The sequence below is a fragment of the Pristiophorus japonicus genome (genome assembly GCF_044704955.1).
Source record: "Pristiophorus japonicus isolate sPriJap1 chromosome 24 unlocalized genomic scaffold, sPriJap1.hap1 SUPER_24_unloc_1, whole genome shotgun sequence".
NCBI lineage: Eukaryota > Metazoa > Chordata > Chondrichthyes > Pristiophoridae > Pristiophorus > Pristiophorus japonicus.
In genome coordinates, this window is record NW_027250648.1 from 1544650 (window position 1) to 1616738 (window position 72089).

Genomic DNA, 72089 nt, shown 5'->3' on the forward strand with positions numbered 1-72089 from the left:
CCCTTTGTTTAAGCATAGTACGCTCGTTTCTGACACAACTTCCTCATCCTCAATCTGTATTACAATAATATGGTGGAATTCTGCATTAGGATGGAGAATGAAACAGTTAATTCAGAGACCATGATCCAGAACTTAAAGAAGGGTAACTTTGAAGGTATGAGGCGTGAATTGGCTAGGATAGATTGGCGAATTATACTTAAGGGGTTGACTGGGGATGGGCAATGGCAGACATTTAGAGACCGCATGGATGAACTACAACAATTGTGCATTCCTGTCTGGCGTAAAAATAAAAAAGGGAAGGTGGCTCAACCGTGGCTATCAAGGGAAATCATGGATAGTATTAAAGCCAAGGAAGTGGCATACAAATTGGCCAGAAATAGCAGCGAACCCAGGGACTGGGAGAAATTTAGAACTCAGCAGAGGAGGACAAAGGGTTTGATTAGGGCAGGGAAAATGGAGTACGAGAAGAAGCTTCCAGGGAACATTAAGACAGATTGCAAAAGTTTCTATAGATATGTAAAGAGAAAAAGGTTAGTAAAGACAAACGTAGGTCCCCTGCAGTCAGAATGAGGGGAAGTCATAACGGGGAACAAAGAAATGGCGGACCAATTGAACAAGTACTTTGGTTCGGTATTCACTGAGGAGGACACTAACAACCTTCCGGATATAAAAGGGGTCAGAGGGTCTAGTAAGGAGGAGGAACTGAGGGAAATCCTTATTAGTCTGGAAATTGTGTTGGGGAAATTGATGGGATTGAAGGCCGATAAATCCCCAGGGCCTGATGGACTGCATCCCAGAGTACTTAAGGAGGTGGCCTTGGAAATAGCGGATGCATTGACAGTCATTTTCCAACATTCCATTGACTCTGGATCAGTTCCTATCGAGTGGAGGGTAGCCAATGTAACCCCACTTTTTAAAAAAGGAGGGAGGGAGAAAACAGGGAATTATAGACCGGTCAGCCTGACATCGGTAGTGGGTAAAATGATGGAATCAATTATTAAGGATGTCATAGCAGCGCATTTGGAAAGAGGTGACATGATAGGTCCAAGTCAGCATGGATTTGTGAAAGGGAAATCATGCTTGACAAATCTTCTGGAATTTTTTGAGGATGTTTCCAGTAGAGTGGACAAGGGAGAACCAGTTGATGTGGTATATTTGGACTTTCAGAAGGCTTTCGACAAGGTTCCACACAAGAGATTAATGTGCAAAGTTAAAGCACATGGGATTGGGGGTAGTGTGCTGACATGGATTGAGAACTGGTTGTCAGACAGGAAGCAAAGAGTAGGAGTAAATGGGGACTTTTCAGAATGGCAGGCAGTGACCAGTGGGGTACTGCAAGGTTCTGTGCTGGGGCCCCAGCTGTTTACATTGTACATTAATGATTTGGACGAGGGGATTAAATGTAGTATCTCCAAATTTGCGGATGACACTAAGTTGGGTGGCAGTGTGAGCTGTGAGGAGGATGCTATGAGGCTGCAGAGCGACTTGGATAGGTTAGGTGAGTGGGCAAATGCATGGCAGATGAAGTATAATGTGGATAAATGTGAGGTTATCCACTTTGGTGGTAAAAACAGAGAGGCAGACTATTATCTGAATGGTGACAGATTAGGAAAAGGGGAGGTGCAACGAGACCTGGGTGTCATGGTACATCAGTCATTGAAGGTTGGCATGCAGGTACAGCAGGCGGTTAAGAAAGCAAATGGAATGTTGGCCTTCATAGCGAGGGGATTTGAGTACAGAGGCAGGGAGGTGTTGCTACAGTTGTACAGGGCCTTGGTGAGGCCACACCTTGAGTTTAGTGTACAGTTTTGGTCTCCTAACCTGAGGAAGGACATTCTTGCTATTGAGGGAGTGCAGCGAAGGTTCACCAGACTGATTCCCGGGATGGCCGGACTGACCTATCAAGAAAGACTGGACCAACTGTGCTTGTATTCACTGGAGTTCAGAAGAATGAGAGGGGACCTCATAGAAACGTTTAAAATTCTGACGGGTTTAGACAGGTTAGATGCAGGAAGAATGTTCCCAATGTTGGGGAAGTCCAGAACCAGGGGTCACAGTCTAAGGATAAGGGGTAAGCCATTTAGGACCAAGATGAGGAGAAACTTCTTCACCCAGAGAGTGGTGAACCTGTGGAATTCTCTACCACAGAAAGTTGTTGAGGCCAATTCACTAAATATATTCAAAAAGGAGTTAGATGTAGGCCTTACTACTCGGGGGATCAAGGGTTATGGCGAGAAAGCAGGAATGGGGTACTGAAGTTGCATGTTCAGCCATGAACTCATTGAATGGCGGTACAGGCTAGAAGGGCCGAATGGCCTACTCCTGCACCTATTTTCTATGTCTATGTTTCTATGTTTCATTCGCCACAGACCAGGCACAGAGAACTGCGCTGATGCTCTCAGTCAGCTACCATTGCCCACCACCAGGGTGGAAATGGCACAGCCTGCAGACTTGCTCTTGGTTGATGGATGCATTTGAAAATGAAAAGTCACCCATTACGGCCCATCAGATCAGGACCTGGACCAGCCAGGATCCTTTACTGTCCCTTGTAAAAAATTATGTCCTCCATGGGAGCTGGTCCAGCATCCCAGCAGAGATGCATGAAGAGATCAAGCCATTCCAGCGGCGTAAAGATGAAATGTCCATACAGGTGGACTGTCTTTTGTGGGGTAATCGTGTGGTTTTGCCCAAGAAAGACAGGAAAACGTTCATACGCGACCTACACAGTACCCACCCAGGCATAGTAATGATGAAAGCTATAGCCAGATCCCATGTGTGACAGCCCGGCATCGACTCAGATTTGGAGTCTTGCGTGCACCAATGCAACACTTGCTCTCAACTGAGCAATGCACCCAGGGAGGCACCGCTAAGTTTGTGGTCATGGCCCTCCAAACCGTGGTCTAGGATCCATGTTGCCTTCGCTGGTTGTTGTGGATGCTTATTCAAAATGGGTTGAGTGTGTAATAATGTCTGTAAGCACGTCCACTGGCACCATCGAAAACCTACGAGCCATGTTTGCCACGTACGGCCTGCTTGATGTCCTTGTCAGCGACAACGGGGCATGCTTCACCAGCGCTGAATTCAAGGAATTCATGACCCGCAATGGGATCAAGCACGTCACATCTGCCCCGTTCAAGCCTGCATCTAATGGCCAGGCAGAACAGGCAGTCCAAACCATCCAGCAAAGCTTGAAACGTGTGTCGGAAGGCTCCCTGCAGACCCGCCTGTCCCTAGTCCTGCTCAGCTACTGCACAAGACCCCACTCGCTCACCGGGGTTTCCCCAGCCGAGCTGCTCATGAAAAGGGTGCTCAAAACAAGGCTCTCTCTCGTCCACCCTGATCTCCATGATCACATCGAGGGCAGGCGGCATCAACAAAGCATGTAGCATGATCGCGCAAATTTGTCACGCGATATTGATGTCAATAACCCTGTATTTGGACATGGTCCCAAATGGCTTGCTGGCACTGTCATAGCCAAAGAAGGGAGTAGGGTGTTTCAGGTCAAACACGCAAATGGACTAACTTGCAGAAAGCATTTGGACCAAATCACAGACAGCCACGAGCAACCTGAAGAGGACACCACCAATTTCTACCCTCCGACACATACACAAGTGGCAACCGACATCACGGTTGACCACGAAGCTGAACTCATCATCCCCAGCAGTCCAGCAAGGCCAGCTGCGCAGCAGCCCAGCGAAGGCCCAACCAACTCACCTGCACCAGCATTTATACCGAGACGATCGACTAGGGAACTAAAAGCCCCAGATCGTCTCACCCTGTAAATAAGTGTACTATTGACTTTGGGAGGGAGTGATGTTATGTATGCAACCCTATGTAACCAGTATTATACCGCTACCAGTGGGGGTGGTTATCTGTTGGAGTCGCAAGGGATCCCAGCATCCCTTGGGAGCACTGTATATAAGCAGGCCTCCTATGCTGTACCAGCACTCTGGAGTTAGAATAAAGAGACTAAGGTCACACTTATAACAGTACTCAGTTACATTGCTTTATTCAAGATAGAACAGTTATGACCTGTATAAAACACTGGTTCAGCCTCAACTGGACTTGTGTCCAATTCTGGGCACTGCACTTTAGGAAGGATGTGAAGGCCTTGGAGAGTGTGCAGAAAAGATTTACAAGAATAAGAACATAAGAAATAGGAGCAGGAATAGGCCATACAGCCCCTCGAGCCTGCTCCGCCATTCAATAAGATCATGGCTGATCTGATCATGGACTTAGCTCCACTTCCTTGCCTGCTCCCCATAACCCCTTATCGTTTAAGAAACTGTCTATTTCTATCTTAAATTTATTCAATGTCCCGGCTTCCACAGCTCTCTGAGGCAGTGAATTCCACAAATTTACAACCCTCTGAGAGAAGAAATTTCTCCTCGTCTCAGTTTTAAATGGGTGGCTCCTTATTCTAAGATCATGCCCCCTAGTTCTAGTCTGCCCCATCAGGGGAAACATCCTCTCTGCATCCACCTTGTCAAGCCCCCTCATAATCTTATACATTTCTATAAGTTCCCTTCTCATTCTTCTGAATTCCAATGAGTAGAGGCTCAACCTACTCAACCTCTTCTCATAAGTCAACCCCCTCATCTACGGAATCAAACCTAGTGAACCTTCTCTGAACTGCCTCCAAAGCAAGTCTGTTCTTTTGTAAATATGGAAACCCTGTATAGCTGCAGCAAAACTTCCCTGCTTTTATACTCCATCCCCGTTGCAATAAAGGCCATGATTCCATTGGCCTTCCTGATCACTTGCAGTACCTGCATACTATCCTTTTGTGTTTCATGCACAAGTACCCCCAGGTCCGCTGTACTGCAGCACTTTGCAGTCTTTCTCCATTTAAATAATAACTTGCTCTTTGATTTTTTTCTGTCAAACTTTCCAACATTATACTCCATCTGCCAAATTTTTGCCCATTCACTTAACTTGTCTATGTCCTTTTGCAGATTTTTTGTGTCCTCCTCACACATTGCTTTTCCTCCCATCTTTGTATCGTCAGCAAACTTGGCTACATTACACTCAGTCCCTTCTTCCAGTTGTTAATATAGCTTGTAAATAGTTGGGTCCAGGGATAAGGGACTTCAGATATGTGGATAGAGTGGAGAAGCTGGGGTTGTTCTCCTTGGAGCAGAGAAGGTTGAGAGGAGGTTTGATAGAGGTGTTCAAAATCATGAGGGGTCTGGACAGAGTTGATAGAGAGAAACTGTTCCCATTGACGGAAGGGTCAAGAAATTGGCAGAAGAACCAAAGGCGACACGAGTAAAGACATTTTTTATGCAGTGAGTGGTTAGGATCTGGAATGCACTGCCTGGGAGGGTGGTGGAGGCAGAATCAGTTGTGGCTTTCAAAATGAAGCGTGCAAAATTCACGGGAACCCCCCAGTGTTTGGGCTCATTCGAAAGGAAATTTAATTTGGGACTATCGCCTGGAAAGTTTGAAATACTAAAGTGCTTATAGAAGAAACTACGAACTTTAATCGAATTTTGGACTTTTACAAGACAAATTTAAGTCTGTAGGCGGGCCTAAGGAACTAAAGAAGCCCACTCGATTATTGGAACTGTCTGGGTATTGGGACTAAGTTAAATTGTCTGGAGTTATTACATGGGGGCCTTTAAACTACGCCCATCAGTGACTTTTTCCCCTTACTATCTCTAATCTCTACCCACAATGATTCAACATTTTGTTCATTGGAGCCAATATTGTCTCTCTCAACTGCCCTGATATCATCCTTTATTAACAGCGTTTTTTAAAAAAAAATGTTTTATTCGTTGTCAATCTTTCCAATTCTTTGTCAGATCAACTTGTCAGATCATAAACGCCAAAGGTCACCTTGCACCCATCAAAGATCACTCTGCGCCAATGATTTTGCTCTTAGCCAAAAGGCCTAGAGCCAAGGCTGTACCGTTCCTGGAAGTACTGCAAACCAGGTTCGTACCATGGAGGTGGACGGGGGGCAGGCCCCCCACACACCTCCTATTTCCAAAAAGCATAGGAGAACCACTTTCTGGTCATGGTTACTCCCCTGTAAGGTCAGTTACGCATTATCTTAGCCAAAGAGTTACCCCACCTCCTTTCCCTTCTTGTCTATCCTTCCGAATTATCAGATACCCCTGTATGTTTAATTCCCAGTCTTGGCCCCCCTGCAACCACATTTCTGTAATGGCCACCAAATCATACCCATTTGTAATAATTTGTGCCGTCAACTCATTTACTTTATTTCGAATGCTGCGTGCATTTAGGTAGAGTGTTTTAATTCTAGTTTTTAAACCATGATTTTTAGTTTTGACCCCTCCTGCAGCCCCTTTATATTCATACATATTGTCCCTTCCTATCACCTTGTGGTTTACCCTTACCCCAGTGCTACTCTGCTCTGTTGCCTCCTGCCTTTTGCATTCTTTCATGGGGTCCTGTTCATCTGTGCTCTCACCCACTCTAACTAGCTTAGAGCCCTCTCCTGGGTTCCGAATACTCCTCGCATTGAGGCACCGAGCTTTCAGGCTACTTTGAACCTTTAGAATTTTGCTGTACAGTGGCCCTTTTTGTTTTTTGCCTTGGGTTTCTCTGCCCTCCACTTTTACTCATCTCCTTTCTGTCTTTTGCTTCTGTCTCCATTTTGTTTTCCTCTGTCTCCCTGCATTGGTTCCCATCCCCCTGTCATATTAGTTCAACTCCTCCCCAACAGCACTAGCAAACACTCCCCCTAGGACATTGGTTCCAGTCCTGTCCAGGTGCAGACCGTCCGGTTTGTACTGGTCCCACCTCCCCCAGAACCGGTTCCAATGCCCTAGGAATTTGAATCCCTCCCTGCTGCACCACTGCTCAAGCCACGTATTCATCTGCGTTATCCTGTGATTCCTACTCTGATTCCATGCTTTGTAGTCTCTTGGGATTTCTACTCATAGCTTTGAACGCTGGACTCATAGTTTTGAAACCTGGTTTACCCTTCAGTCGGCATGCCTTCGCAAGATGCCCAGTCTTCCTGCAGGAGAAACACTCTGCCTTCACGTATGGACAACTTTGAGCAATGTCCCAGGCACCTATAGCACGATTTCGACGCTCTGTTAGAATTTCCAGTTTCTGAGACTTTGGGCCCCCACCATCTTTTAATTTGAGCAGGTGATTTACCTCGGTTGACTGACGACCGTAATTATTATTTAATTCTCGGGAATATTATTTGGCCATGCCCATCGACCTCGCTGTCTGACAAGCAATCTCAAAAGTTAAGTCATCCGTTGTCAATAACTTCCTCTGATCGCATCATTTTTCACACCACAAACAAAACGATTCCATAATGCGCGGTATTGAAAGTTTCCAAAATTACAATGTATCGATAGCCTTTTTAATGCTACAATGTAATCACTGATACTTCCATCAGCCTTTTGATTCCGAATCACGAAACGATAGCTTTCAGCAATTTCTAATGGTTTGGGGTTATAGTGCTGCTCCAGCTTCGTTAAAATCTCTAAGTGTTGTGTCCTTTGGCTCGTCAGTCACAAGCAGATTTACAAGGGTTTCGTACAATGCAGGACCTGCCACCGATAAGAAAATAGCTTTCTTATGTTCCAACACAGCCCGGTTCTGGACTGCATTGTCTGGAACTTCGATTATGTTATTTGCAGTGAAATACATTTCTAGCCGATCCACATAGGCTTTAAAACGTTCCCGGTCGTGTCTATATTCCCCCAAATGTACGATTACACCTGCCATTTTAATCTCTAGCTGTTCACTGTGTGCTGTATTTTACCTCAGATTTTTGTAGCTTTTTCCAAAGACAGAAACTTCCAAAGTTTCTCTGTCGGCTGGCTGAATCCTTCCCCAAAAAAATTTAAGCTTTAAATCATCCGAAAAATCCCATCTCGCCGCCAAATGTAATATATTGACAGAGCACAGCACACAGAGCTGCCTAACATGGCAGGCAGCTCTCTCGGAAGCCTCCGGAAATTTGCCTGGTTCTGTTTAATGATTAACTCTGCAATTGCAGTACACAATATGTCCACATCCACAACGTGGAGTTACAAACATTACAAGCTTACAGACATTACAGGCCTGTACGGCATCGCAGCAATTGCCATTAAAGAAGGCATGCTGTTCAGGGGGGAGCAATGGGTAGTGCCGCAACAACACCGGAGAGAATCCCTCCAGCTGGCCCACGAGGGTCCTGGAGCAGGACACCTCGGACCTGAGACCATTTGGCAACGAGTGGAACAGGCAGGGTGGTGGCCGGGACTCAGGGAAGACGTCCACGAGTTCTGTGGTAGCTGTCTGGTGTGCGCGGCCAACAACCCTGACCCCCATAAAAGAAAGGTGTCTATGGGACATATCAGGAGGGTCGAGGGACCCTGGCAGTTGATCCAGGTCGATTACATCGGGCCCCTACCCACTGCCCAGGGAGGCTACAAGTCCTGTCTAGTATTGATGGATGTATTCAGCAAATGGGTGGAAGCCTTCCCATGCCGAACAGCCACTGCCCTGGGAACAGCTAGGATCCTGGTCAGAGAACTGTTCTCCCGATGGGGACTACCATAATATGTGGGAGCCACTTCACTGGGCAGGTGATGCAGGAGACCCTTAAGGTGCTCGGCATCAAAGGAAAATGGCATGTCGCCCACAACCTGCAGACATAGAAACATAGAAACATAGAAAATAGGTGCAGGCGTAGGCCATTCGGCCCTTCGAGCCTGCACCGCCATTCAATGAGTTCATGGCTGAACATGCAACTTCAGTACCCCATTCCTGCTTTCTCGCCATACCCCTTGATCTCCCTAGTAGTAAGGACTACATCTAACTCCTTTTTGAATATATTTAGTGAATTGGCCTCAACAACTTTCTGTGGTAGAGTCCGGGCCTGTGGAGCGTTTAAACCGCACTATAAAAGAAAGGCTGCATAAGGAGACAGTGGACTCACCCAAAGGGTGGGTAGAGGTCCTACCACTGGTCCTCATGGGGATCCGGGCCAGCCAGTCAAAGAGCACGGGGTACTCCCCGTACGAGCTCTTGACCGGCAGAGCCATGCGAACCCCCACCCATGTATTAGCCCCGGTACTCACGGAAGGTCAGCTTAGGGAAGCGAGCCGGGACAGCTTTGTCAGGAATCTGTTTGAACATCTTAAACAGATTCACTGGCAGGCTGCTAACAACATGGGAAAACTGCATTGGAGCAACCAACTGCTGCTAGAACCCGTAAACACCATGAGTGGGAGGTAAGGGACCAGGTCATGGTAAGGAACTACGCTAGAGTAGGGGTCTTTGAGGCACTGTACATGGGACCGTACCACATTGTCGACAAGGCAAGCCCCATGGTCTATGCCATAAAATTGCCCCACCGAACAAAGTGGTTCCACATAAATCAGTGCAAACTGTTCAACCCAGGGGCAGCAGCTAAACGCAAGGGACAGCCAAAAACTAAACCGCACTAAGGACAGGGACCCCCAGCCAACGGCTCCCGACTGTGGAAATCCCACAGGGGACATGTCAGACCCACAGACTGCACCTAGAGGGGCGGTGGACTGTGTTACTGGAGGAGCTGTCCCCCCAATCATTTGGGACTCGATCGCACCCCCAGCAGCCGGAGCCTTAAAGAAGGACTCCCCGCACACCACGACCAAAGACACCGTGGTCACCAGTGCCCCAATTTAAATGGTTCAGCCCCGGGAGAGGGACCAGCTGCAAAAGGGCACCTAATGTCAGAGACCCCCAGCCGGTAGCCTCGGGAAACAAGGGACCCCCAGAAGAGATAGCAGTGGACCAGCCACCAAGTGAGAGTCCCCGGCCCGTAGCCCTCGACCAGGCAGAGCCCCCAGGGGAAGAAACGAACCAGGCAGCCACCCCCAAAGGAGCGGTGTGCTGCAGCACCGGAGGGGACGTTCCCCCGATAGTGTGGGACTCGAACCCACGTCCGGTCAGGACACTCCGGATCCGGCGGTGCAGACCGGCCATTACCGACCTCGCTGGAAACACAGAGGCAAAAGAAGAAAGAAAGGCAGGAATTAACCTGGCCACCTGGAGACGGGTGGCAGATGTATATATATAGCGATGTGAATTTAAGGATGTTTAGTGAGTAATTTATAGTTGTGTAAGATTATATGTAATGATAGTGATATATGTATTAGTTACCGGGGTTAGGAAAAGAATTTACCTTTGCAGCTATTAAAAGAGGCACATGCCGGGTAATACCCGGGAGTAAGAAGAATCTACCGGTATAACTGTTAAGGGAAGCACCGGTGAGATAACAAGCAAAACGGCTGTGAGATAAAAGTTAAAAGCAGACATCAGTCCACAAGGAACTGAATAAAACTCGGGCTTGGCCTTTTGGCTATGATCAAGTGTAGTATCTGTTCTTATCAGTTTAATATCCCCTATGGGGACATGATATTGAATTGATTTTTGGACAGGGAGCTGGATCAGGGGCATGCCCCGTCCACTCGATGCACCGACCTGGTATTGCAATATTTCCAGGAACGGTGCAACTTCGCCTCTCGGCCTTTTGGCCTAAGATCAAACACATTGGCGCAAAGTGATCTTTGGCGTTAGAGTTGATCTGGAAAGAAATTGGACATTTAAAAAAAAACTCGGCCTTTTGGCTAAGATCAAGTGTAGTATCTGTTCTTATCTGCCACGGTAAACCCAGGGGCAGGAATCTGTACAAACCCCCCTCGGGCTGTGTTTGTAATTTACTTTTTGTGTACATGGAGCACCAAATCTGTAAACACCAATGTCGTGCCATGTACAATGCAAGGTGTGTTACGAAATGCATGTTTGAAAAGAAAAATGTAAATGTACCGTCACCCATTCCGGGCACTGGATTGTAACACATGAAACGTAATTTGTGTGAATGTACCACAATGTATCCCGTTTATTGGACCGAATCGCACTTGAACTGAAAAACAAGAAATGTAACGAACGGAACTGCCGTCAGCACCCAGATGTATTGTATGGGATTGCTGACCGCAGCGAAATGTACTGAAATGCCATTGAATGTACTGTACAGATTTTTTTAATGAATAAAGTATATTTTGAAATTAAAAAAAACTCTGTTCTTATCAGTTTAATATCTGATACGTCCCCTATCTGGGGACCAAATATTAAATTAATTTTTGGAACAGGGAGATGGACCAGGGTCTTGCCCGGTCCACTCCATGCACCGACCTGGTATTGCAGTGTATCCAGGAACGGTACAGCTTCCCCTCTCGGCCTTTTGGCTAAGATCAAGTGTAAATTGCGCAAAGTGATCTTTGGCGCTAGAGTTGATCTGACAAGAATTGGCAAAAAAAAACCAGCCAGTCAATTAAAGACTACGAGCCCAAATTGGAACTGGGTCACCTTTGTCAAGCCAGAGAGCTTTCTCAGGGCCAGACAATCTGTTTTATGTGCTCCTACAGGAAAGAGAGCAGCATGAGAAGGATCCTGTTCCCGCTCGCCCTGATAAGGATGAGCAGCAGCGACCGAGGAGACGTGGAAGAATCCCTCATTTACGGGTGTTCAGGAGGGAGAGCACCGATCGTAACCGCCGGGGGTGGCCCCCGAGACGTGGAAGAACTCGCCGTTTACGCCCACGAGGGAAGGTGGCCAGGGTGGCTGGGATCTAATTCTACCCACTACTCCAGCCAGGAAGGGTTTACCTACGGGGAGGCCTCAGTTCCATGCCCCCGGATACGGATCATCGCTCCCGAGTCAGTGTTAAAGAGGGAAAGGGTGTGTGTTTGACTTGCAAAGGGAACAGTCCCCTGGGAAGATGGTGTTGGCTCAGAAAACTCAGCAAGGATGCATGGGACCAGGAATCGGACTGGGAAAGACTCGGTAATGATATGTACCGCACCATCACGGGGACACGGGGAGGAGTAAAAGTGTGTTGGGACAAATGGTGGGAATCCGAACAAGGAATTTATGTTTGCATGTGGGGATCAGAGAGTATTTGTCCCGCAGGCATATCGATCGCCTTCGCCAGGCAATGGCAAGTTGAAGGAAGGAATGGGGTGGGATTCTAGCCTACATGGGTGCTCGGTCCCACACTCCCCACTCCCAATTAACGCCACCGAACTAAGAGCACACATTAAGAAACCCCTGCCCACAACCCCGCCAATACGCACAGTAATAGAAAGGTGTCCTACCACCACCAAGGGACCTGGGAACGGATTAGTATTGGGACTGACCGAAAAGGTGTTATATCAGGGGGTACATTATGCAGTAGCTTCAGTAATATTAAACCTTACCGAGGTACACTTACCTGCATGGTGTCTGAAGGAAACAGAGCTGCTATACCAGGCCCTACTTAGAGACATGTTCAAGAAATTTTACGAGTTAGACTTTGGAAATGTAGATAAAGCAGACCTATACACCCTAAACGCTAGGGACACCATGGGCTCGGGGAGACCTAGAAGAGGAATCATAAACAACGTTTTCACTGCCTACAATACAGGATCCTCTGTAATAAATAGCTTCGATAACATAGCATTGCAAACACAGATAAACGGTTTAAAGATTAAAGAACCAAGTGAGAAAAATCCTGAAACAGGAGAACACCGTAGTCGGCTCAGAGCTACACGAGGACCAGGCTATGACTGTCCATTTAAAAGAAATAGTGGCTGAGCTGGAAAAACATGCACAGACAGTGAATGCACTCATACGGGAGGATAGAAACGCTTCGGACCAGGCTGCACAGAACGAGGTGTGCGTACTATATGGGGCACGGTTGTTGGGCGAGGGCCGCAACAACCTGGAGGATTTAAAACAAGGTGTAGTCCCCTCTTGGATCAGGAACAAGCACCTTGCAGCCCTCCATCCGTACAGCAAGTCACGAAGCCCCTGCCAGCTCCGCCTAGCCTCTGAAGCCTACCCTGTCCCAGTAGACTGTGGGAAATCTAACCACACCATCATGGGGATAGTACTAAGGATGCCGGTCATGGGTGGGACAGCCCGACCCGCACTGGTATACAGGGTGGAAAACATTGGAGTTATTCAGGGAGGTGCACACATTCGATTCGCAGTGGTCCCACCCTATGTCATAAAGTGGGAGCACGCTGTAACGGGTACTGACCTCTCCGGGTGCTGGGGCCGGGATGCACACGTAATACTGTGTCCCCAGTACTTGAGTGCCCATTCAAAGTCACAGTGTGGGTTTAAAGCTGCTGGCGCACAGCCTATTAACTGCACCGTGGATGTAATGACACAAGACCTTGTCCCTCCACAGGTAGCATACATAGGGGGTGGGACATATTGTGTCACCACCAGTCGCCCCACTACCAGCATGGACACTTCTGGTGTCCGCTCAGTGACAGCAGTTTTTGCTTCAAACTTGAGGCATCAGTTCAAGTGGCCCAGGAACGGATTGTCCCCATTCCTGAACCCTCCACTGTCTACCTCACTGTGAGAGAAAACATTACAAACCTGCAGGATTATGTTGTACATTTTGGCTATGTAATTCCCCCTCTACCCAAACATCTTACCGCTCTGCTAAAAGCTGTAATTATCTCACAAAAACACTTCTATACTCTAGAACAGAAAACCGAACAGAGAACAGATAGGGAAAAAGATTCTTGAGATCACCATTCCGCCTTTTCAGAAATACAGAGGTCCCAGTCTGGATCCGAATCACTTCCCACACTTTAGTTATTTGTCAACTCGCGATTATTCTTTACTTATGGTGTCTCACTTGCCGAGTGAAACGCAGAGGCCGTCAGGTCAGGCACCAAAGGGTGCTGTACGCTCCTTGGCCAAACTTGGGAATCACGCAGGGAGGGGTGACACCATACTACCATGTTTAATTTGTGTTTAATTTTACCTGCTGTAAACCGTAAAATATCGAGTGTTGTAAGGGTGTTACTTAAAATGTGTTTGACTATGTACCTTTAATTTTACTGAACTTAAGGTTGTCGTTGACTGTATACCGTTATTTTACTGTGAAAACCGAGTAATAGAGGGGCATCGTACCCCCTCTATGCTGTAACCGAATTGTAATGATTGTATTCGCCTGTAAATTGCATTGCATTTCAACAGGGGATGCACGTTAATGTTTAGCTAGTATAAATGCAGGGAAGGTTGACTCTCAGGAACAGGAATTTTGCTTACCTTGATTGACACTCAGGAGAGTGGAGTGTCAACAGGGGGGACTGCAGAGAGCAAAATTCACAAGAAACCCCCGCTGTGTTTAGGCTCATTCGAAAGGAAATTTAATTTGGGACTATCTACCGGAAAGTTTGAAATCCTAAAATGCTTATGGAAGAAACTACGAACTTTAATCGAATTTTGGACTTTTACAAGACAAATTTAAGCCTGTGGGCAGGCCTAAGGAACTGTGAGGTTGGTTTACATCGAACAGCAACTTCAGGAGAGGAGATGAGAAAGTCCATGTGCAGAGTGAGAATAAAATCATTGAGGCAATGATTTTCGCTCCGGGTCACTGGGACCATGAGGCCCACCCGCCCTCTGTTGCTGTACAAAGATGGCCACCCATTACCTCTGCTCATCTACTAAAGAGGCAGCTTGAGTAACCTGGGCCAGTCACTGGGAATAAGGTCCTGCTGCTGTTGTAATGCTGGACATACACTGACTCCATGGCCGTTTATGTGGGATGAAAACTCACAACACTGCATTCTGGAGGCATCTAATGACACTGACATCACCACTAATGGTTTCTAAACCTTGTACCAACCCATAACCCTCATGTCAACGACTAACCCTAACATTATAACCTAACTCCAGTTCCTAACCCTAACTCCAACCCTTAACCCCCAATAACCCCCAATGAACTAGCCCCAACTGTCTACCTTTACTCCAGCTCCTAGCCCCAGCCCTAACTCCAACCCATTGCAGGGTTAGGAGGGGAAAAAAAACCTAAGGTGTGGGGTGAAATTGGAGAGCTCTTTTAAAGAGCCAGCAGAGGCAAAATGGGCTGAATGGCCTCCTTCTGTGCTGTAAAATTTTATGATTCTAACTCCAAACATTAACCCCTAACCCCAACGACAAGCCCATTACCCAACCATAAAGCACGAGGTGTCAACAACACGACGCAGTATCGAGTCATTGTGACATCAGCATCGCTACAGGCCAAGTGCGCCTCAATATTCATTGTGATGTCAGCGCTGGGAGGTCAGCGAGAATGTGTGTGGGGCAGTCAAAGTTTCTGCTCGCAAGGAAGCAGCATCAAGAGCCGCAATGGGTCCTTCAGAAAATGCTGAGAGGCACAGAGGGAAGCTGTGGCCATATCCGGGGGACTTGAGGCTAGGACAGAGGCAGGAGATTTGGTAGGTTGTCGAGTAGCCATGGTTTGATGTCCGGTATCGGGCGAGGGGAGAAATGAAAGAAGGTATGGCTGGGTGACAGCTAGGAGAAGAAACAGGGGAGAAGGACAGAGGGGTAATAGGAAGAGAAAGAAAAAGGGAGATTGAAGTCATGGACATAGGTTGGATCAGCAGCCAAAATGCACCTGTGAATAGAGACAGGAAATTCAGGTTACAGAGGCATGGCAGAGTTTAGAAGGGACATTAGAAATAAAGAAAGTGTGACTTTATACAGGGCCTTTGTTGAGCCCAGGACATCCCAACGCCAATGTAGTGGTTTTGAAGTGCAGTTACTGTTGGAATGGTGCATTTAAGCACATAAGAAATAAGAGCCCCTCGAGCCTGCTCCGCCGTTCAATAAGATCATGGCTGATCTGAATTTGGCCTCAACTCCACTTTCCTGCCTGTTCCCCATAACTCTTGACTCCCCTATAGTTCAAGAATCTGTCGATCTCAGCCTTGAATATATTCAATGACCCAGCCGCCACAGCTCTCTGGAGTCGAGAATTCCACAGATTTATGACCCTCTGAGAAAAAAAATATCTTCTCATCTTCGTCTTAAATGGGCGACCTCTTATTCTGAAACTATGACCCCTAGTTCTAGATTCCCCCACGAGGGGAAACATCCTCTCTGCATCTACCCTGTTCAGCCCCCTCAGAATCTTATACGTTTCAATAAGATCACCTCTCATTCTTCTAAACTCCAATGAGTACAGGCCCAACCTGTTCAATTAAAAAAAAAATATTTCAAAATATAATTTATTCATATAAAAATTTGCACAATACATTCGAAAGCAGTTCAGTACATTTGGATGCGGTCAGCAATTCCATACATTACATTTGGATGCTGACTGCAGTTCCGTTCAATACATTTCTTTACTTTACATTTCAAGGTACATTTCAGTACAATCCAGTATACATTGTAATACAGTCATCATATTTACTAGTGGCACTATACGGGACACAGAATGGGTGAGGGTACATTTACATTTCTTTGCAACATACATTACTAAACAGAACTTGCATTATACATGGCACTGCATAGGTGTTTGCAGATCATGGTGCTCTATGTATACAAAGAGTTTACAAGTACAGCCCGAGGGGGGTTTGTACAGATTCCTGCCCCCCGGGTTTACCGTGGCAGAAGGGCTTTAAACTGTGGCCCTTCCCCACCGTGCCTTTGCGGCAACTGCACCAATTTTAAGTGCGTCCCTCAGCACGTAGTCCTGGATCTTGGATTGCGCCAGACTGCAACACGCAGACGTGGACATCTCCTTGCTCTGGTGCGTCTTTCATCGAGTTGATGGCCCTCCAGCAGCAGGTGATGTCAGTCTCGGTGTGTGTCCCTGGGAACAGCCCGTAGAGCACAGAGTCCTGTGTTACGGAGCTGCTCGGGATGAACCTCGACAGCAACAACTGCATCTCTTTCCAGACCTGCCTTGTAAAGGCGCAGTCCCAAAGGAGGTGGGTGACAGTCTCGTCCGCCCCGCAGCCGGCCCGGGGGCACCGTGCCGTGTCTCTGAAACCCCGGCTGTGCATGAACGCTCTGACGGGTAGGGCCCTCCTCACCGCCAAACAAGCTACGTCTTGGTGCTTGTGTGTAAGCTCTGGGGATGAGACGTTCTGCCAAACGAGTTCGACAGTCTGCTCAGGGAACCACCCGACAGGGTCCACCCTCTCCTTCTTTCGTAGGGCATCCAGGACCTTACGTGCTGACCACTGTTTTATGGCTTTGTGATCAAAGGGTTTTTTTGTGAAAAACTTTTCCACGAAGGACAGGTGGACAGGCATGGTCCAGCTGGTGGGGGCGTTTCGCGGCAGCGTGGCCAGACCCATCCTTCGCAACACCGGGGACAGGTAGAACCTCAGCACGTAGTGACACTTGGTGTTTGCGTACTGGGGGTCTGTGCACAGCTTGATGCAGCCGCACACAAAGGTGGCCATCAGGATGAGGGCCACGTTCGGAACATCCTTTCCTCCACTGTCCAGAGATTTGTACATTGTGTCTCTGCGGACACGGTCCATTTTGGACCTCCAGACAAAGTGGAAGACGGCCCGGGTGACTGCCGCGGCACAGGAGTGTGAGATGGGCCAGACCTGTGCCACGTGCAGCAACCCCGAGAGCACCTCACTCCTGATGACCAGGTTCTTTCCTGCCATGGAGAGGAAGCGCAGCTTCCACCATCCCAGTTTTTGCTTCACTTTGGCGATACACTCTTCCCAGTTTTTGGCACACGCCCCGTCCGCTCCGAACCATATTCCCAACACCTTCAGGTAATCTGGCTTAACGGTGAAGGGAATAAAGGATCGGTCGGCCCAGTGGCCAAAGAGCATGGCCTCGCTCTTGCTGCGATTGACCTTTGGTCCCGAGGCCAGATCAAACTGGTCACAGATTGTGAGCAATCTGCGGACCGACTGCGGATCCGAGCAAAAGATGGTGACGTCGTCCATATACAGGGAGGTCTTGACCTGAGCGCCTCCGCTGCCTGGGATCGTCACCCCTCTAATGCCCACATCCTTCCTAATGGACTCAGCAAAGGGCTCGATATAGCACACAAACAAGACAGAGGAGAGGGGACAGCCTTGCCTGATTCCAGACCTGGTCGGAAAGCTTTCAGTTTCCCACCCGTTGATTAGAACTGTGCTACTGGTGTCTGTGTAGAGCAGTTGGATCCAATTGCGGATACTATAAAGTCCTGTCCCTGCAGTACAGACTCACACGAGGCACATGCTGAAGTCAAGATCACTCAGGACCTGCACCTCTATTACAGCTCTCAAATGGCACACTTGCCTGAGACCTGTCTATATATACCTGTGTGGAACAGGTATATCCAGTGTCTCCTGCAAGTGCACCCCTGGTGGTAAGGTAAGCTTGTGGTTACAGGTCATATCTGGTTACAGTCATGTATAGCATGGTGAGATACAGTTATGTACAGTAGTGTGAGATACATGACAGATACCCTCCCCAAACCCCATCTTGGAGAGCACATCCATCAGGTACGTGTGCGATATCCTGTCAAAGACCTTCTCCTGGTCTAAGCTGATTAAGCAGGTGTCCACCCTCCTGTCCCGCACGTAGGCGATCGTATCCCTGAGTAGCGCCAGGCTATCAGAGATCTTCCTGCCGGGGACAGCGCAGGTCTGGTCCGGGTGAATCACCAGCTCCAGAGCAGACTTGACCCTGTTGGCCATGACCTTTGACAGGATCTTGTAGTCCACATTGAGCAGCGAAATGGGTCGCCAGTTTTTGATTTCCGCCCTCTCCCCCTTCTGCTTGTAGATGAGGGTGATGATGCCTTTCCTCATCGATTCTGGCATACTGACAGCCAGAAGCATACCCCCGTACATTTCCAGCAGGTCTGGGCCTATCCAGTCCCACAGAGCCGAGTACAACTCGATCGGTAAGCCGTCGCTTCCGGGAGTTTTACTCGTCTCGAAGGACAGCATGGCCTTTGTCATATCGTCCAGAGTAAGCAGGTGGTCCAGACTCTCCCGCTCGCTGTCGTCTAAGACCTCTGAGATAGATGACAGGAAAGACTGGGCGGCTGCGCGGTCTGTGGGCTTGACGTCGTACAGCCTGGCATAGAAGGATTTGCTGATCCTCTGCATGTCGGGCTGTGAAGATGTCACAGAACCATCTTCTTCCTTTAGGCTGCTGATCACAGAGCTCCCTCTGTGTACCTTTTGGAAGAAGAAACGCGAACACGTCTCATCCTGCTCGACGGAGCGGACTCTGGAGCGGAAGATGATTTTGGAGGACTCTGAGGCAAAGAGTGAGGCTTGCTGGCCCTTCACCTCTTGGAGTTCCTCCGCGACATCGACCCCCATCGACTGCAGCAGGAGCAGGTTTTGCATGCTCTCCTGGAGTTGGGATAATTCCCTCTGTCTCCCTCTCGCCTCCTGAACACCTTTGAGGATGAAGAACCTCTTGATGTTTGTCTTGATTGTTTCCCACCAGTACATCGGGGAATCACAGAGGGGTTTTACGGTTCTCCAACCTTTGTAATCCCTCTTGAGTTCCTCAACGTTTTCCGGGGTCAACAGTTTCATGTTGAGCTTCCATATCCCCCTGCCAACTTTCTGGTTTTCCTGTGGGCGACAGTCGGCCAGTAGGAGGCAGTGGTCAGAGAAGAACACCGGCGTGACGTCGGTGGATCTGACCTTGAGCGTGTGGGACACAAACAGGAAGTCTATCTTTCTTCATAAGGCAACTCCTTCATCTCAGGAATCAACTTAGTGAACCTTCTCTGAACTGCCTCCAATGCAAGTATATCCCTCCTTAAATACGGAGATCAAAACTGTACACAGTACTCCAGGTGTGGTCCCATCAACGCCCAGTATATTGTAGCAAGACTTCTCTACTTTTATATTCCATCACCCTTGCAATAAAGGCCAACATTCCATGTGTCTTCCTAATTGCTTGCTGTATCTGCATACTTTTTGTGTTCACTGTACAAGGACCCCCAGATCTCTGTACTACGGCATTTTGTAGTCTCTCTAGATTTAAATAATCATTTGCTTTTTTTTCGTCCTACCTAAGTGGACAACCTCATATTTTCCCACAGTATACTCCATCTGCCAAAATTTTGCCCACTCTCTTAACCTATCTATATCCCTTTGAAGATGTTTTGTGTCCTCTTCACATCTAGCTTTCCCACCAATCTTTATATCATCAGCAAATTTGGCGATAATACACTCGGTCCCTTCATCCAAGTCATTAATATAGATTGTAAATAGTTGAGGACCCAGCACTGATCCCTGCGGCACCCCACTAGTTACAGTTTGCCAACCTGAAGATAACCCATTTATTTCTACTCTCTGTTTTCTGTTAGTTAGCCAATCCTCTCTCTATGTATTTTAACCCCAACCCCGTGAGCTCTTATCTTGAGCTTTTATGTGGCACCTTATTGAATGACTTTTGGAACTCCAAATGCACTACATCTACTGTTCCCTCTTATCCACCCTGCTCGTTACATCCATAAAGAACTCTAGCAAATTTGTCAAAACAATTTTTCATAAAACCATGCTGACTTTCTTGATTTTATTACAATTTTCTAAATGTCCTACTACTACTTCCTTAATAATGGACTCCAACATTTTCCCAATGATAGCCCAACTGCTCTATAGTTTCCTGCTTTCTGTCTCCCTCCTTTCTTGAGTAGGGGCATTACCTTAGCAGTTTTCCAATCTGCTGGGACCTCTCCAGAATCCAGGGAATTTTGGTAGATTACAACCAATGCATCCACTATCTCTGCAGCCACTTCTTTTAAGACCCTAGGATGCAGGCCATCAGGTCCAGGGGATTTGTCCACCTTTAGTCCCATTAGTTTGCCAGATACTTTTTCTCTAGTGATAGTGATTGTTTTAAGTTCCCCCCACCATCCAATAGTCCCTTGAATATCTATTAATATTGGGAAGCTTATAGTGTCTTCTACCATGAAGACCGACACAAAATATTTGTTCAAAGTCGCTGCCATTTCCCTGTTTGCCATTATTAATTCTCCAGTCTCATCCTCTGATGAACCAACATTTACTTTAGCGACTCTCTTCCTTTTTATACACCCGTAGATGCTCTTACTGTCTGTTTTGATATTTTTTGCTAGTTTACTCTCATAATCTATCTTCTTTCTATTATTTTTTTAGTCAGCCTTTGCTGGTTTCTAAAAAATCTCCCAATCCTCTGACCTACCATTAATCTTCACAACATTGTATGCCTTTGTTTTCAATTTGATACCATCCTTTACTTCCTTCTCTTAAGTCTTTCTTTTTCATTGGAATATATCTTTGCTGAGAGTTATGAAATATATCCCTAAATGTCTGCCACTGCTTTTCCACTGCCTTTCTCTTTAATCTATTTCCCCAGTCCACGTTAGCCTTCATTTAAGTTCAGCACACTAGTTTCAGACCCAAGTTTCTCACCCTAAAACTGACTTTGAAATTCTACAATGCTATGATCACTCTTCCCAAGATGGTACACCAGTGCAACACGTGCTCACAATTGAGCAATGCACCAAGGGAGGCTCCATTGAGTCTATGGTCATGGCCCTCCAAACCGTGGTCCAGGATCCACGTAGATTTTGCTGGCCCCTTTCTCAGAAAGATGTTTTTAGTTGTAGTGGACGTTTACTCTAAATGGATTGAATGCGTAATCATGTCATTTAGCACATCCACTGCCACCATTGGAAGCCCCCGGGCCATGTTCGGCACCCATGGCTTGCCCGATGTCCTTGTCACCAACTCGGAATTCAACGAGTTTATGACCCGCAATGGCATCAAGCATGTCAGGTCTGCCCCGTTTAAGCCCACATCCAACGATCAAGCGGAATGGGCAGTCCAAACTATCAAACAGAGCTTGAAATGTGTAATGGAAGGCTCCTTGCAGACCCGCTTATCCCGGGTTCTGCTCAGTTACTGGATGCGACCCCACAATGAAGAGAGCACTCAAAGCCAGGCTCTCTCTAGTCCACCCGGATCTAAATGATCATGTGGAAACCCGGCATCACCGGCAAAACATGTACCACGATCGTGCGGCTGTATCGCGTGACATTGATGTTAACGACCCTGTGTTTGTCCTGAATTACGGTCATGGTCCTCAATAGGTCGCTGGCACTGTCTTGGCCAAGGAGGGGAATAGAGTGTTTACAGTCAAACTATTGAATGGATAAACGCGCAGAAAGCATTTGAATCAGACCAAACTGCGGTTCACCGACAACCAGGAACAACCTGAAGAGGACATCACCATCATCGATCCACCAACACACACCCAACCAGCAATCGACCTCACTGTTAATCAAGAGGATGAACCCACCGTTCCCAACAGTCCTGTCAGACCAGCCGCTCCGCAGTGCAGCAATGGTCCGACCAACTCACCCATGCCAGAGTTTGAACTCAGACGATCAACCAGGGAGCGTAAGGCCCCGGATCGCCTCAACTTGTAAATAATGTGTATCAAAGACTTTGGGGGAGGGGGGGTGGGGGAGTGATGTTATGTATGTAAACATTGTAACTGTGTAAGACTTGCCAACAGAGGGTGCAACTGTTGGAGGGCAAGGGTCACCTGCACACCTCATGCAAGGGAGTATAAAAGGTTGTCTGCCATGCTGTTTGGGCACTCTGGAGTTGTATTAAAGAGACTAATGTCACATCAGTTTTAGCTCACAGTATGCAGTCTTGTGGAGTTCTTCCATACTTAACAGATCCAATATCACCCATGTTACACTATTCCCCAGAGTTACAATTAGCCCCATAGTCTTTTGAAACATTCCACTTTCTGTTCCAATTTTATTGATCTAGATAGGAGTTCGTTTTACCAAATGTTAATAAAATTATGAGCAAATTAGGCTAATGGTTACTTAGTGCCCATCCAGAGAGGGACCATAGTGTGTGGAGTATTCCCTGAGCTCTCCTCTCAATGCGTACGTTTCCAAATCTGCATAAAATATAACTCACAGCCCTGGCTATCCACTCCATGAGGGGGACCAGCCATTTCATGTCTCTTTCACATTAAGTGTTACTGCGATGAGCTGAGGGATGCATCGGGACCCAAGATATCGGCATTTGGGACCAATCTGGATGCCTGTATGAAGCTGCTCAAATCCGGAACGGTCAGTATGAACAGAGGAAAGCTGCCCAGGTATGTTCTGTCCATAAAAAGCAGGACAAATCCAATCCGGCCAATTACCGCCCCATCAGTCTGCTCTCAATCATCAGCAAAGTGATGGAAGGTGTCGTCAACAGTGCTATCAAGCAGCACTCACTCACCAATAACCTGCTCACCGATGCCCAGTTTGGGTTCCGCCAGGACCACTCGGCTCTAGACCTCATTACAGCCTTGGTCCAAATATGGACAAAAGAGCTGAATTCCAGAGGTGAGGTGGGAGTGACTGCCCTTGACATCAAGGCAGCATTTGACTGAGTGTGGCATCAAGGAGCCCTAGTAAAACTGAAGTCAATGGGAATCAGGTGAAAAACTCTCCACTGGCTGGAGTCGTACCTAGTACAAAGGAAGATGGTTGTGGTGGTTGGAGGTCAAACAGCCCCAGGACATCGCTGCAGGAGTTCCTCAGGGCAGTGTCCTAGGCCCAACCATCTTCAGCTGCTTCATCAATGATCTTCCCTCCTTCATAAGGTCAGAAGTGGGGATGTTCGCTGATGATTGCAGTGTTCAGCTCTATTTGCAACTCCTCAGATAATGAAGCAGTCCGTGCCCACATGCAGCAAGACCTGGATGACATTCAGGCTTGGGCTGATAAGTGACAAGTAACATTCGCACCACACAAGTGCCAGGCACCATTGGCCAGAAGCTTAACTGGACCAACAGTACAGCTCACAATTCTGTATACTTGCAGCACGACAGGGCACCCATCTAAATGTCTGTAGAACTACAGGTTACCATTGTATATACCTGTAGCACTACAAGTCATATTTCTACATTCCTGTAGCACTGCAAGTTACCCTTCTGTAAAAGCTGTAATGCAACAGGTCACAACCCTTCTAACTACCTGTAGAACAACAGGGCAACCTTCTGTATAGCTGAAGCACTACAGAACACTCTATTAAAAACTGTAGTACAGGGATTACCTTCTACAATGCCAGAGGTTACCATCTACACACCTGTAGTACCAAAGGTTACCCTTCCCTAAACCTGTAGCATTGCAGGTTACCCTTCAAAATACCTGTAGAACAAGTTACCTTCTACATTCCTGTAGTACAATCGTTCACCCCTCTGAATACCTGTCGGTCAACTTTCTGAAAAACCAGTGCCACTACAGATTAACCATCTACATACCCGCAATGGTACCGATTAACCATCTACATACCCGTAATGGGACCGATTAACCATCTACATACCCGTAATGGGACCGATTAACCATCTACATACCCGCAATGGTACCGATTAACCATCTACATACCTGCAATGGTACCGATTAACCATCTACATACCCGTAATGGTACTGATTAACCATCTACATACCCGCAATGGTACCGATTAACCATCTACATACCAATAGCACCAAAGGTCACCCTTCTGTATTCCTGGAGCACTGCAGGTCACCCTTCCAAATGCTTGTCATTCTACAGGTAACCTTCTACATTCCGATGGCACCATTGGGCACCCTATACCTATACAGGTTAACTTTCTGCATACCGATAGCACTACAGGCTTCTCAGCCTGTACAGGTTTTTTTTTTTTTTGGTGTCAATTCTTGTCAGATCAACTCTAGCGCCAAAGATCACTTTGCGCAATTTACACTTGATCTTAGCCAAAAGGCCGAGAGGGGAAGCTGCACCGTTCCTGGAAACACTGCAATACCAGGTCGGTGCATGGAGTGGACCGGGCAAGACCCTGTTCCAGCTCCCTGTTCCAAAAAACAATTTAATATCAGGTCCCCATAGGGGATATTAAACTGATAAGAACAGATTTTTTTATTTTTTTTTAAAAAAAATTATTTTTTATTTATTTTTTTAAATTATTTTTTAAAAAAATTTATTCGTTGCCAATCTTTCCAATTCTTTGTCAGATCATCTTGTCAGATTACAAACGCCAGAGGTCACCTTGGGCCCATTCAAGGATCACTCTGCGCCAATGCTCTTAGCCAAAAGGCCTAGAGCCACTGCACCGTTCCTGGAAGTACTGCAATACCAGGTTCGTGCCATGGAGGTGGGCGTGTGCCCCCAACTTAAGCTGATAAGAACAGATACTACACTTGATCTTAGCCAAAAGGCCGAGAAGCGATGGGTTGCCCTTCTGTATAACTGTCACACTGCAGATGACCATTTCCTATACCTGTATCACTACAGGTCTACTTTCTGCATGCCTGTTATACTACAGGTGACCTTTCTACATATTTGTAGTACTATAGGTTACCCTTCTATATAACTACAGCAATACAGGTTACCCTTGTATATATATATATATATATAGATAGATAGATATCTGTAGTACAGGTACGACAACTCACCCTTCCACATATCTGTAGCACTACAGCCATAGTACTGGTGGGGAGAGAAGTGAAAAAGCCTCATAGCACTGCTCGGTTAACATGATACTGTTATTTTATTTTTTGATGACTGGTGACTGTCCATTGTGCAGGGAAATTCCAGCCCACTGGTGTTTTAGAAACATAGAAACATAGAAAATAGGTGCAGGAGTAGGCCATTTGACCCTTCTAGCCTGCACCACCAGACTAACTGAAATTGGAGTCAGAGCTACTTCTAAACGTAGTTTATTAGATTGTGTCAAATTCTATGTACAGTTTAACCCTTTGAAGACAGTAACTTAAATTGAGTGCTATTCTTGTGGTGCGGTTACGGCCAATATTAAATGCAGGCATCCTCTGTATTCGTGACTGCACTCAGTGCCTGAAACAAATGGAAATTAAAGACAAGGTTACATAAAGTTACATTGAGTGGACAGAATTGCATCATCTATTGACAAACATCATATTCATACATTCAAATAACAAAGCAACTGCTGGAAATCTGAAACAGAAACACAGAGTGCCTGAAGCACTCCTCATTTGTGGACAGAGAACAGATGCTGACTGACTCGCCCAACATTCTCTGCTTTTTGCTACATGCTCCTTTAATGTCTTGTTATCAAAACAGTAAATGTTGGTGACCCACTGCAAGCCAACCTGGATCTGAAAGGGAGAACTGCCGCTCGGTGTCCATAGGCAGCCCGTGTTCCATTGCTGCTGTTCCTGCCTTTAATAAACTGCAGATGAACAAATGCTGCCACTAGGGAAAAGAAAGAACATAAGAACGTAAGAAATAGGAGCAGGAGTAGGCCATACGGCCCCTCGAGCCTGCTCCGCCATTTAATATGATCATGCCTGATCCGATCATGTACTCAGGTCCACTTCCCTGCCCGCTCCCCATAACCCCTTATCCTCTTATCGGTTAAGAAATTGTCTATTTCTGTCTTAAATCCATTCAATGACCTGGCTTCCACAGCTCTCTGAGGCAGTGAATTCCACAGATGTACTAAATGGGCGGGCCCTTATTCCAGGATTATGCCCCCTAGTTCTAGTCTCCCCAATCAGTGGAAACATCCTCTCTGCATCCACCTTGTCAAGCCCCCTCATAATCTTATACGTTTCGATAAGATCACCTCTCATTCCTCTGAACTCCAATGAGTAGAGGCCCAACCTACTCAACCTTTCCTCATAAGTCAACCCCCTCATCCCCGGAATCAACCGAGTGAACTTTCTCTCAACTGCCTCCAAAGCAAGTATATCCTTTCGTAAATATAGAATCCAAAACTGCATGCAGTATTCCAGGTGTGGCCTCACCAATACCCTGTATAACTGTAGCAAGACTTCCCTGCTTTTATACTCCATCCCCTTTGCAATAAAGGCCAACTTGTATTTATATAGCACTTTCACTACCTCAGGGCACACCAAAGCACTTTATGGCCAATGAAATGCTTCGAAAAACTGTTGTAATGTAAAATCTGCAGCAGCCAATGTGTGCACAGCAAGCCCCCACAAACAGCAGCGTGATAATGACTGGATAATCTGTGTTAGTGACTTTGGGTGAGCAACAATTTTTTGGCCTGGTCACTGGGGAGAACTCCCCTGCTCTTCTTCGAAATAGTGCCATGGGATCTTTTACATCCACCTGAGAGAGCAAACGGGGCCTCGGTTTAACGTCTCGTTCGAAAGACAGCACCTCCGACAGTGTGGCGCTCCCTCAGTACTGCCCCTCCGACAGTGCGGCGCTTCCTCAGTACTGTCCCTCCGACAGTGCGGCGCTCCCTCAGTACTGCCCCTCCGACAGTGCGGCACTTCCTCAGTACTGCCCCTCCGACAGTGCGGCGCTCCCTCAGTACTGCCCCTCCGACAGTGCGGCGCTCCCTCAGTACTGGCCCTCCGACAGTGCGGCGCTCCCTCAGTATTGCCCCTCCGACAGTGCGGCGCTCCCTCAATACTGGCCCTCCGACAGTGCGGCGCTCCCTCAATACTGGCCCTCCGACAGTGCGGCACTCCCTCAGTACTGCCCCTCCGACAATGCGGCACTCCCTCAGTACTGCCCCTCCGACAGTGCGGCGCTCCCTCAGTACTGCCCCTCTGACAGTGCGGCGCTCCCTCAGTACTGCACTGTGCAAAAGTCTCTGGAGTTGGGCTTGGACCCACGGCCTTCTGATTTGTGCACACATCAGCTGTCAACAGATTCTGGGACCACTCACTTTTCCTAAATTTAAAGACACAAGCATTTGCAGAGATTGACCATTTAAAACACCGAAAATGCTTCTGTCAAGGAGTCCAGGGGGTTCTCCTAATCATGACACTTTGGCAGAAAATCCACAGAAAGCCCAGAGAAGCGAAATACACCCTCTCTACATCATTTCTCCAGGGTCACCGTCGATTCTCTGCTGATGTTACAGCTGGTGATCGGGAAAGTCCTCACGGGAATGAATGGGGTCTGTTTGTTAAACACTGAAATAGCTTTTATCATAGTGTGTCTTAAAATTGGTTCTCTGACCAGTTCCAGTGATTTAAAAAAATTGGCAAAAAATCCAGGGGCAAAATGAGGAGAGTGTCTTTTGTGACAAGTGTGTGGGTCTGACCTGGAATGCATTGTCTGAAAGGGAGATGGAAGCAGATTCAAGAATAAATTTCAAAGTGAATACTTCAAAAGGAAAGGTTAGCAGGGCTGTGGGGAAAGAGCAGGTGAGTGGAACTAATGAGATCGCTCTTTCTAAGAGCTGGCACAGGCACGATGGGCTGAACGGCCCCCCTATGCATTCACAATTCCATCAATAAAGTAATTGAGGACACCCAGGAGTGAAAGGATGATATTTCTGCCTTCAATCATTCCCAGGTATTCATTATTCACTCTGTTGTTCAAGGGCAATTAGGGATGGACAATAAATGCAGGGCTTGCCAGCAACACCCACATCCTGTGAACACATTTTAAAAAAAGGTTTAAATAGGGGATGACAAGAATGGCCTCTGAGTTAGAGAGAAAGTTTTTTTTTATTTCAAAATATACTTTATTCATATAAAAATTTGTACAGTACATTCAAAAGCAGTTCAGTACATTTAGCTGCCGTCAGCAATCCCATACACTACATTTGGGTGCTGACGGCAGTTCCGTTCGATACATTTCCTTGCTTTTCAGTTCAAGTATAATTCGATACAATACGGGATACATTGTGGTACATTCAACAAATGACATTACATGTGTCACTATACAGTACACGGAATGGGTGACGGTACATTTACATTTTTCTTTTCAACGTGCATTATGAAACAGACCTTGCATTGTACATGGCACTACATAGGTGTTTACTGATCATGGTGCTCCATGTACACAAAAAAGAAATTACAAGTACAGCCCGAGGGGAGTTTTGTACTGATTCCTGCCCCCGGGTTTACCGTGGCAGAAGGGCTTTAAACTGTGGCCCTTCCCCACCGTGCCTTTGCGGCGACTGCACCAATTTTCAGTGCGTCCCTCAGCACGTAGTCCTGGATCTTGTATTGCGCCAGTCTGCAACACGCAGACGTGGACATCTCCTTGCTCTGGAAGACCAGCAAGTGTTGGCAAGACCAAAGAGCGTCTTTGACCGAGTTGATGGCCCTCCAGCAGCAGGTGATGTCTGTCTCGGTGTGTGTCCCTGGGAACAGCCCGTAGAGCACAGAGTCCTGTGTTACGGAGCTGCTCGGGATGAACCTCGACAGCAACCACTGCATCTCTTTCCAGACCTGCCTTGCAAAGGCGCAATCCTGAAGGAGATGGGTGACAGTCTCGTCCGCCCCGCAGCCAACTCGGGGGCACCGTGCCGTGTTGCTGAGACGTCGGCTGTGCATGAACGCTCTGACGGGTAGGACCCTCCTCACCGCCAACCGAGCTACATCTTGGTGCTTGTGTGAAAGCTCTGGGGATGAGACGTTCTGCCAAACGAGTTCGACAGTCTGCTCAGGGAACCACCCGACAGGGTCCACCCTCTCCTGCTTTCGTAGGGTGTCCAGGACCTTACGTGCTGACCACTGTTTTATGGCTTTGTGGTCAAAGGGTTTCTTTGTGAAAAACTTTTCCACGAAGGACAGGTGGACAGGCATGGTCCAGCTGGTGGGGGCGTTTCGCGGCAGCGTGGCCAGGCCCATCCTTCGCAACACCGGGGACAGGTAGAACCTCAGCACGTAGTGACACTTGGTGTTTGCGTACCGGGGGTCTGTGCACAGCTTGATGTAGCCGCACACAAAGGTGGCCATCAGGATGAGGGCCACGTTCGGAACATCCTTTCCTCCACTGTCCAGAGATTTGTACATTTTGTCTCTGCGGACACGGTCCATTTTGGATCTCCAGACAAAGTGGAAGATGGCTCGGGTGACTGCCGCAGCACAGGAGCGAGAGATGGGCCAGACCTGTGCTACGTGCAGCAACCCCGAGAGCACCTCACTCCTGATGACCAGGTTCTTTCCTGCCATGGAGAGGAAGCGCAGCTTCCACCATCCCAGTTTTTGCTTCACTTTGGCGATACGCTCTTCCCAGTTTTTGGCGCACGCCCCATCCGCTCCGAACCACATTCCCTCAGCGCCCTCCCGGATGCACTTCCTCCACTTAGGGCAGTCTTTGGCCAGGGATTCCCAGGTGTCGGTGGCGATGTTGCACTGTACACGACAGGTAACCAGGTATAAAATGGAGCTCACCATGCTGTACCCTCACTCAGGAGCTGTAATAAATGGACTAAGGTCACCACAGTTCAAGTACAATACCTTATCTCGTGGAGTCATTACTAGAGTGCTCACAGACACAATAGTTTCAAGGGCAACCTCAAAACCTCCTTGATAAAATGCAACATCGCCACTGACACCTGGGAGGAAGTGCATCCGGGAGGGCGCTGAGCACCTCGCGTCTCATCGCCGAGAGCATGCAGAAACCAAGTACAGGCAGCCCACCCACCCTTTCCTTCAACAACTATCTGTCCCACCTGTGACAGGGATTGTGGTTCTCGTATTGCGCACACATAGAAACATAGAAACATAGAAAATAGGTGCAGGAGTAGGCCATTCGGCCCTTCGAGCCTGCACCACCATTCGATAAGATCATGGCTGATCATTCCCTCAGTACCCCTTTCCTGTTTTCTTTCCCTACCTCTTGATCCCTTTAGCCATAAGGGCCATATCTAACTCCCTCTTGACTATATCCAATGAACTGGCATCAACAACTCTCTGCGGCAGAGTATTCCACAGGTTAAAAACTCTCTGAGTGAAGAAGTTTCTCCTCATCTCAGTCCTAAATGGCCTACCTAAGACTGTATCCCCTGGTTCTAGATTTCCCCAACATCGGGAACAATCTACCCACATCTAACCTGTCCCGATCCGTCCCGTCAGAATCTTGTATGTTTCTATGAGATCCTCTCTCATCCTTCTAAACTCCAATGTATAAAGGCCCAGTTGATCCAGTCACTCCTCATATGTTAGTCCTGCCATCCCGGGAATCAGTCTGGTGAATCTTCGCTGCACTCCCTCAATAGCAAGAACGTCCTTCTTCAGATTAGGAGACCAAAACTGTACAAAATATTCCAGGTGAGGCCTCACCAAGGCCCTGTAGAACTGCAGTAAGACCTCCCTGCTCCGATACTCAAATCCCCGAGCTATGAAGGCCAACATACCATTTGCCTTCTTCACCACCTGCTGTACCTGTATGCCAACTTTCAATGACTGATGAACCATGACACCCAGGTCTCGTTGCACCTCCCTTTTTCCTAATCTGCCGCCATTCAGATAATATTCTGCCTTCGTGTTTTTGCCCCCAAAATGGATAACCTCACATTTATCCACATTATACTGCATCTGCCATGCATTTGCCCACTCACCTAACTTGTCCAAGTCACCCTGCAGCCTCTTAGCGTCCTCCTCACAGCTCACACCACCACCCAGTTTAGTGTCATCTGCAAACTTGGAGATATTACACTCAATTCCTTCATCCAAATCATTAATGTATATTGTAAAGAGCTGGGGTCCCAGCACTGAGCCCTGCGGCACTCCACTAGTCACTGCCTGCCATTCTGAAAAGGACCTGTTTATCCCGACTCTCTGCTTCCTGTCTGCCAACCAGTTCTCTATCCACATCAGTATATTACCCCCAATACCATGTGCTTTGATTTTGCACACCAATGGGACCTTGTCAAAATCCTTTTGAAAGTCCAAATACACCACATCCACTGGTTCTGCCTTGTCCACTCTACTAGTTACATCCTCAAAAAATTCCATCAGATTTGTCAAGCATGATTTCCCTTTCATAAATCCACGCTGACTTGGAACGATCCTGTCACTGCTTTCCAAATGCGCTGCTATTTCATCCTTAATAAATGATTCCAACATTTTCCCCACCACTGATGTCAGGCTAACCGTTCTATAATGACCCACTTTCTCTCTCCCTCCCTTTTTATATTGCAGTGTGGGCTGGCCCCGTGCTGTCCCTGGGCCCCTGTCCCCGAACTCAGGCCTCTCCTGGTCCCCGATCACGTCCCTCCACAGTCTCTTACCGCCCCTTCGCCCCGACCTCGTCGCTCCTGCTGTGTCTGCCCACGCGCCAATCACCGACCTGATCCAAAATAAGTGTGCTAAGATAGCTCCAGATGAATTTAAAGAGATTTATGGGTTCTAGTTGATTTAATGCTCAAAATGCCCAACCAATTTCTACAAAGTACCCAGTGAACAAAGCTGAAGAATGCTGAACTATGACGCTAAAGCAAGTGAAAGTGCGTGATGCTGAAAGTGCGTGATGTTCTGCTGAGACCATAGCTTCCGTACTGTGTCCAATTGTGGTCCCCGAGACACAAGGGAGACATTTAAGCCACTGAAATGTGATTTATTGTTGTTACTTTAAACCGGCAGACTGAAATATTCTCCCCCCCTCCCCCTGTTGGACAGCACAGTTCCACACTTGTCCCTCGTCAAAACTAAAAATTATGGTTTAAAAACTAGGATGAAAACACTCTACCTAAATGCACGCAGCATTCGAAATAAAGTAAATGAGTTGACGGCACAAATCATTACAAATGGGTATGATTTGGTGGCCATTACAGAAACATGGTTGCAGGGTGGCCAAGACTGGGAATTAAACATACAGGGGTATCTGACGATTCAGAAAGATAGACAAGAAGGGAAAGAAGGTGGGGGTAGCTCTGTTAATAAAAGATGATATCAGGGCAGTTGTGAGGGATGATATTGGCTCTAATGATCAAAATGTTGAATCATTGTGGGTGGAGATTAGAGATAGTAAGGGGAAAAAGTCACTGGTCGGCATAGTTTATAGGCCCCCAAATAATAACTTCACGGTGGGGCGGGCAATAATCAAGGGAATAATGGAGACATGTGAAAAAAGAACGGCAGTAGTCATGGGGGATTTTAACCTACATATCGATTGGTCAAATCAAATCGCACAGGGTGGCCTGGAGGAGGAATTCATAGAATGTATACGGGATTGTTTCTTAGAACAGTATGTAACAGAACCTACAAGGGAGCAAGCCATCTTAGATCTGGTCCTGTGTAATGAGACAGGAAAAATAAACGATCTCCTAGTAAAAGATCCTTTCGGAATGAGTGATCACAATATGGTTGAATTTGTAATACAGATTGAGGATGAGGAAGTTGTGTCAGAAATGAGCATACTATGCTTAAACAAAGGGGACTACAGTGGGATGAGGGCAGAGTTGGCTAAAGTAGACTGGAAACAAGGACTAAACGGTGGCACAATTGAGGAACAGTGGAGGACTTTTAAGGAGCTCTTTCATAGTGCGCAACAAAAATATATTCCAGTGAAAAAGAAGGGCGGCAAGAGAAGGGATAACCAGCCGTGGATAACCAAGGAAATAAAGGAAAGTATCAAATCAAAGACCAATGCGTATAAGGTGGCCAAGTTTAGTGGGAAACTAGAGGATTGGGAAAATTTTAAGCAACAGCAAAGAATGATTAAAAAAGCAATAAAGAAAGGGAAGATAGATTACGAAGGTAAACTTGCGCAAAACATAAAAACAGATCGTAAAAGCTTTTACAGATATATAAAATGGAAAAGAGTGACTATAGTAAATGTTGGTCCCTTAGAAGATGAAAAGGGAGATTTAATAATGGGAAATGTGGAAATGGCTGAGACCGTAAACAATTATTTTGCTTCCGTCTTCACAGTGGAAGACACAAAAACCACGCCAAAATTTGCAGGTCACAGGAATGTGGGAAGGGAGGACCTTGAGACAATCACTATCACTAGGGGGGCTGATGCTGGACAGGCTAATGGGACTCAAGGTAGACAAGTCCCCTGGTCCTGATGAAATGCATCCCAGGGTATTAAAAGAGATGGCGGAAGTTATAGCAGATGCATTCGTTATAATGTACCAAAATTCTCTGGACTCTGGGGAGGTACTAGCGGATTGGAAAGCAGCTAATGTAACGCCTCTGTTTAAAAAAGGGGGCAGACAAAAGGCAGATAACTATAGGCCGGTTAGTTTAACATCTGTAGTGGGGAAAATGCTTGAAACTATCATTAAGGAAGAAATAGTGGGACATCTGGATAGGAATAGTGCAATCAAGCAGACGCAGCATGGATTCATGAAGGGGAAATCATGTTTAACTAACTTACTGGAATTCTTTGAGGATATAACGAGCATGGTGGATAGAGGTGTACCGATGGATGTGGTGTATTTAGATTTCCAAAAGGCATTCGATAAGGTGCCACACAAAAGGTTACTGCAGAAGATAAAGGTACGCGGAGTCAGAGGAAATGTATTAGCATGGATAGAGAATTGGCTGGCGAACAGAAAGCAGAGAGTCGGGATAAATGGGTCCTTTTCCGGTTGGAAATCAGTGGTTAGTGGTGTGCCACAGGGATCAGTGCTAGGACCACAACTGTTTACAATATACATAGATGACCTAGAAGAGGGGACAGAGTGTAGTGCAACAAAATTTGCAGATGACACTAAGATTAGTGTAGAGGACTCAGAGAGGCTGCAAGGAGATTTGGATAGGTTAAGCGAATGGGCTAAGGTTTGGCAGATGGAATACAATGTCGGAAAGTGTGAGGTCATCCACCTTGGGGAAAAAAACAGTAAAAGGGAATATTATTTGAATGGGGAGAAATTACAACATGCTGTGGTGCAGAGGGACCTGGGGGTCCCTGTGCATGAATCCCAAAAGGTTAGTTTGCAGGTGCAGCAGGTAATCAGGAAGGCGAATGTAATGTTGGCCTTCATTGCGAGAGGGATGGAGTACAAAAGCAGGGAGTTCTTGCTGCAACTGTATAAGGTACTGGTGAGGCCGCACCTGGAGTACTGCATGCAGTTTTGGTCACCTTACTTAAGGAAGGATATACTAGCTTTGGAAGGGGTACAGAGACGATTCACTAGGCTGATTCCAGAAAGGATGGGGTTACCTTATGATGATAGATTGAGTAGACTAGGTCTTTATCTCCTTGGAGTTCAGAAGGGGTGATCTTATAGAAACATTTAAAATTTGGCAGCGGATGATGTCGGGAGGCAGTGTGTGCTAAAATTAAGCATACTTACCTGGCAGGGGATTAACCATGATCAAGAAATTGATTCTCTCAGGATGAGGCTAGCCCATTGCATTTCGGATGTCCTCAAATGAGCAATTCTCGACTGCAAAATTTGTGGGGTACTGGCCCTAAACACTGGAATTCCCCCAAAAACATCTGCTCTTTTAAGACGCTCCTTGAAACCTTCCTCTTTGACCAAACTTTAGGTCACCTTTCCTCACAACTCCTTATGTGGCTCGGTGTCAAGTTTTGTTTGATAACACTCCTGTGAAGTGCCTTGGAATGTTTTACTACGTTAAAGGCGCTATATAAATGACACATTGATCAGTAAATAAGGATAAACTTTTTCCAGTGTCAGAAGGTCATTAACCAGTGGACAGAGATTGAAGAAAATTTGCCAAAGAACGAGAGGCAACAGGAGGATGTCCGCCCCCCCGACCTGAAGCGACTGAAGGTAAAACAACATTATGCAGCAAATTGTTGTGAGCTGTGTGAAAAGGTGGTGGAAGCACATTGAATAGTAATGTGGAAAAGTTAATTTGGATAATACTTGAAGGAAGACTTGTCTACCTTGAGTCCCATTAGCCTGTCCACAGCCCTACAGTGTCCTGGTCAATATATCTAACAAACTGGCCTCAACAACTTTCTGTGGTAGAGAATTCCACAGGTTCACAATTCTCTGAGTGAAGAAGTTTCTCCTCATCTCAGTCCTAAATGACTCACCCCTTATCCTTAGACTCTGACTCCTGGTTCTGGACTTCCCCAACATCGGGAACATTCTTCCTGCATCTAACCTGTCCAATCCTGTCAGAATGTTATATGTTTCTATGAGATCCCCTCTCATTCTTCTAAATTCCAGTGAATATAAGCCTATTCGATCCAATCTTTCTTTATATGTCAGTCCTGCCATCCCGGGAATCAGTCTAGTGAATCTTCGCTGCACTCCCTCAATAGCAAGAATGTCCTTCCTTAGATTAGGAGACCAAAACGGTACACGATATTCAAGGTGTGACCTCACCAAGGCCCTGTACAAGTGCAGTAAGACCTCCCTGCTCCTATACTCAAATCCTCTCGCAATGAAAGCCAACATGCCATTTGCCTTCTTCACCGTCTGCTGTACCTGCATGCCAACTTTCAATGACTGATGTACCATGACACCCAGGTCTCGTTGCATCTCCCCATTTCCTAATATATCACCATTCAGATAATATTCTGCCTTCCTGTTTTTACCACCAAAGTGGATAACCTCACATTTATCTACATTATAATGCATCTATCATGCATTTGCCCATTCACCAAACCTGTCCAAGTCACCTTGCAGCCTCCTAGCTTCCTCCTCACAGCTCACAATGCCACCCCGCTTAGTGTCATCTGCAAACTTGGAGATATTACATTCAATTCCTTCGTCTAAATCATTAAAGTATATTGTAAATAGCTGGGGTTCCAGCACTGAACCTTGCAGTACCCCACTAGTCACTGCCTGCCATTCTCAAAAGGACCGGTTTATTTCTACTCTTTGCTTCCTGTCTGCCAACCAGTTCTCTATCCACGTCAATACATTACCCCAATACCATGTGCTTTAATTTTGCACACTAATCTCTTGTATGGGACCTTGTCAAAAGCCCTTTGAAAGTCCAAATACATCACATCCATTGGTTCTCCCTTGTCCACTCTACTAGTTACAGCCTCAAAAAATTCTAGAAGATTTGTCAAGCATGATTTCCCTTTCATAAATCCATGCTGACTTGGACCGATCCTGACACTGCTTTCCAAATGTGCTGCTATTACATCTTTAGTAATTGATTCCAACATTTTCCCCATTACTGATGTCAGGCTAACCGGTCTATAATTCCCTGGTTCTCTCTCCCTCCTTTTTTAAAGTGGGAGAGGAAGTGATCCAGAGTCTATAGAATGTTGGAAAATGACCACCAATGCATCCACTATTTCTAGGATAACCTCCTTAAGTACTCTGGGATGCAGACTATCAGGCCCTGGTGATTTATCGGCCTTCAAACCCATCAATTTCCCGAACACAATTCCCTGACTATTAAGGATTTCCTTCAGTTCCTCCTTCTCGCTAGACTCTCGGTCCCCGATTATTTTCGTAAGGTTCTTCATGTCTTCCTTCGTGAAGACAGAACCAAAGTATTTTTTCAATTGGTCTGCCATTTCCTTGTTCCCTATTATGAATTCACCTGATTCTTACTGCAAGGGACTTACATTAGTCTTGACTAATCTTTTTCTCTTCACATATCTATAGAAGCTTTTGCAGTCAGTTTTTATGTTCCCTGCAAGCTTGCTCTCGTACTCTATTTTCCCCCTCCTATTTAAACCCTTAGTCATCCTCTGCTGGATTCTAAATTTCTACCAGTCCTCAGGTTACGTATAAACGTTTCCTGCCATTTTTTGGCAAAACCACACAATTAACGCATAAGAGACAATTCAACTGGATGGAGATTTCATCTTTACGTCGGTGAAAGGGCTTAATTTCATCTCACATTTCCCCAGGAACTGCCGACCAGTTCCCATTTAGGACGCTGCCCAGGTCCTGATCTGGCAAGCCGTGACGGGTGACCCCTCGCTCTCAAAAGCACCCATGACCAGGAGCAAGTCTGTGGGCTGCACCATTTCAACCCCAGTGGTGGTTAATGGTAGCTGGCTGGGAGCATCGGCACAGTTTTCAGTGCCTGGTCTGTGGTGAATAACATAGTCATGGGTGTTAGTGCCCATCTTTGGATGCGGGATGAAGCATTGGTGTTTCTACCTTTGCTCTCTGAAAACAGCGAAATGAGCGACTTGTGGTCAGTTTCAAGTTCAAATAGGTATTGGTGCATTTTCTTAATCCCATATACACATGCTAATGTCTCTTTCTCGACCATACTAAAGGCTCTCTTAGCCGTAGACAGACTTCTGGACATGTATGCAACCGGTTGGAGGTTGCCTGATACAGCGGTTAGGTCCAACTTGGTGAACGACTTCCCCCCGCACCCCTCCCCCGCCCCCCCCCCCACTAACATTGTGAACAGGTCATCTGCGTTGGGCAGCGAGTACTGGTCCTGTTGTGAGACTCGGTTAATCGTTACCTTGTAGTCTCCACAGATTCTGACCTTTCCATCGCTTTTCAACACCGGAACAATTGGACTGGCCCACTCGTTGAACTCGACTGACGATATGATTCCTTCACGTTGGAGTCTGTCCAATTCGATCTCGACTTTCTCCCTCATCATGTACAGAACTGCCCGAGCCTTGTGATGGACGGGCCGTGCATCAGGGCCGTGATCGATCTGTACCTCGGCGCCTGTGAAGTTGCCGATGCCTGGTTCGAATAGTGAGGGAAACCTTCTCAGCACTTGAGCACACGAGGCATCATCCATTGAAGATAGTGCTTTGCTGTCGTTCCAATTCCATCTAATCTTTTCTAGCCAGCTTCTGCCGAACAGCGTTGGGCCATTGCCTGGAACAATCCATAGAAACATAGAAACATAGAAACATAGAAAATAGGTGCAGGAGTAGGCCATTCGGCCCTTCTAGCCTGCACCGCCATTCAATGAGTTCATGGCTGAACATTCAACTTCAGTACCCCATTCCTGCTTTCTCGCCATACCCCTTGATCCCCCTAGCAGTAAGGACCTCATCTAACTCCTTTTTGAATATATTTAGTGAATTGGCCTCAACAACTTTCTGTGGTAGAGAATTCCACAGGTTCACCACTCTCTGGGTGAAGAAGTTCCTCCGCATCTCGGTCCTAAATGGCTTACCCCTTATCCTTAGACTGTGACCCCTGGTTCTGGACGTCCCCAACATTGGGAACATTCTTCCTGCATCTAACCTGTCTAACCCCGTCAGAATTTTAAACGTTTCTATGAGGTCCCCTCTCATTCTTCTGAACTCCAGTGAATACAAGCCCAGTTGATCCAGTCTTTCTTGATAGGTCAGTCCCGCCATCCCGGGAATCAGTCTGGTGAACCTTCGCTGCACTCCCTCAATAGCAAGAATGTCCTTCCTCAGGTTAGGAGACCAAAACTGTACACAATACTCCAGGTGTGGCCTCACCAATGCCCTGTACAACTGTAGCAACACCTCCCTGCCCCTGTACTCAAATCCCCTTGCTATGAAGGCCAACATGCCATTTGCTTTCTTAACCGCCTGCTGCACCTGCATGCCAACCTTCAATGACTGATGTACCATGACACCCAGGTCTCGTTGCACCTTCCCTTTTCCTAATCTGTCACCATTCAGATAATAGTCTGTCTCTCTGTTTTTACCACCAAAGTGGATAACCTCACATTTATCCACATTATACTTCATCTGCCATGCATTTGCCCACTCACCTAACCTATCCAAGTCGCTCTGCAGCCTCACAGCATCCTCCTCGCAGCTCACACTGCCACCCAACTTAGTGTCATCCGCAAATTTGGAGATACTACATTTAATCCCCTCATCTAAATCATTAATGTACAGTGTAAACAGCTGGGGCCCCAGCACAGAACCTTGCGGTACCCCACTAGTCACTGCCTGCCATTCTGAAAAGTACCCATTTACTCCTACTCTTTGCTTCCTGTCTGACAACCAGTTCTCAATCCATGTCAGTACACTACCCCCAATCCCATGTGCTCTAACTTTGCACATCAATCTCTTGTGTGGGACCTTGTCGAACGCCTTCTGAAAGTCCAAATATACCACATCAACTGGTTCTCCCTTATCCACTCTACTGGAAACATCCTCAAAAAATTCCAGAAGATTTGTCAAGCATGATTTCCCTTTCACAAATCCATGCTGACTTGGACCTATCATATCACCTCTTTCCAAATGCACTGCTATGACATCCTTAATAATTGATTCCATCATTTTACCCACTACCGATGTCAGGCTGACCGGTCTATAATTCCCTGTTTTCTCTCTCCCTCCTTTTTTAAAAAGTGGGGTTACATTGGCTACCCTCCACTCCATAGGAACTGATCCAGAGTCAATGGAATGTTGGAAAATGACTGTCAACGCATCCACTATTTCCAAGGCCACCTCCTTAAGTACTCTGGGATGCAGTCCATCAGGCCCTGGGGATTTATCGGCCTTCAATCCCATCAATTTCCCCAACACAATTTCCCGGCTAATAAGGATTTCCCTCAGTTCCTCCTCCTTACTAGACCCCCCGACCCCTTTTATAACCGGAAGGTTGTTCGTGTCCTCCTTCGTGAATACCGAACCAAAGTACTTGTTCAATTGGTCCGCCATTTCTTTGTTCCCCGTTATGACTTCCCCTGATTCTGACTGCAGGGGACCTACGTTTGTCTTTACTAACCTTTTTCTCTTTACATATCTATAGAAACTTTTGCAATCCGTCTTAATGTTCCCTGCAAGCTTCTTCTCATACTCCATTTTCCCTGCCCTAATCAAACCCTTTGTCCTCCTCTGCTGAGTTCTAAATTTCTCCCAGTCCCCAGGTTCGCTGCTATTTCTGGCCAATTTGTATGCCACTTCCTTGGCTTTAATACTATCCCTGATTTCCCTTGATAGCCACGGTTGAGCCACCTTCCCTTTTTTATTTCTATGCCAGACAGGAATGTACAATTGTTGTAGTTCATCCATGCGGTCTCTAAATGTCTGCCATTGCCCATCCACAGTCAACCTCTTAAGTATCATTCGCCAATCCATCTCAGCCAATTCACGCCTCATACCTTCAAAGTTAGCCTTCTTTAAGTTCTGGACCATGGTCTCTGAATTAACTGTTTCATTCTCCATCCTAATGCAGAATTCCACCATATTATGGTCACTCTTCCCCAAGGGGCCTCGCACAACGAGATTGCTAATTAATCCTTTCTCATTACATAACACCCAGTCTAAGATGGCCTCCCCCCTAGTTGGTTCCTCGACATATTGGTCTAAAAAACCATCCCTTATGCACTCCAGAAAATCCTCCTCCACCGTATTGCTTCCAGTTTGGTTAGCCCAATCTATGTGCATATTAAAGTCACCCATTATAACTGCTGCACCTTTATTGCACGCACCCCTAATTTCCTGTTTGATGCCCTCCCCAACATCACTACTACTGTTTGGAGGTCTGTACACAACTCCCACTAACGTTTTTTGCCCTTTGGTGTTCTGCAGCTCTACCCATATAGATTCCACATCATCCAAGCTAATGTCCTTCCTAACTATTGCCTTAATCTCCTCCTTAACCAGCAATGCTACCCCACCTCCTTTTCCTTTTATTCTATCCTTCCTGAATGTTGAATACCCCTGGATGTTAAGTTCCCAGCCCTGCTCATCCTGGAGCCACGTCTCCGTAATCCCAATCACATCATATTTGTTAACATCTATTTGCACAGTTAATTCATCCACCTTATTGCGGATACTCCTTGCATTAAGACACAAAGCCTTTAGGCTTGTTTTTTTAACACCCTCTGTCCTTTTAGAATTTTGCTGTACAATGGCCCTTTTTGTTCTTTGCCTTGGGTTTCTCTGCCCTCCACTTTTCCTCATCTCCTTTCTGTCTTTTGTTTTTGCCTCCTTTTTGTTTCCCTCTATCTCCCTGCATTGGTTCCCATCCCCCTGCCATATTAGTTTAACTCCTCCCCAACAGCACTAGCAAACACTCCCCCGAGGACATTGGTTCCGATTCTGCCCAGGTGCAGACCGTCCGGATTGTACTGGTCCCACCTCCCCCAGAACCGGTTCCAATGCCCCAGGAATTTGAATCCCTCCCTGCTGCACCATTGCTCAAGCCACGTATTCATCTGAGCTATCCTGCGATTCCTACTCTGACTAGCACGTGGCACTGGTAGCAATCCCGAGATTACTACTTTTGAGGTCCTACTTTTTAATTTAGCTCCTAGCTCCTTCAATTCATTTCGTAGGAACTCATCCCTTTTTTTACCTATGTCATTGGTACCAACGTGCACCACGACAACTGGCTGTTCTCCCTCCCTTTTTAGAATGTCCTGCACCCGCTCCGAGACATCCTTGACCCTTGCACCAGGGAGGCAACATACCATCCTGGAGTCTCGGTTGCGGCCGCAGAAACGCCTATCTATTCCCCTTACAATTGAATCCCCTATCACTATCGCTCGCCCACTCTTTTTCCTGCCCTCCTGTGCAACAGAGCCAGCCACGGTGCCATGAACTTGGCTGCTGCTGCCCACTCCTGATGAGTCATCCCCCTCAACAGCACTCAAAGCAGTGTATCTGTTTTGCAGGGGGATGACCACAGGGGACCCCTGCACTACCTTCCTTGCACTACTCTTCCTGCTGGTCTTCCATTCCCTCGCTGGCTGTGGACCCTTCTCCTGCGGTAAGACCAACTCGCTACACGTGATACTCACGTCATTCTCAGCATCGTGGATGCTCCAGAGTGAATCCACCTTCAGCTCCAACTCCGCAACGCGGACCGTCAGTAGCCGGAGGTGGACACACTTCCCGCACATGTAGTCGTCAGGGACACTGGTGTTGTCCCCGTGTTCCCACATGGTACAGGAGGAGCATATCACATGACCGAGCTGTCCTGCCATGACTTAACCCTTAGATACACTTAAATTGCCGACAACAATGTTAAAAGTTACTGACTAATAAAGAAAAAGAAAAACTACTCACCAATCCGCAGCCAATCACTTACCACGTTGGCTGTGACGTCACCTTTTGATTTCTTTCTACTTCTTTTTTGACTTCTCTCAGCTGGAGCTGCACTGGTACGCCTCTCTCGACGCTCCCCGGACTGCTGAGCCTTTTATAGGCTGCTGCCTCTCTCGACTCCCGCCTCTCTCGACGCTCCCCGGACTGCTGAGCCTTTTATAGGCCGCTGCCTCTCTCGACGCTCCCCGGACTGCTGAGCCTTTTATAGGCCGCTGCCTCTCTGGACTCCCGCCTCTCTCGACGCTCCCCGGACTGCTGAGCCTTTTATAGGCCGCTGCCTCTCTCGACTCCCGCCTCTCTCGACGCTCCCTGGACTGCTGAGCCTTTTATAGGCCGCTGCCTCTCTGGACGCTCCCCGGACTGCTGAGCCTTTTATAGGTCGCTGCCTCTCTCGACTCCCGCCTCTCTCCATGCACAGCTCCATCATACGATACCTTCAGTGCCGCACTTCCAATGACTGGTATGAGCTCTTTGGTGAAGGTACGCAGCTTTGCATCAATCGGGCTCAATTTGGGCCTTTGTGCCTTATTGCTCCACAGTTTCTCGAAAGCCTTCTGGCTCATTATTGACTGACTCGCACCCGTGTCCAACTCCATGGATACTGGAACTCCATTTAATTTGACTTTCAGCATTATAAGAGAGCTCTTGGTGGTGAAGGTATGTATCCCATACACTTCTTCCTCGGGTTGAGTTGCCTGTGCTGCGTGATCCACGCTGGATTGATCATCCTCTGCCACGTGGTATGTCGCAGCACGTTTGCACATTCGCTGGAGGTGCCCCATTGTTGCGCGGCCTTTGCACATGTAATGCTTGAATCGACATTGATAGGCCCGATGATTACCCCGGCAGTGCCAACACGGTGCTAATGGATTCACATTCACCCACGATGGCGGACTCTGAGTCATCACAGGTCTTGCAGCCGCAGATGTATAGGCCCTGCCATATGCAGTTCGGCCTGCTAGCGACGTCATTTTATGCACAGTACTTGCCGGTAAGATTCGATGTTGAGAAGATACCTGTTTGGTGTTATCATCCGTGACCATGCATGCTTGGGCGATCGCGATAGTCCTGCTCAGGTCTAGGGTCTCGGCAGTCAGCAGCTTCCGAGAATGACCTCGTGGCTGATGCCCAGCATGAAAAAGTCCCTCAGCATTTGCCCCAACGCAGCTCCAAAATCACAAGGTCCCGCGAGGCGTCTCAGGGCGACATAATCCGCCATGTCCTGGCCCCCGGAGCGATGGTTTGTGTAAAAACGATACCTGGCCATGAGGATGCTCTCCTTCGGTTTGAGGTGGTCTCGAATCAGCGTGCACAGCTCTGTATATTCCTTCTCCGTTGGTTTTGTCGGTGTGAGCAGATTCTTGATGAGGCCGTATACTTTCGGCCCACAGATGGTGAGGAGAACCGCAATGCGCTTGACCGCGTTAGTGTCTCCTTCCAGCTCGTTGGCCACGAAGTACTGGTCGAGACACTCGACGAAGGCTTCCCAATCATCACCCTCTACGAATCTCGCTCATATTCCAACGACAGCCATGGTTGCGTGAAGGTTCGTATTCTGTTACTCGTCGCCAATTGTTAGGTAGGGAAGAGCTCCACGAGGCTGAGTACTGTGAGCTCAACTTAGTGTGACCTTAGTCTTCTTTATCACAACTCCAGAGTGCCTAAACAACATGGCAGCCAACCTTTTATACTGGCCCTGCACATGTGTTCTGGTGACCATTGGGACTCCAACAGTCGTGTCCTCTGGTGGTAAGTATTACATAGTTACCTACATAACATCTGTCTTAAATTTATTCAATGTCCCAGCTTCCACAGCTCTCTGAGGCAGCGAATTCCACAGATTTACAACCCTCTGAGAGAAGAAATTCCTCCTCGTCTCAGTTTTAAATGGGCGGCCCCTCAGATTAAGATTATGTCCCCTAGTTCTAGTCTTCCCTATCAGTGGAAATATCCTCTCTACATCCACCTTGTCAAGCCCCCTCATAATCTTATACATTTCGATAAGATCACCTCCCATTCTTCTGAATTCCAATGAGTAGAGGCCCAACCGACTCAACCTTTCCTCATTAGTCAACCCCCTCATCTCCAGAATCAATCTAGTCAACCTTCACTGAACTGGACTCAGCGATCTAGTACACCATCCCTCTAGTCCTCATGATGCTCCCAACTGAAATAGGTGGGACTGGGATTGAGCCTGCTGTGGGTGGCGATATGTGGGGTGGGGTGGTGTTCCTGGCCCTGCCCAGCTCTCCGGTCTCAGTTTCCTCTTCAGCAGACCATTGGGTGTCCCTGTAGAAAGGTGCTGCAAGAAAGCTGGTTGGGGGACTTGCCCGAGAGTCCTCCATGGGCTAAACGGTCTGCAGGGATCCTCGAGGCAGCCCAAAGATGAGAGAAGAGATCAGGGATCACAAGTTACCTCCTTACCCTCTTCCCCTACCCACCATCTCCTGGACAAGTCACAGGCCCCACCCTATCTCACTGAATCCCAATGAAATAGGTTTGTATCACCCCATGATTCCTCTGGCCTACTTAAAACAGGATTCACTCATTACAAATACTACCAGGGGCCATATAAATACACGCACTTGCTTGAATCCCTGGCCCTGCATTTAAACTGGCCTACTTCGAAACAGATCCTATTCATTGTAGTTCCTGTTGCAGTATGCATTACTTGGCACTTGCCTGTAGTATAATCTGTCTGCTATTTCTTGGCCTATTTGTTTAATTTGTTGAGAACTCCATATGGGGCTAGACTTTCCAATAAGATTGGGCGATATTTCCGGCCTTAGTGACTTTTTATTTTTCAGGATCACTGGAATATCGCCCATTTTTTTGTCCGCTAGTTTCAGCTTTTTATTTTGGACGCTAGCCTTAGCGATGTGCAATGGGCCTTAGCGATGTGCAATGGGCCTTCGCGATGTGCAATGGGCCTTAGCGATGTGCAATGGGCCTTAGCGATGTGCAATGGGCCTTAGCGATGTGCAATGGGCCTTAGCGATGTGCAATGGGCCTTAACAATGTATTCAGTCATGCAAGGCTGGCGTCCATAGCAATGGCCGTTCTGCGCATGCGCTTTTTTTAGCAAAGAGCTTTTCCTGTGATTCGAGAGGTCAGGGGTCATCTGCGCATGCTCAGAAGACAAAGGGAGGGAGAGAGAGTGTTTGTAGTGGAGAGAGAGAAGAGCTTTTGTGAAGGAGTGAAGGATTGCTGATTTTTGAAGGAGTGAAGGATTGCTGATTATTCAAGTGCTATAGTTGTGAAGGAGTTAGTTATAAAGTGAAAAGATTGTTGTAAATCATTAGAAAGAAAAACATTCTGGAGATGTCGCACGAGGACTCGGGAGTGAGTGTGCAGGAGGTTGCAGGGAGAAGGAGGGCAAAACCCTTCTCTGACGAAGCAAATGACGCATTGGTCAATGAAGTCGCAACGCGGTGGGGCAATTAACCCGGGGTGGGAGTGGGAAACCTCCACCCTGGATGTATCAGAAAATATGGGGCAAGATCGCCGATATACTGACGTCAGTGTCCCACGATAAGCGTGAATCCGACCAGTGCCGCAAGACGTGGAACAGCCTGGTTGCTTCCGCAAGAGTAAGTATTAAATAGATTTTAAATTGTAATGATCCACTGAATATGTAGATCTGCTGGCTTGTAATGAAGCTGGGTAATCTTACGTAGCTTCCCTGCTAAGATTTGGACTGGAGTCGGAACCTGCGCCCTTTAAGTCTAATTTGGGTACCGTCTGCTTTTGGTTTACGTTGGTGGATGGGGCACGACTGAGCAATGAGGGGTCCGGTCACCTTTATCCAGACTGTCAGTCTCTCCGGCTGCTGTCACTCACACAGTGACCCAGCTTGGACTGGGGAGAGCTGCCCTGGCTCACTGTCTGCCCTGGGACACTTTGGGACATTAGCTCCGGTCACATGGAGGTCTCTGAGCACAGCCCCTCCTGTCATTGGCAAGCTCACCAGCAGTCCTGATTCCCCCCCTGGGGGACCTCCATCCAGTCAAATAAACCGCCTACCTCCCTCAGGCGCCAAATGCAACGGCCCGTGGATAGGGCCCTTCCTGGAGATTGTACGCGAGATGTTTGGTGTCAAGCATTAGTTCCTAAACACGATGTAATTAAATATTTTCTCTGAACGTAGATGTTATAATCATGTATCCATTGTGGACACAAACCATATTAGCATATAACATTAGAATCTGTTGGCTTTCCGTCATAGTACCTGGTCAATTAGCTTATGCCATGCTCTTGTCACGTTTGCAGAGGAAGATACCCAAGAATCAGGCAGAGCAGAGGCACACCGGAGGAGGCCCTGCTGATAGACAGACCCTGACTGACTTGGCGGGATGTGCTGCAGCACTAGTGGGCAGCCATAGTCGCTCTGCCACCCGTGGTGGTGCAGGTCCTGTTGTTGCACCTTGTGAGTAATGTGTAAAGCAGTGGTAAACCAGTGGTAATTTAAAGTCATTTAATGGTATTTCATTATAATATAATAATGATGCCACGTTATGCATGCAGCTTCTGTAGTACTCTCAAGTTAAGAACATAAGAACATCAGAAATATAAGCAGGAGTAGGTCATTTGGCCCCTCGAGCCTGCTCCGCCATTCAATAAGATCATGGCTGATCTGATCATGGACTCAGCTCCACTTCCCTGCCCGTTCCCCATAACCTTTACTCCCTTATCGCTCAAAAATCTGTCTATCTCTGCCTTAAATATTTTCACTGCCCCAGTCTCCACAGCTCTCTGGGGCAGTGAATTCCATAGATGTACAACCATATGATGTAATAGAAACATAGACATAGAAACATAGAAAATAGGTGCAGGAGCAGGCCATTCAGCCCTTCTAGCCTGCACCGCCATTCAATGAGTTCATGGCTGAACATGAAACTTCAGTACCCCCTTCCTGCTTTCTCGCCATAACCCTTGATCCCCCGAGTAGTAAGGACTTCATCTAACTCCCTTTTGAATATATTTAGTGAATTGGCCTCAACTACTTTCTGTGGTAGAGAATTCCACAGGTTCACCACTCTCTGGGTGAAGAAGTTTCTCCTCATCTCGGTCCTAAATGGCTTACCCCTTATCCTCAGACTGTGACCCCTGGTTCTGGACTTCCCCAACATTGGGAACATTCTTTCTGCATCTAACCTGTCTAAACCCGTCAGAATTTTAAACGTTTCTATGAGGTCCCCTCTCATTCTTCTGAACTCCAGTGAATACAAGCCCAATTGATCCAATCTTTCTTGATAGGTCAGTCCCGCCATCCCGGGAATCAGTCTGGTGAACCTTCGCTGCACTCCCTCAATAGCAAGAATGTCCTTCCTCAAGTTAGGAGACCAAAACTGTACACAATACTCCAGGTGTGGCCTCACCAAGGCCCTGTACAACTGTAGCAACACCTCCCTGCCCCTGTATTCAAATCCCCTCGCTATGAAGGCCAACATGCCATTTGCTTTCTTAACCGCCTGCTGTACCTGCATGCCAACCTTCAATGACTGATGTACCATGACACCCAGGTCTCGTTGCACCTTCCCTTTTCCTAATCTGTCACCATTCAGATAATAGTCTGTCTCTCTGTTTTTACCACCAAAGTGGATAACCTCACATTTATCCACATTATACTTCATCTGCCATGCATTTGCCCACTCACCTAACCTATCCAAGTCACTCTGCAGCCTAATAGCATCCTCCTCGCAGCTCACACTGCCACCCAACTTAGTATCATCCGCAAATTTGGAGATACTGCATTTAATCCCCTCGTCTAAATCATTAATGTACAATGTAAACAGCTGGGGCCCCAGCACAGAACCTTGCGGCACTCCACTAGTCACTGCCTGCCATTCTGAAAAGTACCCGTTTACTCCTACTCTTTGCTTCCTGTCTGACAACCAGTTCTCAATCCACGTCAGCACACTACCCCCAATCCCATGTGCTTTAACTTTGCACATTAATCTCTTGTGTGGGACCTTGTCGAAAGCCTTCTGAAAGTCCAAATATACCACATCAACTGGTTCTCCTTTGTCCACTTTACTGGAAACATCCTCAAAAAATTCCAGAAGATTTGTCAAGCATGATTTCCCTTTCACAAATCCATGCTGACTTGGACCTATCATGTCACCATTTTCCAGATGCACTGCTATGACATCCTTAATAATTGATTCCATCATTTTACCCACTACTGAGGTCAGGCTGACCGGTCTATAATTCCCTGTTTTCTCTCTCCCTCCTTTTTTAAAAAGTGGGGTTACATTGGCTACCCTCCACTCCATAGGAACTGATCCAGAGTCAATGGAATGTTGGAAAATGACTGTCAATGCATCCGCTATTTCCAAGGCCACCTCCTTAAGTACTCTATCATATGTAACGTCTCTCGTTCACATTTATTGCAGTAGTGTTGCTCCTCGTACATATGCCAGTGCAGCGCAAGCATTCTCATGTCTACCCTTCTGTTCTAATAACCTCAATTATGTTTTGCAGGTCCCGAGACTCCCGAGGCACAAAGGGAGGCCCCTCCATGAACGCCTGTGCCATTGCAGGTGGTCATCACCACGGGTCCGGAGGAGACTACTGAGGAGGAGGAAGATGACCAATTGTCATCTGTTGTACCCGTGGCCACGTCTTCATCGACGGATGAAGTAGCGGGGCCAAGCGGCTTGCAGCAGGCCACTCCGAGGCGTACAGTGCCCATGCCGACCCCCGGAGGTTGAGTCAGCGAGGTAGGCACGCACTGCGACGGTGCGTCGACATAGGTCGAGAGCTCCTCCAGGCGATTGGTGGGTTGACCGGAAACATTGCCGCAATGTCCGCACGAATAACGGAGGGCATGGAGCGGATAGTTGTGGCAATGGGCCAAACGACCGACGCTGTCCATGCCTTGCGGCACCCCAAGGTGCTGTCCCACCAATCACCCGGACAGATGTGAGTCAGGAGGAAGAACTTCCATCTGACTCGGAAAACGTTTCTTCCGAAACGTCTTTTTCTCCTGCTACTGAGGAGATTCTGCCGACGTCACGCAAAGTGTTCATTTATGTGCTGCTGACCCAAGGGGTTTGAAGCTGCGGAACTACCACGGGGCTTTTCCAGTCTTGCGGGGGGGGCCGTGGGGGATGGGTTCATCGCCAGACTGATTGTCCTCCCCAAGGTCCTCCTCCTCCTCCTCATCCTCCTCTTCCGGCGGTCCCATCTGATCATTGTTGTCCTCTCCTGATAACTGGGTTATGCAACATGCAGCACGCCACAATAAACTCAGCGCCCTGCTCAGGGTGGTATTGTAGGTTGTCTCCTGAGTGGTCCAGGCATCTGAAGCCCTGCTTAAACACTCCAATTGTCTTTTTGACGACATTGCCTGGAGCGATATGGCTTCCATTGTAGTGCTTCTCGGCTTCCGTCTGGGGCTTACGCAGGGGGGTCATGAGCCAGCTGGCAAGGCCATATCCTTTATCCCCCAGCATCCAACCGTGACCTTGTGGCTGACCCTGAAACAGGTCAGAGACAGTAACCTCACGCAAGATGTGCGCACCGTGGATGCTGCCTGCAAAATTTGCATTTACTGCCATGATTATTTGCCTGTGGTCGTCAACAAACTGCACATTCAGGGAGTGGAATCCCTTTCGGTTCTGAAACACCTCTGCACCCTGTAAAGGTGCTCGCAGGGCGATGTGTGTACTATCTATTGCCCCCTGCACCTTGGGGAAGTTTGCTATTCGCGAGAAACCCAAAGCCCTCTCAGTCTGTGCCTCCCTGGTCATAGGGAGCTTATGAAGTCCATCCTTCGTGTGTAAAGGGCTTCAGTCACCTGTCGAATGGAGCAATGTGTGGCGTGCTGAGTGATACGCAAATGTTGCCAGCTGAGGCCTGAAAGGAGCCCGATGCGTCGTACGAAAGTGTCGCAGTAACCTTAACCTCAATGAACAGCGTGGTCCTGATGGTGTTGGTAGGCTGCAGATGTCCATTAATTAGCTGGCGTATCCCGCTGATGACCTCGTTTCGGAAGCACAGCCTGAAGCACATGTTATCGGACAAGTTCAGGTCTGATCACTTTTCCCTGTAAATGCGTTGGGTGTAACGTCTCCTCCTCCGCAGCAGTCTGCCATCCCTTTGATTGGGCACATAATGTTCAATATACCTTCTCCCATCTTCAGTCTGCAGCATGTGATTAGAGACCAATACTGGTTGAGAAATTACAGGCCCATCACTATAAATCGCTATAAATGCCCTTCATTTGTCCTCAACAGATACAAATATGATTAGATGATTGGCAAAAGTCAAAATGGCCCTTAAAATCACTCACAAATTGATTCTCCTCACAAACACTCGAAGCAGCCTTTCAGTACAGATCCTCCGACTTTCAAAAAGGTGTCGGTAGTGCCGAGTTATGCCGAGTAGTGCCGACTTAAGGTCAGGTCAGTGCAGCTTTATTCAGCGACTTTTTCGGCCAGCGACCATTTCGGTGAAGTGTGGGCGAAATGCCGAAAGTTGCAGTGGTGATCATCTGGGCAATAATCGGGCGCAAGTTTCCATTTTCAGCACTGTTCTCGGCCTTGCACGCGGATCACCTCATATTTTTTTTTACATTAGGCCACGCGATGCTGCACATTCATGTGTGCCGAAAGTTGGGCCGGCGATAAATGGGCGATAATCGGGCGCTAGTTTCCACTTTTTAGCAAAACTGGGCGACACCTGCATCTCAGCGATAAATGGGCGATAAATGGGCGATAAATGGGCGATAAATGGGCGGTGATGTGCCGAAAGTCTAGCCCCGTAGGTTCTAGAACGGTTCCCGTGGACTGGAAGGTCGCTAATGTAACACCACTATTTAAGAAAGGAGGGAGAGAGAAAACAGGGAACTACAGACCAGTTAGCCTGACATCAGTAGCAGGGAAAATACGAGAATCTATTATTAAGGGCACTGAGAAAATAATAATAGGATTGGGCAGAGTCAACATAGATTTATGAAAGGGAAAACATGTTTGACAAATTTGCTGGAATTCTTTGAAGATGTAACGAACAGAGTGGATAAAGGAGAACCAGTGGATGTGGTGTATTTGGACTTCCCGAAGGCATTTGACAAGGTGCCACATAAAAGGTTACTGTACAAGGTAAAAGTTCACGGGGTTGGGGGTGATATATTAGCATGGACAGACGATTGGCTAACTAACAGAGAACAGAGAGTCGGGATAAATGGTTCATTCTCGGGTTGGCAACCAGTAACTAGTGGGGTGCCGCAGGGATCAGTGCTGGGACTCCAACTATTTACAATCTATATTAACGACTTGGAAGAAGGGACCGAGTGTAATGTAGCCAAGTTTGCTGGCGAAACAAAGATGGGAAGAAAAGCAATGTGTGAGGAGGACACAAAAATCTGCAAAAGGACATAGGCAGGCTAAGTGTGTGGGCAAAAATTTGACAGAAAGAGTGTAATGTTGGAAAGTGTGAGGTTATGCATTTTGGCAGAAAAAAAATCAAAAAGCAAGTTATTATTTCAATGGAGAAAGATTGCAAAGTGCCACAGTACAGCGGGACCTGGGGGTTACTTGTGCATGAAACACAAAAGGTTAGTATGCAGGTACAGCAAGTGATCAGGAAGGCCAATGGTATCCTGGCCTTTATTTCAAAGGGGATGGATTATAAAAGCAAGGCTGTCTCGCTACAGTTATACAGGGTATTGGTGAGGCCACACCTGGAATACTGTGTACAGTTTTGGTTTCCATATTTAAGAAAGGATATCCTTGCTTTGGAGGCAGTTCAGGGAAGGTTTCCTAGGTTGATTCTGGAAATGAGGGGGTTGACTTATGAGGAAAGGGTGAGTAGGTTGGGCATCTACTCATTGAATTCAGAAAAATGAGAGGTGATCTTTGTAAAGTCCTGTCCCCTCTGTACAGATTCACACAAGGCATGTAGTGAAGTCAAGGTCACTCTGGACCTGCACCTTTATTTCACAGCTCTGGAATGCTGCACTTGCCTGAGGCCTGTCCTTATATACCTGTTGCTTGCAAGTGCACCCCTGGTGGTAAGGTATGCTGGTGGTTACAGGTCATATCTTATTACAGTCATGTATCGCATGTTAGGATACAGTTATATATAATAATGTAAGATACATGACAATCTTATCGAAACGTATAAGATTATGAGGGGGGCTTGACAAGGTGGATGCAGAGAGGATGTTTCCACTGATGGGAGAGACTAGAACTAGGGGGCATGATCTTAGAATAAGGGGCCGCCCATTTAAAACAGAAATGAGGAGGAATTTTTTCTCTCAGAGGGTTGTAAATCTGTGGAATTCGCTGCAGAGAGCTGTGCAAGCTGGGACATTGAAGGGATTTAAGTCAGAGATAGACAGTTTCTTAACTGATAAGGGTTTATGGGGAGCGGGCAGGGAAGTGGACCTGTGTCCATGATCAGATCAGCCATGATCGTATAAAATGGCGGAGCGGGCTCGTGGGTCCGTATGGCCTACTCCTGCTCCTATTTCTAATGTTCTTATGTTCTTATGACTACTGCCCCACCGTTGATCTGAGCGTTCAGCACTCCAAACCCAAGAAACACAAACGCTGTTTCAGAAGGACATTGGTGTGCTAGAATCAGACTCCACCCAGAGATGTTGGCACGGGGAATGCAAACAAGTTTATCATCGTCCATCGCCCGTGCACCCTCTTCTCTGGGTCATAACCAAGTGTAAAGTTGTTATTGCAATGTAGCGCATCTAGTCATTGTAATCTAAAGTCCAGGGGTACTTGGCCAAACACAGTTACATCAAGGTGAGGCCCTTTAACTGGACGGGTCAAACCGTGACATCACAAGGCAAGCCTGACCCCACCCTGTGCATCACAATGAGATCAGACATCACAATAGGTTTGTAACCTGGGGCAACCTGAGACAGAACCTGTGTCAGTGAAGGAAAGCACTGACTGTGACTAACTGGCTGATCTCTCGAGGAGTGAATGTGGCCGGCTACAATATCTCACCATCGTTGCTTTCTGAAGAGAATACAAACAATGAAAACATCATCAACCAGCAGATTAGAGAGAAGGTTGTGAGCTTTGAAAAGTTGGTATTAACCTATTGATCTTGTATCATCATTTGTGAAAGTCAGAATGAGCAATATAAACTTTAATAGATACAGTAATACTGATGCACAGTAGGTTGTTGGAACAGTTCATTTTGTAGTTATTAGATCTTCTTTGGCGTTGTTAATAGGTAGTCTGGAGCCTGCAGCCTGCTCACAGATGGTTACTGAGCCCCACTCTCAGCTCCCTCACTGACCAGCTCCTCCCAGCCCTTGAGTTTGGTGCTCACTCCATGTTCTGTAAATGTAGACAACTACTTATCATTGGTAGATCTCCCGGGGCATTGCTCGGGACAGTCTGCAGGGTGAGCAACAGTCACAAAGTTAACTGGGCCCCACTAAGAGAAGGGGGCATAGAGAAGGCAAACAATCCCATCACTGCCCATTGCCCGCACACCCAACTCTCTGGTTCATAACCAAGGGCTAAGCTGTTTATTACATTGTAGCACATCCAACCTAAGGCCCAAGGCTTTTTGGCCAAACACTGTTGCATCAAGGAGAGGCCCTTTAACTGGACGTGTCAAACTGTGACATCACAGGGCAAGCCTGACCCTACCCTGTGCATCACGTGATCACTGACATCACGATAGGTTTGTAAACAGAGACAACATGAGGCAGAGAGGCTGCACAAGCAGCTTAAGTGAAGGAAAGTGAGCTGTACTGACTGTGACTAACTGGCTGATCTCTCTAGGAGTGAATGTGGCCGGCTGGAAGGGAGCGTGAACAATGGAATCATCGCTAACCAGCTGACAGTCAGAAGGGTGTTGCTGTCGAAGGTTTGTTTATTTCAGCGAGAACTCGGGGGCAGCATCTTAGAATAAGGGGCCGCCCATTTAAAACTAAGATGAGAAGGAATTTCTACTCTCACAAGTGGTTGTAAATCTGTGGAATTCACTGCCTCAGAGCTTTGGATGCTGGGTCATTGAATGGATTTAAGACAGAGAGAGACAGTTTCTTAACTGATAAGGGATTAAGAGGTTATGGGGAACGCGGAGGGAAGTGGACCTGAGTCCATGATCGGATCAGCCATGAACATATTAAATGGCGGAGCAGGCTCGAGGGGCCGTATGGCCTACTCCTGCTCCTATTTCTTCTGTTCTTATGATTGCTGCACCACCGTTGATCTGAGCGTCCAGCACTCCAAACCCAAGAGACACAAACGCTGTTTCAGAAGGACCTTGGAACGCTAGAACCATCCTCCACCCAGAGATGGGGGCACGGAGAAGGCAAACAAGCTTATCATTGTCCATCGCCCGTGCACCCTCTTCTCTGGGTCATAACTAAGTGTAAAGCTGTTATTGCATTCTAGTGCATCTAGTCATTGTAATCTAAAGTCCAGGGTCTTTGGCCAAATACTGTTACATCAAGGTGAGGCCCTTTCACTGGACGGGTCAAACCGTGACATCACAGGGCAAGCCTGACCCTACCCTGGGGCAACCTGAGACATAACCAGTTTCAGCACTGACTGTGACTAACTGGCTGATCTCTCTAGGAGTGAATGTGGCCGGCTAGAAGACTTGGTGAAGGAAGCGTGAACAATGGAATCATCGCTAACCAGCTGACAGTCGGAAGGGTATTGCTGTAGAAGGTTTGTTTATTTCAGCTTGTATAATTCCCCGTGAAAGTCCGAGTGCATAACATCATAATCCACTGCAGTGACCATGCAGACATCAATGCTCATACCCTGGAATCTGAAACCAGATCAGTACTCGCTCGTTGTTCTGATCAACTGGGCTAATCCGTGGGACAAGGAGTCGATGGGAAACTCTTGTCCCAGCTGTTACTGGTGCCCTCTGACCTTGCCAATCCCTGGGTCCTTGTCAAGGACCAGCTCCCAGGTCAGCTGGCTCAGGTACTGCCACCAATAGCCCTCGGATTGTGTCAGAGAAGTTTCTTGTCCCAGTCATCCAGGTTCACCTGATGGCATTGCCGCCATTCTGGACCATCTCTCGGATTCTGAAGAAGGTGTACATTCCCCAACTGCACAACCTTTAATACTCAGGTGGCATCAGAATCTGTGGCCAGTAACATGACTGAAAAGAAACAAGTTGATAGTTTTGCACCCAGAATCTGCATTAAGCATTTACAGCTTCAATGGTTCACTATACAAGGGCAGCTCTAAAGTACCTGTAGTTGTCTTGTTGCGATCCAGTCATTTAAAAACAAATCTGTAATTTCTTCTTCTGTTAGAGGGACATGGTTGGCGTCAGGATGAGAGAGAGAAAATGGGCGGTTTCATCAAAGTACCTGCAGACTAAAGTTGTGAGTAACAAAACCACAAAGACAAGTGGATCAGACACACAAGAGAGAGCACATTGTGACAGAAATCAAATCCATGCCAGCAGAGAAACCACAGAAGGAGCGGAGCGGTGTAACTGAAATTCTCCTGATGCCATCCCTCTGTGTCCCATCCATTTCTCAGTGCCAACTCCACACCTTTCAATTTGTGTTTAATTTGACGGCCAATAACCAACACCCGCCTCTCCCCCTACCACAGAACCATCTAGCCCTCATGTCCCTGCATCGGCATCAAGCACCAACCCTGCTCCAACTCCAGGCTCAGTTGAGCATTGCTTGGTGTGAACTGCACTGGCACTGTGTAAAGCCCAGTCTGTGCAGTCATCCCCAACCAGTGCCAGCCAGGGGTCCACCTTGGGACTAAACAGGAAAGTCTCAAGAAGGGATGCTCCGGTTGTTGCCCCGAGACTTCCCAGAATTAAGAGGGAGTCCTCCCCTGGCACCAGCTAGCTCGGAGGAGTCTGTGACTGCTGGTGCCAGGATCTCTCCCAATTCCTATGGGGCATCTAGGTTCCAAGGGCTCTCACTCCAAGGGAGGATATGTGTGCCTCAGTGGCACCTCCCCCACGAGGCGGGGGGTCATGTCTGGAGGGTCTAACTCAATCGGCCTTTGTATTCATGAGCCTGTAGCTAATCGCTTCTGAAGGCAGGAAGCCTCCAGGTAGCTTCCTCGGGCTGAACTGGCAGGGAAGGCTGATCGTGAGGCCCTCATCTCTGTTCCCAGAGCCTCACTATCAACCTTCCCTGTCTCTTCAGCCCGAGGCAGCTTCCCAGAGCCATCCCGCCTTCAGAAGCCAAACTGGGAGCCTGAGTTGGACCACAATCTCCAGTCGTTTAGGCTTTTTCATGTATTTAACACGAAGGTGAGTGAGTCTGAAACTGTGGGTTCCAGAAGCCCCTTCACTTGGGGGAGAGTGGGGGGGGGGGAGCGTGGGGGCTTTAGTTTTTACTTGGGCTCTTGCAAAGGCCTCAGGCTGTAGCTGTATTCATCATACCAATTTCCTGGACAGTTTGGGTGGACTTAATATGCACCCTCCAGTTAAGGCCAAGGTCGGCAGCATCCATAGTGCCTCTGTCACCCTGCTTTCACACCTTGCAGTTTATTGGCATCTGGTGAACTTCAGTGGTGAAGGCATCAGAAGGAAGGTTACTGCCGAGTGAAACTCGTCCTGGTTCACCCACATTTGGGGTCTGGCGGCCCTTCCTGCAGGGTTGAGCGCATGTCCCGAATTCCCTGCCACCAGATACATTGGGGCTGGCTTTACTGACCAGCGGCCTAATGTCTCGCAGGTGAGTGAGGGAGAAATCCCTGTCACAGAGTGAGGACCACCTTCAGAGAGCATCTACTGCAGCAACAAGCTGAGTGGGTGCCCTCAATATCAGAGCAGGGCCCAGCATCCAGTGGGTCTTGCCTTGCCAATGAGCTTGGCCAAACAACTTGGGACTCTTTCAGGTGCCGCAGATGCCCTTTAGTATTTGGTGCTGAGGGCTTTTTTGGTGAGCAAGTGGAGGAGCTGCTGTAGCAGAACGTTCAGCTCTGCCCAGAACTGATGGAACGAATCCCAGAGCCGCTCATCCTCCAACGCCCCATCGGCCGTATGGAAGCCGCCAGAATGTGGGAGACATACTCCCGGGAAATGTAAAGGTGGTTGTTTCTGGACCTTCCTCCTCTAGATAATGTAGCACCACCACCAATCCATTCCTGTATTTAAGGGAGATAGAACATGTCCAGGGAACTATTGACCAGTCGATAAGGGACCACAAAACAGACCAGGCACTAGGGTTTATTTCTGGAGGGGTAGAATTGAAAGGTAGAGAAATTATGCAGCAGCTCCTCCACTTGCTCACCAAAGAAGCCCTCAGCACCAACAGGTGCATACAGTACCTGAAAATCTTTACCCAGAACGTGGTGAGAATGTGGAGCTCGCTACCCCAGGGAGTGGTTGAAGCAAATAGTATCAATGTCTATAAGGGGAGGCTGGACAAGCATATGAGGGAGAAAGGAATAGAGGGTTCTGCTGATAGATGAGTGGGTGGAGCATAAGCACCGGCATTGGCTGACTGGGCCGAATGGCCTGTTTCTGTGCCATATGTCCCATGTAATCCGATGTAATCATTTACCTCCATAAGCCTTTACAAGGCTTTATCCGGACCGCAATGTCCTTTCGACCATGCTCGCCCATCATTCCAGAATAGGACCTGGAATGCAAAGAGCTCGCAACAAGTAACCTTCAATACCCTGTCCAGCTCCACCTCCCCAAGTGACCGCCTGATAGCCCACCACAGAGCTGGGTGGGTGGGTCACTTCCAGTACTTCCCTGTGGAAGTGAATTACTCTGGACACTTGGGTTCAGGAGACCAGAAGTCGTGAGTATCCTCTGCATTAGCAGCTTGTTTTTCACAATGTGGCTTGGTTTCCAATGTAACTGGAAGGATGTTTCCAGTGGGGTTCCGAAGAGCTCAGTACTGGGTCCCTTGCTTTTTGTGATATATATCAACAATTTAGATTTGAATGTAGGGAGTATGATAAAGAAGGTTGCAGACGTCACTAAAATTGGCTGTGTGCTTGATAATGAAGAGGAAAGTCATGGGCTGCAGGAAGATATCAATCTACTGGTCAGGTGGTCAGAGCAGTGGCAAATGGAATTTAATTCAGAGAAGTGTGAGGTGATGCACCTTGGGAGGGCTAATAAGGAAAGGGTATACACATTAAGCGGTAGGCCACTTTACAGTGCAGATGAACAAAGGGACCTTGGAGTGCTTGTCCACAGAACTCTTTTTGGTTGGATAACGAAATAAACATTAAACCAAATGCCCCCCAATCTGGGGGACACTCCAAACATTTTTCAAACTGCCCTTTTTTTGTTTTTTTGTTTGTTTTTTTTTTTTTTGCATTTTTTTTTGACATTTTAAAAAAAAATTTGGGGCCATAAAATCATAAATTCTACAAGTGCCCCCTATAAAAGGGGAGGGGGACAATAAACCGGCAATTAAAACAAATCAAACTGTAAAATAAATAAAATCAAATTACAATTTGGTTGCCAGGCGTGATGATGCACTCCAGTCCCTCTGGCGCCCACCTCTCGCGGAAGGCCGCGAGCGTACCGGTGAACATCGCGTGCTCCATCTCCAAGGACACCCTGGCACGGATGTACGCGCAGAAGAGAGGCAGGCAGTCAGGCTGAACGACCCCCTCGACTGCCCACTGCCTGGACCGGCTGATGGCACCCTTGGCCGTGCCCAGGAGCAGTCCTACGAGGAGGCCCTCGGACCTACCCGCTCCCCTCCGCACAGGGTGCCCAAAGATCAGGAGTGTGGGACTGAAGTGCAGCCAGAATTTCAGGAGCAGCCCCTTTAAATAATAAAACAGGGGCTGCAACCTCGTGCATTCGATAAAAACATGGAACACGGACTTTTCCAGACCGCAGAAATTGCAGACGGCCTGGGAGCCCATGAACCGGCTTAAAAATTTATTGCACGGCACTGCTCCGTGCACCACCCTCCAGGCCAAGTCCCCGATAAATAGTGGGAGGACCCCTGCGTAGAGTGCCCTCCAGTGGGGACCCCCGCCTCCTCCGGATGGCAAGATGGTACGCCATGGCGTGTCCGGACAGCAGGCGAGGATGGCAAAGTTGAGAGTGTGCAGGAGCAGCCCGTACAGGAAACCCCTCCGCGCGGAACTGGAAAGCACGGAGGAGATTTTCCCGAGGCGGCTCAAGTTGTAAGGCGCCGGCTCCCGAGGGAGGTTCCGGGGTTTGGCGCAAATGAGGAATTCCGTCCGGACGGGGGTCAGTTCGGACGGGATCTCCCCACGTGCTTGAGCCTCCTCGATGCACCTAACGGAGTCGGGGCCCAGAGCTGTTTTTAGCGACTCGATGGCATCGGCCGCGCGGCGGACATCGGCCGAATTTAGGCACCGCGCCAGCGTGTCTGGCACCATCTAGCCCGCTCCTCCGCCATCGAGCAGGTCCCTGACCCTGGTCACCTCACCAGCCACAGCCCTCTCGTCCGACTGCCACCTAAAACCTCGGTCGTGGAGGTACGGATTCCCGAGCAGCGGCTCCTGCAGGACAGCTGCCACTCCAGCCGGTGGAGAGCTGCGCTTGGTGGAGACTTTGTTCCAGACCCTGGTGAGTTCCTTGTAAAAGACAGGCAGCTCCTGGAAGGCGGTCCTGACGCCCCCCAAGCTCACATACAGGAGCTGCGTGTCGTAGTTGAGGCCGTGCTGCTGGCGGAAGAAATACGTCGCCAGAGCACGCCACCTGGGAGGGGGCTCGACGTAAAGGTATCTCTGCAGGGTCTGAAGATGGAAAGTCGCGAGCTGGGCGCTGACGCACACCAACGACTGACCGCCCTCCCCAAGCGGGAGACTCAAGACCACGGCAGAGACCCAGTGCTTCCTGTTGTTCCAGAAGAAGTCCAACAGCTTCTTCTGTATCTTGGTGACAAACGCAGGGGGAGGGGTCAAAGTGACCAGCCGGTACCACAGCATGGCGGCCACCAGCTGGTTTATGACTAGCGCTTGACCCCTGTAGGACAGCACTCGGAGCAGTCCTGTCCAGCGCCCTAGGCGAGCGGCGACCTTGGCCTCCAGCTCTTGCCAGTTCGCCGGCCAGGCTTCCTCGTCGGGGCTAAGGTAGACTCCCAGATAGAGGAGATGGGTCATGCTCCAGGCAAAAGGCCTGAGCTCCTCCGGCAGGGAGTCCACCCGCCACTGACCCACCAGGAGTCCGGAAGATTTCTCCCAGTTGATCCTGGCAGAGGATGCGGCCGAGTAAATCCCCTGGCACTCACGCATCCTCCGCAGGTCAGCGGGATCCTCTACCGCGAGGAGCACGTCATCGGCGTAAGCCGAGAGGACGACCTCCACACCCGGCCCTTGCAGAGCCAGTCCCGGCAACCTCGTCCGCAGGAGGCGCAGGAAAGGCTCCATGCAGACGGCGTATAACTGGCCGGACATGGGGCATCCCTGGCGCACCCCTCTCCTAAAGCGAAGGGGCGCCGTCAAGGACCCGTTAACCTTAATCAGACACTCCGCGGCGGCGTACAAAAGTCGGATCCGGGCGACGAAATGCGTCCCGAATCCGAAAGCGCGCAGAGTCCCGAACAGATAGTCGTGATCCACCCTGTCAAACGCCTTCTCTTGGTCGAGAGATAGGAAGTCGACCGACAGACCAGCCTCCTGGAAATGATGGATGAGGTCTCGGACCAGATGGATGTTACCGTGGATTGTCCGGCCCGGGACCGTGTAGGACTGGTCGGGGTGGATCATGTGGTCCAGCACGGCGCCAAGGCGAGCAGACATCGCCCTGGCGAAGATTTTGTAGTCCGTGCTGAGGAGGGAGACCGGGCGCCAGTTCTTAAGGAGGCAGAGATCGCCCTTCTTAGGCAGCAGGACGATGACTGCCCTGCGCCAAGAGAGGGGCATCTCCCCGGTCGCCAGATTTTCCCCCAGGACCCGCGCGTAGTTGCCCCCCAGGACATCCCAGAACATCCTGTGGAACTCCACGGTCAGCCCGTCCAGCCCCGGGGCTTTTCCCCTCGAGAGCAGGTCGAGGGCGCCAGTCAGCTCTGCCAGGCTTAGCGGAGCTTCCAGATTTTTGGCGCTCTCCGGGCTGACCTTTGGCCGATCCTCCCACAAAACTCTACGCACTTCCTCGCTGGACGGCTCCGGAGAGAACAGAGCCCCGTAATATTCACGGACCCTGTTGTTGACGCCCTCCGGATCCGAGACGAGAGAGCCGTCGTCGGCCAGCAGCGTCAAGAGCTGCTTGCGGACACTCTGTCTTTTTTCCAGCGAGTAGAAGAAGGGGGAGCCGCGATCCAGATCCCGCAGGAACCGGATCCGCGACCTCACGAACGCGCCTCGGGACCCGACGAGCTGCAGGTCCTTCAGCGCGGCCTTCTTCGCTTCGTACACCGTCCGCAGGGCCGGGTCCTCGACGACTTGACCGAGACGGGTCTCCAGGTCGAGCACTTCTTTTTCTAGGCGCCCGACCCTGGCCGCCCGCCTCTTGGTCGACCCCCTTGTGTATTCTTGTCAGAAGACGCGAACATGAGCCTTGCCCACGTCCCATCATAGCCTCAAGGAGGGGAAGCCCCCCTGCTTCCTTCTCCAGTCGGCCCAGAAACGACGGAACGAGTCCTGGAACCGCACGTCCTCCAGCAGCTGGTTGTTAAAATGCCAGTACGCGGACCCCGTCCTCGCGCGGAGCGAAGCGAGCTCCGCCCACACCAGGTGGTGGTCCGAACACGGCACCGGCCGCATGGAGGCCGCCGGGACGCAGGAAACGTACACCCGAGACACGTAAAGGCGGTCGACTCTGGACCATCCCACTCCAGGCCTCACCCAAGTGAAGGCGCTGGAGTCGGGGTGGAGATTTCGCCAGACGTCCACCAAGTCGAAGGACCCGACCAGGTCCCTCAACTTCTCCATCGCCGTCATGCTCTGCGGGGCACCGGAGCGGTCCCTCGCCTCGAGGGTGCAGTTAAAATCCCCCCCGAGGACAATGCAGTCGCCGACGTTGACGGAGCCAAGAAGAGCGGACACATCTTCGAAGAAGCGCATTTGCTGCGGGCCAGGCTGAGGGGCGTACACGTTCACGAGATGGAGCGGCACGTGCCCCAGGCGAACCGTTACGTGCAGCAAGTGGCCTGGCACGGGCTCCTCGACCCCCAAGATCTCCGGCTGAAAATGCGGGGCCAAAAAGATGGCCACCCCACAAGAAGTGGTAGTGAGGTGGCTCATGCGGACCTCTCCTTGCCATTCCAGGAGCCACGTGGCTTCGTCTCCCGGAACGGTGTGGGTTTCTTGCAGGAAGCACACCGCATATTTCCCCTCCCGCTGGAGCGAAAAATTGTTAAATCTACGGCGTGCCCCTCTGCCGCCGTTGATGTTGAGGCTGGCTATGGTTATCTTCATGACAAAAGCATAGTGCAACCTCTACCTAACCTATTGTGGGGGGGGAGTGGAGTCGTTTGTTGACCTCCACTCCTTCAGCAGCCCAGCGAGGAACCTTTTGAGCCGGCGCAGCTCAAGGCCTTGCGCCTTTGATAAGGGCCCGCCCGCGGCCATGGTTTTAGCGGCGGCGCGGACGGACGCGACGAGCAGCCCCGGTTCGGACCATCTTTCCAGGGCCAGATGGGCTCGGTTGCGGCGACCCTGGCTCTGGACCAAAAAGTCCCGGAGTTCCTTTGCAGGAATGAGGGGGGACTCAGCGGCGGGCACGAGGAGATCCACCGCCTCACTGGCGATGGACTCGAGATCTTCTCCCGAGTCCCCCACCGAGTCCCCGTCCCCCTCCGGGAGGTCGCCACCAGTTTAAGAAATTCTCCAGGTCCTCCAAGTCCCCCAGCTCCAAAGTAGGGGGCGAGGGTTGTTGTTCTTCCCCCTCCCCGCCGCCACCCCCCGGCCCAGCGTGTACAGAATCATTAAAATTGTTAACACTTTGTATTTCTTCCGGGTGAGCGACTCCCGGGGGAAGTTGGTTAATAGCTGGGCGGGCTCAGGTTCGGCCTTTTCGGCCCCGCCCACCTCAGTCCCCGGGACGCTCGACCCGGCGGCTACGCATTCCTTCACTGGCCCCGCGCCCCCCACGACAGGCAGATCCTCCACGCCATCCCCGGGAGGCAGAGGCCGGGCAGCCTCGACTGCCCCACCCTCCCCGGGGACAGACTCCTCCTGCCTACGGCGCAGTTTGGGGGCGCTGGTGGGGGACGCGGGACACGTGGCGGGCACCGACTCCTCCGCGGAGGGATGTTGTTCCCCCTCCGCCTCATTGGAGCGGCGCCTCCTTTTGTTCCTGGGGGTGCGCAGAGGCAGGGAGACCTCCATGTCTGCCGAGGCCTCCCGCTCCACTCCCCCCTTTTTCTTATCTTGCCCGCGCCCGAGCCCCTCTGTGATATTGGTCAAGGGCTCAGGCACGGGCTCAGGGCACCCCGTGCTCGCCGGTGACAGGGTTGGGCTGAGCGCGGTGTTCAAGCTGTCTGGCGCACTGAGGGAACCCACCTCGAGGTGTTTCGCCTTCCTCCGCGCCTTCTTTCCGATCGGACGCTCTCCCTCCCCCCCGCCGGAGGCCGTGAAAACAAAGGCCCCCGACGATGCCCGCGCACCCACAGCTCCCGGCACGCGGACGCTACTCGGGGGAGGGGTGGCGGCGGCGCCAGCCTTGGCCGCCTTTGGTGGTTTGGCGGCCTTGGAGACGGGGCAGTTCTTGCGAATGTGCCCCACCTCCCTACAGGCATGGCACCGCACTCCGTCCAACATCCAGAAGACGCGGTAGGCATTCCCCTCATGCACCACATTAAAATTACCCTCTGTCGTCTCCTCCCGCGCCAGCCGGACAAAGAGCTGGTGGCGGAAGGAGAACACGTGGCGCAGACTGTTCTCCCTGAGGCCGAGCGGTATGGGGTTAATCCCTGACCTTACCTCCCCCAGTTGGTGTAGGTGAGGGAGGAGGAGCCCAGCGGGAACAAAGGGCGGGACGTTTGAAAGGATGACCCTCTGCACGGTGGCCTCGAGAGGGTCCACCGGCAGGAACGTCCCGCCCACCGTGAGCCCCTTTTCAAGGGCCAGGGACACCGCCCGCTCCGACCCCAGGAAGAATACAGCCTTCCCAGACATCTTGGAGGCTGCGACAATGGCCGAGGGGCCGACTACCCCAGCCATCGCCCGCACGCCCTCCTCAATGCTCATTGTGGGGTGAGTGTAGCTCTTGACCCCGTGTTTTTTTGTTTTAAGTCTGAACGGTGATAGGGCAGCAGGAGACGCAGGAGGCGCCGTGGATGTGGACGCCGCCTGTCTTTGTCTTTGCTGGCCCTGCCACCGGCGTGGATGGGTCGCCATCACGGGGTCCCTTTAAGGGCTACACCCACCCCAAAGTCACAGGCCTTAATGGTCTTAAGTTGGCCTCGTTTAAGTGTATGAGCAGAGGAGCTCTCAATGAGGCACACCTCTCCCCTAGTTGACAATTGGGGAGGGGCCTTGCTCCCTCTGCTCAGTTGTCTTAATTGGTTTTTCAATTAGGAGGAAAGGGCTCTCAGAGAGAGAGGGGAGAGACAGAGAGAGAGAAAGAGAGAGTTGGGGATGGGAAAGAGGGAAGCTGCGAGGGCAGGTCTCCCCTCACAGCGATGGGTGGGCGTTTTTCTGCGGTGCACTCCCCAGATGATGGAAAAACAAGACACAGTCTTATGGGATGGTCTTCGGGTGGGGGGAGAAGATGTCTTCACCTGGGGTAGCTGGAGCCACCTAGGCACACACTCCCAACGATGTTAAATAGGGTAATTAATGATTCTTCAGCCAGGTAGCTCCAGCTATCCCAGGCTAGGCAATGGGGGAGGGGTGCTTCAGTGGTGTGTGGGGCCTAGCTGTAAGCAAGACCCCCACACACACTTCCACACACACACACCCCCCGCGATGTTCCGGCCCTCGAAATTGTCTTCTTTCCTCCCCCCACCGATACAACAAAGTCTTTCGAGGAATACACCAAAACACACCCAACTTTGGTTGATGAAGTTTCTCCCTCCTTCCACACTGGATAGTTGTTGTTCTTTTTCCCCCTCTCTCCAACTCTCTGTAGATGTAATAAAGTTGTTGAATTTTCTGCTCTCCTCCTCTCCCTCTGGATGGATTGTAATGTAGAAAGCCCCTTCCTCCTCTTCCTGGGCTGTTTCACAGGGCTCACTCCAGGCTTTCCAGACAGGAGCTACATCAGCAAGCTCCTTTTCTCACTGCCCCAGGCTCCAACTGATTAGGCCACGCCTCCAAAGCTCCACCATTGGTCCACAGATTCCCTGAAAGTAGCAGGCCAGGTGGATAAGGTGGTTAAGAAGGCATATGGAATTTTTTTAAATTTCAAAATATACTTTATTCACATAAAAATTTGCACAATACAGTCGAAAGCAGTTCAGTACATTTGGATGCTGACCGCAGTTCCGTTCAATACATTTCTTTACTTTGCATTTCAAGGTACAATTCATACAATCCAGGATACATTGTGGTACGTTCATCAAGTTACATTACATGTGTCACCGTACGGTACATAGTGAGGGTACAGTTACATTTGTTTCCAACATGCATTGCACAACAGAACTTGCATTATGCATGGCACTACACAGGTGTTTGCAGATCATGGTGCTCGATGTATACAAAAGGTTTACCATTGCAGCCCGAGGGGGTTTTATACAGATTCCATCCCCTGGGTTTACCGTGGCGGAAGGGCTTTAAACTGTGGCCCTTCCCCACCGTGCCTTTGCGGCGACTGCACCAATTTTCAGTGCGTCCCTCAGCACGTAATCCTGGATCTTGGATTGCGCCAGTCTGCAACACGCAGACGTGGACATCTCCTTGCTCTGGAAGACCAGCAAGTTTCGGCAAGACCAAAGTGCGTCTTTCATCGAGTTGATGGCCCTCCAGCAGCAGGTGATGTCTGTCTCGGTGTGTGTCCCTGGGAACAGCCCGTAGAGCACAGAGTCCTGTGTTACGGAGCTGCTCGGGATGAACCTCGACAGCAACCACTGCATCTCTTTCCAGACCTGCGTCGCAAAGGCGCAATCCTGAAGGAGGTGGGTGACAGTCTCGTCCGCCCCGCAGCCGACTCGGGGGCACCGTGCCGTGTTGGTGAGACGTCGGCTGTGCATGAACGCTCTGACAGGTAGGGCCCTCCTCACCGCCAACCAAGCTACGTCTTGGTGCTTGTGTGAAAGCTCTGGCGATGAGACGTCTGCCAAACGAGTTCGACAGTCCGCTCAGGGAACCACCCGACAGGGTCCACCCTCTCCTTCTTTCGTAGGGCGTCCAGGACCTTACGTGCTGACCACTGTTTTATGGCCTTGTGGTCAAAGGGGTTTTTTGTGAAAAACTTTTCCATGAAGGACAGGTGGACAGGCATGGTCCAGCTGGTGGGGCGTTTCGCGGCAGCGTGGCCAGACCCATCCTTCGCAACACCGGGGACAGGTAGAACCTCAGCACGTAGTGAGACTTGGTGTTTGTATACTGGGGCCTGTGCACAGCTTGATGCAGCCGCACACAAAGGTGGCCATCAGGATGAGGGCCACGTTCGGAACGTCCTTTCCTCCACTGTCCAGAGATTTGTACATTGTGTCTCTGTGGACACGTTCCATTTTGGACCTCCAGACAAAGTGGAAGACGGCCCGGGTGACTGCCGCGGTGCAGGAGCGAGAGATGGGCCAGACCTGTGCCACGTGCAGCAACCCCGAGAGCACCTCACTCCTGATGACCAACGTTCTTTCCTGCCATGGAGAGGAAGCACAGCTTCCACCATTCCAGTTTTTGCTTCACTTTGGCGATACGCTCTTCCCAGTTTTTGGCGCACGCCCCGTCCGCTCCGAACCATATTCCCAACACCTTCAGGTAATCTGGCTTAACGGTGAAGGGAATAAAGGATCGGTCGGCCCAGTTGCCAAAGAACATGGCCTCGCTCTTGCTGCGATTGACCTTTGCTCTCGGCAGTACTGAGACAGGGGGAGGCTGGTGTTGGTAGTGCCCCTACGTGCGACTACAAATCCTTACCTGATCCTCTTCACTGTCAATGACCATGGGGTGAAACTGGGTGGAGAAGTAATGCGTATTAGCTATATTCCAGTCCTTCACAGATGGGGTCCTTGTGCATGAAACTCTTTTAGGAAAAACTTCACACCAGCACCAGGTGTCTTTCACTTGGTTGTCCCAAATTTTCAGCAGCTGGGACAACAACAATTCAGCTTTTACCAAGATTTGAACTCAGATTCCTTGTGCATGAATCCCAAAAAGTTAGTTTGCAGGTGCAGCAGGTGATCAGGAAGGCGAATGGAATGTTGGCCTTCATTGCGAGAGGGATGGAGTTCAAAAGCAGGGAGGTCCTGCTGCAACTGTACAGGGTTATTGGTGAGGCCGCACCTGGAGTACTGCGTGCAGTTTTGATCACCTTACTTTAGGAAGGATACTCTAGTTTTGGAGGGGGTACAGAGACGATTCACTAGGCTGATTCCGGAGATGAGGGGATTACCTTATGATGATAGATTGAGTAGACTGGGTCTTTACTCATTGGAGTTCAGAAGGATGAGGGGTGATCTTATAGAAACATTTAAAATAATGAAAGGGATAGACAAGATAGAGGCAGAGAGGTTGTTTCCACTAGTCGGGGAGACTCGAACTAGGGGGCACAGCCTCAAAATACGGAGGAGCCAATTTAAAACCGAGTTGAGAAAAAATTTATTCTCCCAGAGGGTTGTGAATCTGTGGAATTCTCTGCCCAAGGAAGCAGTTGAGGCTAGGTCATTGAATGTATTCAAATCACAGATAGATAGATTTTTAACCAATAAGGGAATTGAGGGTTACGGGGAGCGGGCAGGTAAGTGGAGCTGAGTCCACGACCAGATCAGCCATGATCTTGTTGAATGGCGGAGCAGGCTCGAGGGGCTAGATGGCCTTCTCCTGTTCCTAATTCTTATGTTCTTATCTTCTTATCTTCTTATGCGGGGGTCCAAACTGGGCTCACACCTTGGCAAGAGAGCCAAAACCCTCATCCCTCATGCTCCACCCTGGTATTCTATACTTCTCTCCCGCAGGAGGAGACTGCCTCTTGTCTTTTCTCTTAAACATTTTACCAGATCCTGTTCGTGACGCCAAAATGTTTTGGATCGATAATAATAGACCCAGGTTCGGGATCTGGATGAATGTTAAATAAGAGACAAGACAAATGAAGTAAAGAATAAGATACCGTTTACTGAGAGAAAGGAAACATATTAATATAGTTTACGAAGAAAAGAGAAGTATGATAAGATGCAACAACGCTCACGGCCTTCCGCCCGTCGGGAACTCCACAAGCGACGGCTGGTCTGGAGCATTGGGGGTCCCGGCACCGCTCGCGAATCACGGTCCAAGGTGAAGTACCCTCACTGTGTACCGTACGGTGACACATGTAATGTAACTTGATGAACGTACCACAATGTATCCTGGATTGTATGAATCGTACCTTGAAATGTAAAGTAAAGAAATGTATTGAACGGAACTGTGGTCAGCATCCAAAGGTACTGAACTGCTTTCGAATGTATTGTGCAAATTTTTATATGAATAAAGCATATTTTGAAATTTAAAAATAATTGCACTATTTTGAAGAAGAGCAGGGGAGTTATCTCCGGTGTCCTGGCCAATATTTATCCCTCAACCAACATAACAAAAAAACAGATTATCAGGTCATTATCACGTTGCTGTTTGTGGGAGCTTGCTTTGGCGCAAATTGGCTGCCGCACTTCCCACATTACAACAGTGACTACACTCGAAAAACAACCTCATTGGCTATAAAGCACTTTGAGATATCCGATGGTCGTGAAAGGCGCTATATAAATTCAAGTGTTTTTTAAACTGTGGCAGAGGGGTCGAGAATGATGAGGAGGGCTAGTTCATCCGGTCACAGTCACATAGGATGTAATTTGTGACTTTGATAAGGACTGTTTCAGTGATATGGTGGGCCGAAAACCTGATTGGAGGGGTTCAAACATAGAATTGCAGGGAAGCTGGGCATGGATTTGGGAAGTGACAAGACGTTCAACACGTTTGGGGAGGAAAGCGAGATTGCAGAGAGGTCAATGATGAGGTTTTTTCGAGGAGAGGGGTGATGATGGCAGATTTGAAAGGGAGGGAACAGTATCTGAGGAGAGAGAATCGTCAACAATATCGGATAACATTGGTACCAGGAAAGGAAGTTGGGTGCTCAACAGTTTGCTTTGAATAGGGTAGAGAGAATAGGGCAGGAGGTGGATCTCATGGTCATGATATACTCGGAGAGGGTATGAGGCAAGGTAGGCGACAGCCGAGAGAAAGTTGTGAGGTCAAGGCTGGGCAGAGGCAGCATTGTGGAAGTTTGGGTTGAGGTAAGGAGGGAAGAGGTAGATACAGCTAATAAGATGATTTCAGTCCATGAGTTCCTCACACTTGTTGGAGGGGAGGGTGGTGGTGAAAGGGCTGAGGAGTTTTAGAAGATAGTTGGTAATGGAGAAGAGAAGCCCGGGTTTAACTTTGCATTTCTGGATGATTCTGGGGTAGTGACCAGTTTGGGCACAGGAGAGCAGGACCCAATAGTGCTTTATGTGGCCAGAGCAGGCAATAAATGGCTAAACCAGTTGTGCACCATAAACAGTCAAGTCTGCATCTCTTGGATTTAAGGGAGCGAAGATGAGGGCCGTAACTGGGGGAATGTCCAGGGTGAGAGAGAGTAATGGTTTTAATGGGGACAAGGGCAGCAAAGGTGAGGGTGGGATTAGATATTTTGTGGATTAGAATGGCTAGACAGTTGGGAATTTGATAGTGCATTGTAAATGACGGGGAGAATTTTTTTCAGGGGTGGACACAGAAGGAAGTGGGGGGTGGGAAGGGGGATGTGAGTGGAGAGCGATACAAGGGAGTGATCAGAGATGGTCTCCAACAGCAGTGGCTCACTGATGACCAACAGGGTTGGGGACAGTACTGAGACAGGGGGAGGCTGGTGTTGGTAGTGCCCCTGCGTGCGACTACAAATCCTTACCTGCTCCTCTTTACTGTCAATGACCATGAGGTGAGACCGGGTGGAGAAGTAATGCATGTTAGCTGCATTCCAGTCCTTCACAGATGATGAAAAGTGGTAACATTTGCCTCCGAAATACTTCCAGCCGGTGGCACAATGTGTACATTGGGAATCTGTAAACACACTACAAATAGTTACTCTGTGAAACATCAATTCCACGGCTTGTTCATTTCATTCCCCGTTATTACACGGGAGAAAGCAGTGTGCTGTGCAGCTCGGTGGTATCGCTGGTGTCCTAAACTCACTCAGGTTTCTCAATAGAAAACGATCCCCTCTAACCCCACACAGAGGGTGATGATGTCATCGTGGCACTGACACCGCACGAACCCAACTTCCGCCCCTAAGTTACTGTCACTGCCGCGTATCCACCCCTCAGGTGTTGTCACTGCTCCCATTTTGATCGACTTCCGGATCCATGGAAAAAAAAAGAGCCGAATGTCGCTCAAGAGGTGACCTGACCCGCAGCTGTGGTAAAAACCATGGAAACGGGCCCCGTTTCGGGCAGGGGGCAATTTCAACCCCTTCGGGTGTTACCCACTGAGCCACAGCTGACACTAGAGGGCGACATGGAACATTCAGGGGGCAAAATTGCCCCTATTTGAGAGACCCATCAGCACCTCCGGGGGGTGCTAACGCGGCAGAAGAAACCGCCCGGGAGTTTGCGGAGGTGCTGCCCCTCACCGTCCCGTGCCGACCTCAATGCCCCGCGGGGGAAATTGCCTCACAGGCCCCGGGGTTGGTGCGAGTGGCTTCGCTCTCGAGGCCATACCTAAAGGGGAGGGTGTCAGCGCCCCACACCGCCATCTTTACTGGTTTGCCGACTCTCGGTTTGGGTGCCGGGCTACAGGCCCAGTCCCATGCTGCCCTGGTGGCCTAGTGGAGGACATCAGAAGCCTTGCAGAGTGCGCAGTGTCCTCCCCTTTAAGCGAAGGGGAATGGCGTTGAATCATGTCAGTGCTACGCGGAGCATTCACGTAGCAATTCACTCGCCGCCCCAGTAGCGCCCCACCAACTGCCCCTAATGGAAGTGGAGTGGCGAGATTGTGCCTCACTTCCTTTGAGGAATGGGAAGCCCAATTCAATGACAGGAGTGGGATTTATGTGCCAGGCACAGAAAGTCCCAGCTCCAGCTGGTTACCGCCCCCAATCGGGGCACAGGGCAATTTCACAAGTGACTGTCACAATGTGGAATACCAGAACAAGGGAATTTCACAATGTGGAACACCAGGAACAAGGGAATGTTTAAGCCAATAGGGGAGCACCTTGTATGGGTCTTCGAATGAAGAAACCCTCAAGCATTTTGGTATCAAAAAATGTTGGTTTATTCTTCTGTTTGTAAATAAATTCATCAGCTTTTGCACATTTGAAAGTTGTTTTCTTTCGTGGATTGTCAGAATGTCGCTGATAGCGGGTGGCTGAATGGGTTCTCTGTTCTTTAACGAAGGGAGCAGATTACATCGGACTTACAGCACAGAAAAAGGCTATTCGGCTCAACCAGTCCATGCCGCAGTTTATACTCCACTTGAGCCTTCTCCCATCTTTCCTCATCTAACTCTCAGCATAACCCTCTGTTCTCTTCTCCCTCATACGTTTATCTTGCCTCCCCTTAAATGCATCGATACTATTGTTATTACCAATTTAAGTGTATCTGAGGGTTAAGACATAGCAGGAGAGCTCGGTCACGTGATATGCTCCTCCTGTGCCATGTAGGAACTCAGGGACGCTTCCGGTGTCCCTGACGACTAC

At 48.8% G+C, this 72089-nt stretch overlaps 5 pseudogenes; 3 read left to right on the forward strand and 2 right to left on the reverse strand.

Annotated features, from left to right (window-relative positions):
• Nucleotides 1-10300: 10300 nt before the first annotated feature.
• Nucleotides 10301-10480, forward strand: LOC139241213 (U2 spliceosomal RNA; annotated as a pseudogene).
• A 92-nt stretch (nucleotides 10481-10572) lies between these two features.
• Nucleotides 10573-10708, forward strand: LOC139241209 (U2 spliceosomal RNA; annotated as a pseudogene).
• Nucleotides 10709-11016: 308 nt separating this feature from the next.
• Nucleotides 11017-11191, forward strand: LOC139241206 (U2 spliceosomal RNA; annotated as a pseudogene).
• A 13372-nt stretch (nucleotides 11192-24563) lies between these two features.
• On the reverse strand, nucleotides 24564-24734 carry LOC139241207 (U2 spliceosomal RNA; annotated as a pseudogene).
• Nucleotides 24735-24893: 159 nt separating this feature from the next.
• LOC139241208 (U2 spliceosomal RNA) lies at nucleotides 24894-25021 on the reverse strand (annotated as a pseudogene).
• Between the last annotated feature and the right edge of the window lie 47068 nt (nucleotides 25022-72089).